The following is a 72,089-nucleotide window of genomic DNA, read 5'->3' as shown; positions in this document are numbered from 1 at the left end:
TTACTCGTTGTGAAATCAAGCATGAGTGTGGATTAATTCGTTGCCATCCAACTTAATTTCTACTTAGCAAGAATTACTTGAATTGTTTCTAGTAAAGTATTTCGAACCTAGCAAAAATGCTAAGTTACGAAAGGAGATCACCATTTTTCAACAATTGGATGAGAAGTCCTTATACGAGGCATGGGAAAGATTTAAGGAATTACTTCGTAAGTGTCCTTGTCATGGGATTCCTCATTGCATTTAGTTGGAGACGTTTTATAATGGTCTCAACATATACACAAGGTTGGTGTTAGATACTTTTGTAAATGGTGTTATTTTATCGAAATCTTATAATGAGGCTTATGAAAGAATTGAGAGAATAGCCAGTGATAATTACTAGTGGCCGACAAATCAAGCAGCTTTAGGAAGAAGAGTAGCCATAGTGCATGGAGTAGATGTCCTTACTTCACTCCCAGCTCAGGTATCGTCTATCTTTTCAAAGTTGAAACAGTTTACTACTAAAAGTTTAAATCATGTTGTAGCTCAGCCATCAATTCACTACCAAGGAGGTGGACAGAACAACACTTACATGCAACATCGATCAAATCGACCTCTTGGTTTCAATTAACAAGTTTAAAACCCATCGCAAGTTGAACCTTCAAATAATTTGGAGAATTTATTGAAGGCATGCATTGCTAAAATTAATGCCTTGATTGAAGGCAAGGCAACAACATTGGAGAATTTTGAAAATCAAGTGGGACAATTAGCTGATGAGTTTAGAAATGGACCCCAAGATGCTGTACCAAACAACATAGAAAATCATCTATCATCCGAGTCTTCTAATCTTGAGAAATTATTAAAAGCATACACAACTTTGAGAATTTTGGAGAACTAGATTGGGCAGCTAGCCAACGAACTTCGAAATAGACCATAAGGAGCTTTGCCCAGTGTCATGGAAAACCTAAGAAAATCAAGCAAGGAGAATTGAAAAGTGGTCAATTTACGAAGCAGAAAGACTTTTGAACCCAATATGGTTGAGGTTGAAGATGGACCTCCCCAAAAAGAGGAAAATAAACCAACAGTTGAAATTCTTGCACCAGAGAAGCCAAATTCTGTAAATTATAAAAGGGTAAAATCTAAACTAGTGAATTCTAATAAGCTAACCTCTTCATTAGATGCAGAAATATTACCTTGGAAGAGCTGTCCAATCCAAGCCAAAGTTCCACAACCTCTATATCCTCAAATACTCTAGCAACATAAATAGGATACTCAATTTAAGAGAATGTTGGATGTGTTGAAACAACTACATATCAACATCCCGTTGGTAGAAGCGTTGGAGCAGATGCCGAACTATGTGAAAGCTATGAAAGAATTTTTGTTTAAGAAGAGAAGGTTTGGGGAATTTGAAGCTGTAGGCCTGACTATAGAATGTAGCCTATTTTTCCAGAACAAGTTGCCTCCTAAGTTGAAGGATCCAAAAAGTTTCATCATACCTTGCAATATTGGATAATCCTATTGTGGTAAGGCTTTGTGTGATTTGGGATTGAGTATCAATTTAATGTTTACGTCTATGTTTAGACGATTAGGTATTGGTAAGGCTAGACCAACTACTATTAAACTCCAATTGGTGGATCAATCTTTGGCATACCCAGAAGGAAAAATTGAGGATGTCTTGGTATGTGTCGATAAATTCATATTTCTTGCTGACTTTATTATCTTAGATTTTGAAGCAGATAAGGAAGTACCAATCATCCTTGGAAAGCCTTTCCTAGAAATAGATAGGACGAGAATTGATGTAGAGAAAGGTGAAATCATCATGCAAGTTCAAGATGAACAAGTAACCTTTAATATACTTAAGGCCGTAAGTTCTTCTGATGAGGTTAAAGATTATTTTACCGCTTCCATAGAAGATCCATTGGAAGGTATTTCATATGACTCTTCACATCAAGATGAAATACATGCTTGGAAGCTACCTTGGAAAGATTCAGTTCAAAAGTTCAGTTTGAGTCAATAGAGCTATCATCACATAAGTACAAGCAAACCAACCCATCAAAAGAAGGGCCACCAAAGTTGGACTTGATATTTTGAAAAGGCATGAGAAAGGTATCGAGTGGACTCTTGCAAATACTGAAAAGGGATATTTCAAGGGATAGAAGAGTTCAATTCAATCTCGAGTATTTTATCTTGGGAAATTTGAGTTTCAATGGTTAAAATCAAGGATCATGGATCCCATCTATGACATTCAGTGGTTAGGACTTGTACCAAAGAAAGAAGGTATAACGAAAAATGAGATGATTTCATTAAAGATCATCATGGGAAGGCAGATTTGTACAAATGGCAGAAAGTCGAGAAGAAAAAATAGAAAGACCATTTCCTACTGCTATTTTTTCAGCAAATATTAATATAATTACTGGTCAACATTAGTTCTTCTTTCTAGATGGATATGGTTGGTATAATAAATGGCCGTTCAACATTGCCTTTGTCAATGAAAATCATTAATAACATTGAGGGAGTCCTATTCTCTCTCTCTGTCATTAATTTATTTTCAGTTTTTTCTCTCTCATTTGAATAAATGGCATGCTTAGAAATTATTTTTCTTGAATTAGTTCTTCAAATTAAATCTGTCTAAGAATATTGGAACTTAAGTGGGACCATTTGTTACCCCTCCAACCTTTCTTGGGAATTTAATTTGATGTAATGTTTTTAGAAAAAATTTTCTAAGTTGCCTAAAAGAAAATTTTCATTTCCATTTTAATTTTTATTTCCAATTTTAATTTTTTTTATGTTCAATAAGGGGGTCAATTTGGCCCAGGTACTAATCAGTTTATTTTATCTTAAGCAATCTAGATTGTAAATACAATTTGGGTCAAGGCCTGAAACAGCAAAGAGGAGAAATTCACTTACATTGTCGTCTATAAGTGTTCCCCTGTAACAGCTTATTTTTCAGTGATGTCAAAAATAGTGGTTTCGGGGCCACAAATCTGACGAGCGAGTTCAGAAATACTATTATTTAATATTCACGAGTCAAATATCGTATTAAAATAAATGTTTAATTGGTAATTTATGCTATTTGAGAGAACAATTAGGTTCAAGTAGTATGACCTTAAAGTCAAGTAGTTTAAAAAAATGAGGTATTAGGATCTCCTTTCTATAAAACGAACTGTAAGTATTTTATTAAATATTTGTGGAGTGTTATTAATGTTATATTAAAGTTTCATTAAGAAATTTTAATGTTTAGATAATTAATTAAAAAGGACTAAATTGTAAAAGGTGTAAAATTTGTTAATTAATGCATTTAATGACTAAATGGCTTAATTATTAATTGAGAAAGGAGCGATATGGTAATTAGGCCTTAATTAATGTGGTAGGACGATATTAGTAAGGAAAAAGACAAAAATATTATGCAATTAATGGCAAAATGGTAAATAACTTGAAATTAAGTGAAGCAAATTGTAAAACTAAACAATTCCTATTCATTTTTCTTCAACCTCGGTCGAATTCACCATTAGGGAGAGCTTCAAGCTTCGTTTCTTTCATTTGAGCTTAATTCTGACTTATTTCTTGTAATTTTTATGTTTTTGAGATCATTGCAACTAGGTCTAACTAGCCTGTACCTTCGTTTTTGATTTTGTTAAAACTTTTTGAAGTTTCCATTGATGAATGTTGAATGTTTATGATGAATACCATATATTTTGAACTTTTATTGTGTTGTTTGATGATTTTGTAAAGTGATTTTTGTTAGATTTTGGTTTTAAGATTAAATTGTTAAAATGTCAAATTTTAGGGTTTGATAGAAAATTTAATGTTCATTAGGGACTGTTTAAGGGCCTAGCAGATTTGGATAGAGTATTAACTTGAGAAAAATGGTTAATTTGATGGATTTGCTATACATTTGAGTATTAAATTGAATGTATGCGATATATCGATTGAGATTGTGGATGATAGGAACACATATGGTTGATTTTTATGTTTATACATTATACTATGCAAATGAAATAAGTAAGAAAAGGAATGGAATGGTAAGTGACTTAATGGAAGGTTCATAATTATAAGAAAAGATTTATGCTTATGTAATGTATTCTATGAAAGTTATTTATGTTATATTTGATTTTATATGATTGTTAATAAATCTATTAACATGTGAGTTCGATGATGCTTGAATAGACTTATATTAAACTCATGGTATTGGAAACAGTAAGTAAGCAAATGGAATGAAACAAGATCGTATGGAAACAATGATAAATTAAATGTTATGTTTATATATATATGGTTAATTTCATATGTATCTTGAACAAGTATACTAACTTGAGAGTTTGTTGATGTTATATAGGCTTTATTAATCTTGTGGAATTGGTAAAGGTTTATATAATTTTGTGAAGTTCATTATTTAAATGGTATATTATGTTAAAGTTTATACGAGCTTACTAAGCACTCATTACTTACGTAATTATTCTTCCTTTACTTTGTAGATTATCAGAAGCTCAATCGATTAGAAGTTTGTCAGAGATCTATCACACTAACCATTGGACAATTTGATAGTTGTTGAGTATTTTGGATAAGGTTAATAATGGCATGTATAGGATGATTTGTAATGGTATTATAGTGCGTGTGTTAATCATGTTTTGGTATATGTAAGCTTTGAAAAGTTATAATGGTTAGGTACACTTTGATACCTTACCAAGTCATGTGATGTTTATTACTTTAAAGTGATTGTTGATATGATTCATTTGGCATGTTGATGAGAGTTTGAAAATGGTTACTTGTGACATGTTTTAGTTCATATTTGAACTAGGCTATTAAGTTTGAAAATGGTTAGAAAGTGATTTGGTATGTATACTTTATGTAAGTTAACTATGTTGGTACTTTTGATACTTTGCTAGTTTGTGTCGTTGTGACTATATCATGTTGCATGTTTTGAATAGTTCAAATGACATATTTTGGGATAGAAGTGTTAATAGCCATAATTGTAGCATGTTTGATGATGGAAATGTGAATAAATATGTATGTGTAGGTAAGCTTTGATATTGCTTGTGAGGTGCCTTGAAATGGCATATTGGTTGGTTGTTTTGAGGCTATTGAATTGGTCATTATATGCATGTTTAGGTAAGGTTTTTATGTCTTGATTTGTGCACAAAATGCCTTTAGGTGTATGCATGGTTTGGTATTGGAAATGGCTTGAATTTGGGAAAATTCATGTCCACACGGCCTGAGACACGGGTGTGTAACTCAGCCGTATGCAACACATGGCCTGGTGACACAGCCGTGTGTTTCCTATAGGATTTATTGCATGCAAGTCAATAGTTACACGGCTAAACACACGGCCTGGAACACGGGCATGTGGGGCTATTTCGAATGTTTCACGGTCATGATGAAAAATATAAATTGGGATTTATTTAACTTACCTTCTAAGTCCATTAATGATTCATTTAACCTACTTGATGTTGAAGAAGATTAGTACTTTGCCATGATGACAAATATAAATTGGGATTTCCTTCATCAAGTGCATAATGTTGTGACAAATTCGGGATCCCAATTGTAACAGCCCTAATCCGTACCCGTCGTTGGATTAGGGTTACGGAGCATTACCGGAGTTTACAGAACAATTTATAGATAATTCATACCATTTACTATTCATATTCGAAACTAATCATATTGTCCCTTGAATGGACCCTCGAGGTCCAATTTAAGCATTAGAAACAAGTCGGGACTAAATCGAGATCTTAGAAAATTTTATGCAAAATTTCAAAATTTTTCTTATATTCAGGGGTCACACGCCCGTGTGAGTAGGCAATGTTGCTCACACAGCCAAGTGACATGTAACACCCCTTACCCGTATTCAATGCTGGAGCAGTGTACAAGGAATTACCGGGCTTATCACATGAACAAACATACAATTTCGGGTTATAAATTTGCGTCCAAATTAAAACTATCTGCATTTAACCAAAAAGTCCCTAATACGAGCCTACAAGGCTCAAAGCGTGCATTTGAAGTTGTTCGAGACTAAACAGAGAACTTTAGAGAATTTTACAAAACTTAGAAAATTTTTCACTAAATAGGAGTCACACGCCTGTGAGGATATGGGACACGCCCGTATGGGCAGGCCATGTATGTAACACCCTTTACCCGTATTCGATGCTAAAACATGGTACGAGGTATTACTGAACTTAAACTCAAACAAACATTTAAAACAGAGACATGAATTTCCACTCAAATTTAAAACTTTTCCTATACATTCATATCGTCCCTAAAACGAGCCTACGAGGCCCAAAACATGCATTAGGAGTGGTTCGAGACTAAACTGAGAACTTTAGAAAATTTTACGACACTTAGAGAAGCTTTGCTAAAACAGGGGTCACATGCCCGTGTGGCTTGGAACACGCCCATGTCGGTAGCCCGTGTGATCACACACGCCGTGCCCCTAGCCTGTGTAACTCTCTATTTATAACGTCATCAACAAATTGAAGTCACACGGCCAAGTCACACGCCCGTGTGCTTAGGCCGTGTGGGCGATTTAATTTCCATAATTTTTCATAAAATAGGTGCAGACATCACACGCCCTGGGCACACACCCATGTCCCTTGGTTGTGTCCCTCACACAGTTGAGACACACGGCCGTTTCTCTGCCCATGTGGGCAAAAATAAGACTATTTACCAAGTCATTTTGCCACCTTTACATGCACCAACCTACACAACAACAAGCAACACCAATCCAAGCATATTCATACAACCAATTTAGCCACAAACAAGATATCAATATATCATTTACATGCAACCATCTAGCACTGACAAACATCACCTACTCATCAATTCAATCCATGCAAATTCTCACATCCATGAAAACATCATCATATCTATATATACTTAACTAATATTAGCCAATTTCAATGGCCATTTACAAAATGAATTATCAACCATTATAAGCCAAAACATTTGGCCAAATCGAATGTGACACATAACAAAATGACCAAGTCCCTATACATGCCATACTCAAAATAATGAAATCATAAGTACCCAAAATGATACTGATAGTGTGGATGGATTTCCGATCATCTTCGATCACAAACTAGCTTGATGACACTATAAGACAAGGGAAAAAGAAAGGGGAGTAAGCTTTAAAGCTTAGTAAGTTCCTATGCATGTGACAACCCTAATTTGGCCCTAGTCGGAAAGTGGTTTCGGGATCACAAAACTGAGTCACAGAAATAATTAAATGTTATACTCTGTGTTTATTATATGTGAAAGTGCATGTGTGAAAATTTCATGCTTTGATTTTGTTATTTGAGAGTAAAATTATGAAATAGGACCTATGTGAAAATTTCTGAAAATGCTATAGGCCAAATTGTAGTGGGCAAATAATTTGTAGTGTAAAATGGGAGGATTTGCATGTCAAACTCCCCATTTTATGTGTAGTGGCCGTCCATGATGTTGGTGGGAAGCAACATGTGCATTAGATAATAATAATTTAAAACATGAAGTTATGGTACTAATTGATATGTGTCATTTTATGTCATAAAATAAAGACTAAAAATAACAAAATGATGGAAGGGAAAAGTTTGTCCCTCCTTGTTCATGGCAGCCGAAAATAGAAGAGAAAGGAGAGGAAAAGAGCTCTTGAATGTTCAGTCACTTGGGGAAGAAAATCCAAGGTGAGTTCATGGTGCTTTGCTTCTATTTTGATGTTCATGGGTTTTTCTTGTTTCTACCTTAACCCATGATGCATATTTTTTATTTTTGGTTGTGTTGTGAGCATTCGGTCATGAATGGAAATGAGAGAAATGGTTGTTGTTTCATGTTCATTTTATAAAAAATGGAGAATAGAAGAAGTTGAGCCAAGCAAATGAGCATGCATGTGCCTTAGATGCTAAGGGGGAAAATCGGCTAACATATTGTGTGTATTATGGCCGAATGTGAACTTGGATAATATTGAGTAATGTTGTGCTTTAAAATGATGAAAGAAAGATTATGCTTAAGTGAAGTTATAGGTATGTGAGGATTGATTTGTGATATGCATGTTTAAATAACATGCATGCAAGGTATGTGTGAAAGAGTGAATTGGTAATAAATCTGCTTGGGACAGCAGCAGTAACGTGATTTTTGAAAATCACCATAAATTATGGGAGGTGAGTTAGAAGCCGAATAAATTATGTAATTAAAGCTTAATGAGTCCAGTTTCTTATAAAAGAAACCGTGTAAGCAAAAGAATTTCCGACGATGATATATTTGAAGTGATGTGGGACAGGGTCAGAATGACTTCTAGATCCTCTGTTCTGTTTTTATAAAATCATTATAAATTGTAAAAAAATGGTTATAAGATGAATTTTATATGCTTAGATCCCTTAATGAGTCTAGTTTCAAATGAAATAAACGAGAACATATTTTGAATTCTGTACAATGAGAAATTTGATTTGTAGTGAAGAGTGGTCAGATTAGTCAAGCAGTGAAATAAGGGAAACTTTAAGAAAAATCTGGTATTGATTGGCCAAACCAAAAATCCTGAAAATTTTATGGGTAAAATATATATGGGTTTATTTTCAGATAAAATTAACAGCACTTGATTTGGAGTTTCGTAGCTCCAGTTATAAATGATTTAGTGACTATTGCTCAGGAAGACAGCTTGCAGTGAAATTATGATTATGTGGTAAACATTGACAAAAATTTGTTAATGAGTTGCTTATTGATTTCTTATAAGCTTACTATGATCACTAGGTGTGAAATTTGAATATATATTATATTTTGAAAGTGATGCTTGAATAGTCGAATAATGACTAGTTTAAAATCTTTAAATTTTAAGCTCAAGAGCATAGAGGGGCAAATTCGGATAAGAGAAAAGAGAAAGTAATCGAATAGCTGTTGTAATCGTTTGGCAACATTCGAGGTAAGTTCTTAAGTGTTTAAGCTTGATTCCTTTTTATATGCCCAAGATTTAAATTAATATGGTAAAGGGAATGTAAATTTTATTTAGTTAATGTGCCGAATATGTAATGATTTAAGGCTATAAGCCGATTATGGCTATTATGCTTAAGTTGAATTGGATTTGGAAATTTGATGCACTAAATGAGTGTTACAATGAATAAACTATGCCGTATATGTGCTGGTGGAGATATCATGATTTGTGATTATTAAATACTTAAAAGAAACCATGATGTGTATAAAATTATTATTATTAGTCCTTTGTGGTAGCCGAATATGGCTTGGCACTAAAGTGATTAAATGTGAACTTCGATGAGGTAAACCATTAAAAGTGTGGTGCTATAAGACTATGGGCTAATACGATATGTGGATTTGTTCCGTAAAGTAAATTATTCAGGTATGCGATATGTACTTAGGCATGTTAAATCGATTGGAATTGAATCATGAATGTGAATTGAGAAGCATAGGTAAAAATGCCTATGACATATATGTGAGTAAGGGTAAAACCATCGTAAATTATCGATAAGGATAGGCTATGTGCGGAACCATCTTATAATCGCTAATTTGAAAGGTTGTGTGCGAATCAGTGAGCAATATGTATATATTAGATGAATCGTGACCTTTTGGTTCTACTTGAACTAAGTTGCGCGATAAATAATTTATGCATATGACTTATAGTCGAATGGTCACTATGGGTTAAGTTTGAATGGTGAAATGGAAATGTGATATGTTGAATGAGATGTGTTAATATATGATTAAATATGCATGATATTTGATGTGTATCCGGGCTTAAAAACCCGCAGGCTTCGTGCTGGTAAAATATCCGGGTTAAATCCCGCAGGCTTCGTGCTGGTATTATATCAGGGATAAATCCTGCAGGCCTAGTGCTAGTATTATATTCGGGCCTTCGTGCCGGTGATGTGTATTCGAGCCTTCGTGCTGAGCAGGCTTCATGCCGGTGATGTATATTCGGGCCTTCGTGCCTAGCAGGCTTTGTGCCGGTGATGTATATTCGGGCCTTCGTGCCTAGCAAGATTTGTGCCGGTGATGTGTATTCGGGCCTTCGTGCCTAGCAGGCTTCGTGCCGGTGATGTGTATTCGGGCCTTCGTGCCTAGCAGGCGTAATGCCGGTGAAATGATATGTTATGTGAATTCGGTGTTCCTTGTAAGATAAGGGTTTAGCCGAATGTTAAAGATGAAATGATAGTGTATTGTATCATGCTTATATGGCCTAATGGCAAGTATAACATGTTGGTAAATATGCAATGTGCTTTTATAATCGAATGATAAGTTTGAAATGAATGTGAGTGAAATGTTATGCATAAGCTATCAAAGGTTAAGTGTGAAAATGAGATGAAAGAAAAGTGTTTGAGATGTATAATTATATACGTTCGAATGATGTTAGTACTCAATTGATATGAATATGTTATATGGAACTTGTTGATTTGATTATTCGAGCCTTTGAGCTTAGTAGACTATAATTTCGGTATGATACTATTCGGGCTTTCGAGCCTAATAGGCTATAAAGTCGGTGAAATGATATCGGGCCTCAAGCCTAGTAGGCGAAATGCCGGTGATTTGAGAAAAGCCTATGACTAAGGTACCTTGTGCTAGATTGTCAAATGAATACATTTAATACGTAAAGTGGGCCAAGTACGCAGTATGTACTCAGATGTGAGTTTGATTTGAAGTGAATCATAAGTGAGTAATGTGATACGTACGTGAATAAATGTTAAAACTATACCTATGATCATGATACACCTGGTCAGGGTGTGAAAGTATGTGAGGGTATTTGATTTAAATATGTTATATGAATTCAGATTAAGTGTGATAAGAATGCTGAATGTGCATTATGTGCTTGTGTATATTCGGCCAGATGGCAATATCCCTAGAATTTACCCTCTTAAGAAATTAAATAATCGAAGTATAATTGCGTTTATTTGTTTGCATTGCTTAAGACTTACTAAGCTTATGAAAGCTTACTCCGTTGTTACATTTCTCTATTTTATAGATTGTTGACTTCAGTTACCTGCTCGGGTTGGAGTTCAGCGGAGATATTATCACACTGTCGAGCTCACGTTATCGGTGTAAGTAAATCCTAGTATTTCGAGTCTATGGCATGTATAGGGTTATAATGTTTTGGACCTCGTAAGCTCATATATGGGATAGATTGCATGTGAAAAGAAAGTTTTAAATTGATTGAAATTTTTCAGCACAGTTTTTGTGTGATTGACTGAGTTTAAGTCGGGTAACACCTCGAACCCTGTTCCGGTGAGGGATACGGGCGAGGGGTGTTACAATGCAAATAATAGGCATCATATACACTTTAGCATAAATTTAACATGAAGTAAATTAACATAAATATCATTGTAAACTTTGATTATCAAACTTAACATAGATGTTATTAAAACCTTAACATCATAGCTTACTCAATCATACCTCACCAAGGGTCCATCACATATCGAGCTCATTAAGCATGGGTTTTATTTACATACCTGTACCAACTTGCAACTTACCACAATCTTACACAACATACCATAGTCTTTCACAACTTAAACATTGCTGTTAAGTTTCCCATTGAACCACTTGGAATACTAAAGGATACTCGGGAAATCTCACACGCATATTATCATACCAATGCCATATCCCAGATATGGTCTTACATGGAATCTCATATTGATGCCAATAGCCCAGCTATGGTCTTACACGAAGTCTCATATCAATGCCATATCCCAAATATGGTTTTACACGTAGTTTCAACTAACCTTAATGTCATAACATTTGTATCCTAACTATTCCTAAGGTTCAATCGAGTTTTTCTCGCTTGTCGAACTTTGTCGAATTCATTCAAAGAGTTCGTTGTTCTTGATTTATAATAGCAAATTTACCTTACTCATTATTAAAATAACTCAATTCAGTCCAAAAATCATACTATGGAAAATTACCTTTTTGCCCCTAAAGTTTCACATTTTTACAAATTAGTCCTTAAGCTCATGAAATGAAATGTATTCAATTTCTTTGTTACCTAATCCTAGCCGAACCATAAACACGCTCATATCAGCCCAAATTTTTCATTAAATCAGATTTTTACTACCCATTTGACAACTTTTTACAAATAGGTCATTTTTAGGTATTTTCATGAAAAATCACTTAGTAAAAGTTGTTTATTACACATCAAACTTTCCTTTTCTACCATTAAAAATCAAAACACATGCATGTCACCCATGGTTAAATTTTTAAACATGAACCCTACTTCAAAACGTAAAGAGGATTAAAAACGGGGCTAGAATGTACTTACTATCAAGCTTGAAAGATGACAAAACCCTAGCTATGAAGAGCTTGGAAATTTCAGCCAAGGTTGAAGAAGATGGACACAATTTTGGCTTTATTTTCCCTTTTTATTCTTTTCTTTACCAAATGACCAAAATGCCCTTTTTGCCAAACTTTAAAATTTTATCTCACCATGTCCATTTTTTGTCCACTAACTTAACAAATGGCCTAATTATCACATAAGGACCTCTAATTTAAAATCTCATAGCAATTGGACACTTTTAGCATGTAGAACTCGACTTTTGCACTTTTTACAATTTAGTCCTTTTTACTAAATTGAGTGCCCAAACGTCAAAATTTTTGAACAAGATTTTTACAAAATCATTCTGTGGAACTATAGACCATAAAAATCTAATAAAATAAAATTTTCCTACTTCAAATTTGTGGTTCCGAAACCACTGTTCCGACTAGCCCCAAAATCGGTCTGTTACAGTATGGACACACACGCCCATGTCCCGACCCCGTGTAACTCTCTAACTTGTAACGCATGACCAAATTGAGCTCACACGGCCAAGTCACACGCCCGTGTTCTAGGCCATGTGGAAAATTAATTTTCATAAATTAGGTACAAACTTCACACGGCCAGGGCACACGCCAGTGTTTGAGGCCGTGCGGTCCACACGGTTGAGACACACGCCCGCGTCTCTGCCCGTGTGCTCAATTTTGAGCATTATGTTTTGCATTTTTTTTATATAGGGGACACACGGCTGGACCACACGCCTATGGGACAGGCCGTGTGTCTGCCCTTGTGGAGAAAATGAGGTTATTTCCTAGCCTGATTTGTCACCCAAATTAACCATTTTTCTGCACTAAAACACACAAGCATATATCGACATATCCAACATCATATTCACAAGAAATTTGTCATCAATCATATAGTAATATCTCATGCATCAATATATATAACTTATTCATGTTATAACCTCGTATTCTAACACAACCTCATCAAACCAACACATAATAAGCACTTATATAATTATCAAAACATCACTCTAAAATGGCCAAACTTAGACCATTACTAGCCATTCCAATGGCTAGGTTATAAAACAACCATTACAAGTCATTATTGCCCAATTAAGCCTATACATGCCATTATACCAAAATGAGATTTCTAGTTATACCAAAATGAGATAGTGGATAGTGTGATGACTACTCCGACCGGCTTCCAACCTTTGCGAGTTTTGAACACTATAAAACAGGGAAAAATAAATGGAGTAAGCATTTTATGCTTAGTAAGTTCGTATAATGGAAAATAAACTTACCGGTCTTATTTATTAACACAAGCACACATACATATATAGTCCATCAATTTTGAGTAAGTTACCTAAAAACATGCACTCATTCAAACAAGTTAAGTCACATAATTTCATATGAATTTCAAATAAACATAGATGAGCTCATGACATTACAAGCTTCCATTAATTTTACCTTTCCACTTCTTCAAGAGTGTTTTCCATCAAACTATTGAAATCTCGATGGATGTTCTGATAATATGCACATGTGCAAAATTACCCATTGAGGTACATAATAAAAAGACACCCTTGAGTCATATATTTTATTGTAGGATTACCAGTCCAAGCTAAATCCTATCCGTAGCATATGCTCTAAAGAACTTAATATGGATTACCCGTCCAGACTAAATCCAATTTTTAGTCTAACTCAAAAGGTCTTACATTAGAATTACCTGTCCGAGCTAGATTCTATTTGCAACATATGTACTATTATTTTCGACCAATCAAAATTCAACATTCGACAGGGACTCGATAATTTTTCCATACTACACAACTTAAAACTATATCAATATGTATATATATCATCTCATACATAACAAAAAAATCATACAATTCAATTGAAACGTATTAATATACAATTTTAAGTTACACAAACTTACTTTGAAAATGGTTCGTTTTTGAGTTTCTACTAATCCGAAACCTTTTGCTTTCATCAATCTAATTTGGTGTTTGGTTTTTTCAGATCTATATGGATAAATTTAACTATTAATCTATCACATTGCAATCACATTTGCGTTCTATTACGTCCTAGGCAAAATTATCATTTTGCCTTTATTCATTTCAAAAATTTTGATTTTGTCCCTCGGCTCGAAAAATGAATTTCACGAAATTTAACCCTCTTTACAAGCCTAGCCAAAATTCATTTACTACATTTATAGCACATACATTTCACAAATTTCAGAATTTTCCATAGATATTACCACTTTTTCATTTTAGTCCCTAAATCAAGTTTTCATCAAAATTTTTTTTGTAAAAGTTGTTTGTCTATGAACAAACTTTCATTTTCTAATTTTAAGCATATTCATCCATGACCCAAATTTTATACCTTGATAAGTTTTCAAATTAATCCCCTAAATAGAGACATTAGGTTATCCCGATTCCAAAAATAAAAAAATTATTAAAAACGAGACTTGATTTCATACCTTATTGAGCTTGAAAAGTTTTCATCCTCTCTCTTAGGGTTTCCATAGAAATTTTGGGGGTGAAGATGAATAGAAAAGATGATGATTCTATTTAAGTATTTGTCATCTTTTTATTTTAGTGATTTCCAATTTGGTTCCTAGCTATTTTAAATTTTTCCATAGATGAGTCATTAAAATATCTACTAACTACCCTTCAATGATCTAACTACCATATAAGGACCTTAAGATTTAAATTCCATAGCTAATTGATACCTATAGCTATTAGAACCCAAATTTTTCATTTTATGCAATTTAGTCCTTTACCTAATTAACCACACAATCGATAAAATTTTCGCATCAAAATTTTTGCATCGAAATTTTTATGTGACCTTTCTATCCTGATGCCAACCATAAAATAAAATAAAATAAGATAAAATAAATTTTTAAATTTTTAGCTCGGATTTGTGGTCCTGAAACCACTGTTCTGATCTCACCGAAAATGGGCTGTTACATGACATGCCCATGTCTCAGGCCGTGTGGGCATTCGATATGAGGCACACAACTGTGTCCCAGATCGTGTCCTTACCCACGTAACTCTCTAACTTGGGTCACACTGCTAGCCACATGACCGTGTGCTAGGCTGTATGGTCAATTTAATTTTTAAAAATTAGGTGTAGGATTCACACAACCAAGACACACACCTGTGTTCTAGGCCATGTGTCACACACTACTAAGACACAGGCCCATGTCTCTACCTGTGTGCCTAATTATGAGCATTCTGTTTCTAAACTTTAAGATGGAGGGGACACACGACCAAACCACATGCCCATGTGCCAGGCCTTTTGTCACACACGATCTAGACACATGCCCGTGTGGAAAAAATAAGGTCATTTCTTAGCCTTATTTCTCACCCAAATTTAACCTTCAACCTACAACAACATTTGCATACATTTTCCAATCAATTCAAGTAATATAAATCAAGCAACCTTCAATATCATGTATAATATAACATCCTTATATAAATTCATGTGTTTAAACTTTCCTTTTTGTAAAATATTTAAGCTTACCATAATTCAATTAACCATACCAAACATATATATGTTAATTATAATGTAACCTTATAAAAATGTACCAAAACATACCATCACTAGCTATTCCAATGGCTAGATTACAAACATCCACTTGCATGCCAACATTGGTAAAATTAGCCTATACATGCCATTGTACCAAAATAAGTTTACTATTTATACCAAAGCAAGTTGTAGGATAGTGTGAAGATGCTCCGATCGATCTCTAACCTTTACGAGCTTCTAAGCATTATAAAATAGAGGAAATAAAACCTAGTAAGCATTTAATGCTTAGTAAGTTTTTATAACAGAAATTAAACTTACCAATATCATTCATTAAAATAAGCATTCAATAACATGCTTCCCAAAAATTAGCAATTTGCCTAATCACATACACTTAATTAAGTAAGTTAGTCACATACGTCATGTACATCAAATAAACATGGATGAGCTCATCATGCTACAAACTTTCAAGTATTTCTGAAGTATTCGATACACACTTATTTTAATTTCATAATTTTTCATGTCAAGAATTTATTCCCTTGAATTATTGAAATATCGATGGATACTCAGGTAGTATACACAAGGTATACAAATCAGTTGATACGAGCACGCCCTACGAACTTTATCGAGCAAGTCTGTCAAGACGAGAATTGACATGTTGGGAAGCTGATCCCAGCTCGTTTCCAGTTCCACGAGCTCCGTCCAGTTCAAATCCAGCTTATTGGAGCTCAATCCAACTTGCCTGAGTTAAACCGAGCTCACTCCTAGCTCATATTCAGCTCACGAGCTAAACCTTAGCTCAACTTCAGCTTAGGAGTTTAATCCCAGCTCAACTTTAGCTTAAGGGCTAAAGCTTAGCTCATTTTAGCTCAAACCCGGTTTTAGACTTTAATGCATTAAATAAAATCTGAACATAATTATTTAAGCATCAAATTTGATTTATATTAATATTTGTTTTAATATGTCATAGTTATTACATATTTTAATTATGTTCACATTGTAGCCGATTTAATGCATGACATTAATGTATTTACATGATGTCTCATAATTTGATTTTACTTTTTTTTTGTAGATACAATGATCAAGGACGGCATAATATATGGATGAAGAAACATCTCTTTTGGGCATTCCATACTCATGAATGAAGAAGTATTAAATGCTGGTGCATGTACAGCTAGATGCAAGGTTTCTACAAATTCATGCATGTGTCGAATGCATGTATGGACATTAAAGGCTAGTCCATGAATGGATCAAATGCATGGGATGATAAAATGCATGAATGGCTTAAGTGCATGTATGGTGGCTGTCTCCTAACTTTCCAAGGCACTTATTCGGCCAAGAAGTAACTGCTAACTAATTCTATGTTGACCATAGAGCTCCTTGAACATGTTCACGCTTTGAATTGACCTATAAGCTACTACACATGCATGGATGGGTTCAAGAACGCCCAAAGGAAGGAATTAACTCAATAATTCAACACATTGATTGAATTAAGTGCATGCACAAAGGGGAGAACGAATTTACTAGGTTCATGCTGCCATTTATGAACCTACATACCATTAAAGTGTTTAATTATGAAGATACATGTTCCATACAAGTACATGAATGTCCCAAGGAGATGAATGCAACCTTTGGTGCACATACAAGTCACTTGAAGCCTTTCTTTATGACTAAGCATTCATGCACACACTTAGAGGGAAGAAAGTTTCCATTCAACTAGTGCATGAATCTGCCGATTTTATGAACTATTTTAATACATTAGTGTGAACGTTTTTATTATTGTGTGAACACCTAGATGCGGAATTTGAATGGTCATCTATGTGCCTATAAATATTTGTTTTCTTTCATTTGTAAAGGGGTTTTTTTGAACTTTGTTTTATTGTTTCTTTGTTAATGAAACTATTTGGAGAGGATCTTTCTCCCATATTTCGTTGAAGACTTGTTGGCCTATCTAGTTCTTAGTTGGTGTCAACCTTGTTCTTCTTTTTAACTTATCGCTCAACCGAGTTTGGCGTTCACCCTTATACCGAGGTTCCTACTTTGCTAAGTAGCGGGTCGAGGTTTATCACTTTCATCCTCCACCTTGAACGCCTATAAGCATTTGGGTCGATATTTTCTAATATCGGTTCCTGCTTGCTTTTAAGAACTCTTTCTTCCATATCCATTGTCGAAACCATCCCATGATTTAAAAAATTTTAAATTTAAGAAAAGTGGGAAATCGACTTTTGAAAAACAGAAATATGGAGACGCCACCAATCTTTTGTTTTGGTGTGATCAGATCACCTAAAAATGAGGTTAGTTTAATAAAACATTTTTTGGTTTATTAAAACAGTGATTTTGGTCTACAAACTTTTGAGAAAACGGGTTCAAGAGTCGGTTACGCTTAAGGATTAACACCCTCACTATGCCCAAAATTGGTACCGAATCGATTAAGTACTGTCCTTATGTCTAAAATTAAAAAGTTTTTGAAATGTGGTTCGTTTTTTTACCGTTTGAGTAACCCGAGTTGGTTGTCAAAATCTTCTTGTTTCGATGTCCGAAAGTTTATAATTCAAGAATTACAAAAGGATGCTCAATTATTTGGTCTAACGGAAAATCGAAACCCAACGTAGTAGGATACGATTCCTCGAATTTCCAAACATCGACCATTGCCTTACCTTATAAAGTACGTGTGAAATTCCGAGGAGATATTCGATTATTTTGGACAAATGAAAAAGCGCAACCCAGCACGATAGGGCTTGATTCCCAAATCACCAAACATCGAATATCGCCTTTATTTTAAAAGATTTTAGAAAATGTGAGTGAAATTCCGAAGGGATCTTCAATTGTTTCGATCTAATGAAAAAGCACAACCCAGCACGAAAGGGCACGATTCTCAAATCACCAAACATTGAACATCATCTTCGTTTTTAAGTATTTTTTATAAACTTGAGTGAGAATATAAAGGAATGTTCGATTGTTTTGAGCAAACGAGAAATCACAATCCAGCACGATAGGGCATGATTCTCGAATTGTCAAACGCCGAATATTTCCTTTGTTTTAAATGATTTTTAGAAGGTATGCATGAAATTTTGAAGGGATATTTGATTATTTTAAGCAAACGAGAAATTGCAACCCAATACGTTAGGGCACGATTCCGCGAATTGCCAAATATCGCATATCGCCTTTGTTTTAAAGAATTTTTAATAGGCATGAGTGAAATTTCGAAGGGATATTCTATTATTTTGAGTAAACGCAAAATTGAAACCCAACACGTTAGGGCACTATTCCGCGAATTGTCAAAGATCGAATCTCGTCTTCGTTTTAAGGATTTTTATATGATTGATTATAAAACTAGCTTAAAACATATTAGTTTGACTTGAAATATGAGGGAATAATTAATTAGAATTTTTCAAAAAAGGAAGTTGAAAATTGTAATGCGACATTTGTAGGCTAAAGGGAAAATAGAACTTGGGGTAATATGCATACATAAAATGCAATACCAATTAACAAACTTATAACTAAGCATAATTGATCAAGAAAATATAATCAAACTCGTAAACGTGGTTGACAAATGATTTATATAAGAAATAAAACAATAGATAGATGATATACGCCAATAATAAACATGGCACATTATAAGTCAACCAACATATCATATACGAAAACAAAATGGAGTTTAGAGGTCGATATGGTATAAGACATTTTCAAAATAGATGGGTGAACACATGATATATGATATAAGATAATATATAAAGTAAATTTATGAAATCTTTATATATAGATAATCATTGGGTATAATTATTGATAAAAAGAATGAAATTAATATTGTATAAAAAAAAGAAGTAAACATATAAGTTATATAAATAGCAAAATATATATATAAAAAAAACATAAGGATAATATGAAATACAATAAATTATATGATTTAAAAGGGTTCTTAAAAACATTATACGCATAAATAATTTTTAAAGAGGATATATATACATAGAAAAATATTTACACAAAGATATATGAAAATAATAACATGTACCATAGTAAAAATAATTTAATATGTGCCATATAAATGTGGAAAAATGTTAAAAATAATTATATGTCAAAATATCATTTAATTAAAATATGAATTATAGAATTAACCTAGTTTTATCATAAATTATATACATAATAAATAAAAAATGCAAGTAATTACAAGTTTATTAAAATCTATATGTATAAGAATATCAAAGCTTTAATAATAGATGCAAATAAAATATAAGTACAAAACATATGTTTAATAATAATTTAAATAATATACTAAATATGAATAAATTATAATTCATGGCAAGGTATTACTTATATGATAGATTTTTTATTTAAAACTTTTGTTTAAAAATAAATATATGTGAAATTATATTATCATCATACCATTTTACTTAAAACTATTTAAAAGAGAAATTAAATAAGATACTTGGATAACATAATATGGAGACACGTGTTCAAAATAGCAATTTTATGAATACAAAGATAGATTTTCCAAAACAGTATCATACGTACATAAAGACTTGCGAATTAAACATAAATTAAGAAATATTTTAAATAATTTATGTATATAAATATATTAACAACACTTATTAATAGTGTATTAAAACAATATAATACATAAAAAAATATTACAACATGCAAAATAATAGTTATTATAAAAAACTTAAACTAATGATTAACATACAAAAACATATAAAATATTTAAAGAAATAGGATACATAATGTGAAAAAAAAACAATCTAAAAATAATTGTACAAATGTAACAACCAAAATTATTAACATGGATTAAGGCATACACATACTAAATGTATTAAAAATTAATCAATTGTACAACTGTAAGACCAAATTAATACTGCAATAAAATAGGGAGGATAATTTACAGATAAAGTAATCATAATATGGACCAATGCTCAAAGCGCATAAATGTATAAGGACTGAATTTGTAAATATCTCATGCCTACAATGCCGCAGGAACCGCGGATCAAAGTGAAATAACGCACAAATTAGCAGGCCAAATTTTAAAACACAAGGTAGGCAAATTTGACGCAAATTGAAGGCTGTGCGCAAGGGGAAGGACTTGTTGCATAAATAGACCATTTTAGGTGCAAAAGGCTCCCCCCACCCTTCTTACACGGTACCATTTCAAAACTTTTATAAAAGCAAACAATTCCTCCCAAAAAAATGAAACAATCGGTCCTTTTGAAATTGAAACCCTAGCCTCTTTTTAATCTCTCATTTGGCCGACCAAAACTCTCCCCCAATCGCCACACTATCATTGTAATAGATGACTAGCAATGAGTTGGGCTTAATTTCGAAGAGGAAGATGCAACTCTGACAACCCGATTGATTCAGGTGAGTGTTTCTTTATCCCAATACTTTTTATTCTATATTAAAATGAGAAATGAAAGAAAGAAAATCACCAAAGAACGATGCAAATCCTGCTCCAACAAAAAGAACAAAAGAAGGATAATCACCTTCTACCGAAAAACTCTTTTTTTTTTATTCCTTTCTCTTATTTTCTATACATGTATGCGTAAAAAAGGGATCCCCTCTTTTTGTGTGTGTATCTTAGTAAAAAAGGATAAAAACTAGGCGAGAAAATAAAGAGAAAAAATAAGAATCAGAACAGCGAAAAAATGAACCACCTTCAAAAATATTTTTTTATACTCGATTGATTGGTGTCCGTTCGTAGTTTTTACAAAAGGAAAGGTTCTTGGCTTTATAGCCAAACCAAATAAAACGACAAAGAAAAATACAATTCCTTTTCTTTTTTCATTGCTCTGCTTGTTTTTTTGCTATTGCTGATGTGGTCGTCCTTTCTTGTCTTTATTTGCAGGTACGGAGGCAACGTGGTGGGGGTAGCTGGCGCGTACTGAGGCTGCTGGTGGTGTCGACGTGGAGGCGCCATTCATGGTAGTGCTGGAGGCTACTGTGTTCCTTGCTGCTAGGGTTCCGGAACATTGATAATTTGGGCTTTTCGGGCCTATTCTAGTAGTTGGGCCATAATTTTTGTAATTGGACGATAAACTGGGCTACTATTGACATTTGGATTTTTATATTATTGTATTTTTCATTTTTTTTGTGGTTTTGTTTGATTTGTGTTTGCACGGGCCTGGGCCAAAATTGGGCATTACAGCTGCCCTTCTTTGCTCATTATCGTGTAACGAGAATAGAGTAAAGACTATAAAAAGGCCAATTTTTCATGGGCCAGCTGAGTTTCGACTCTTCTTGGCGCTTCTTTCCTTCAAGTATCTTCAATATGCTCCACTGCAACTATTCGTAGCTCTGACCTATTCCACTGCAACTTGAGGTTTATGGCTTTAATCTATTCTTCTGCGATTAGCTTGATCTGTTCTATTGCAGCTTCAGAGAGATAAAATCTGTAATTTTTAGCCTACTCTACTACAATATTAGGGAGCTAGGATGATGGCTTAAATCTGCTTCGCTGCAATATCAGGAAGCTTAGATTCGCCAAATTCGATCTGCTCTCTGTCAACACAAAGATGCCAAATCTGCTATCTTCGATCTGCCCTCTAACAATACAGAGATGTCAAATCTGCTCAATGTAAATACGTGAAAGCCAAATCAACTATGTCTTTGATCTGCTCCTTGCCTGATACAAAGATGCCAAATCATCATGGATCTGCTTCAACGTAAACACGTGAAAGCCAAATTAGCTATGTCTTCGATTTGCTCCCCGCCTGATACAGAGATGCAAAATCATCTTGGATCTACTTCAACATAAACACGTGAAAGCCAAATCAGCTATGTCTTCGATCTGCTCCCCGCCTGATACAGAGATGCCAAAACTGCTATCTTCGATCTGCTCTCTACCACTACAGAGATGCCAAATCTGTTATGCTCGATCTGCTCTCCGCCGCTACAGAGACGCCAAATCTGTTATATTCGATCTTCTCTCTGTCGCTACAGAGACGCCAAATCTGTTATCTTCGATCTACTTTCCGCCGCTATAGAGACGCCAAATCTGTTATCTTCGATCTGCTCTCCGCCGCTATAGAGATGCCAAATCTGTTATCTTCGATCTGCCCTCTGACAATACAGAGATGCCAAATTTGTTATCTTCGATCTGCTCTCCGCCGCTACAGATACGCCAAATCTATTATCTTCGATCTGCTCTCCGCCGCTATAGAGGCGCCAAATCTGTTATCTGCTTCAAGGAATGTCAGACTGCCATGCTTTAGCTTGTTACCCTATTGTTTAGGGGATTAAGGAACATCAATCCTCATTGTCCCTTGAAGGACTCAACCTGTATAATGCGTATGAGTTCATGCCTAATGATTAGGATGTCATGACTCGATTGAGCCAAATGCTCCTATGAATGACGTTTGTATGGATGCAAAATGTCATTTTTAATGCTTGATTTGATATTACTCGTCGTTCACTGAGGTTTTATTGTTGACGTATTATTCTGTTGTCTTGTTTAGCTGGCATTCTTAATAGAAAACTCGAAGAAACAATCTCATCTGCTTGACAATGTTGCCCCACTCAAACTTTATGGAGTTTTTGCTTATCCAACCTACTGCAACTCAGAGTATAGGATTTGTTTCATCTTTAATCAATTTGATCTATTACACCATTCCTTGGGTGTAATGACCCATTGTATATGCTCGATGAATGCAGAATATCATTTTTCTTTTCTCGAGAATGAACCCCCTTAGTTGACATTGCTCGTCATTTGTCGAGGTTGTATCACCGACGAAATATCTTGCCTTTTCATTCTACTGATATCTTTGACAGAAAATTCAAAGAGATAGTCGCAATTTAGAAACATTTTCAACCTTTAGGCTTGGTGAGTTCTAAATGATGGTCGTGTTTCAGGTTCCTATGTTGTTTAGAAGCTTCTAGAGTAATATGCAGAACCCCTTTTGCGAAGGTATTATTAGTCCATTAATCGTTATTTCAATGCAAAATGCTTGAAAAGGATCAAAACAATGGTCAAGAAGGGAATTGATTAGTAGGGTAGCTCAAAATAAATAGATTAATCAAAAATTGCAAATACAATAAAAGGCAATTAACTCAACATGAATAAGTTAATTAATGATAACGATGCAATAAGAAGGAAGTTTATTGGGACGTATTCTGAAAAGAATAAGGTAATCAAAGATAACAAATTCAAAATGAGCAAAATGGAAACTAGGTGCCCCAGATATCGCAACTTGAGCTTCTCTGTACCAACTTCTTGAGGACCTTTCTGAGCTTAATATGTGTTTAGGGGATCCGGGGTACTTTGTCGATGCCCCAAGACGTAGCATACTTCTTCATTGTTAATTCAGGCATAGCAAGACTACTGTATGCCCTACTTTGATTCAAATTTGAGCTGCCCTTTTCAGTTTTTCAACTCAAAATACCCTCGGTCTCCAGGCGCCCTTTGCGGGTTTTCACCTTGGCCTCTCCTTTTCTTTTCTTTTCTTCTTTTTCTTCTTTATTTCTTTCTTTTCTTTTCTTCTTCTTTTCTCTTCTTTTTTTTTGAAGATCTCAAAGCATCATTTGACGGTTTTTGCCGTGGCCTTTCACTTTCCTTGGAAGTCCTTTTGTGTAAAAATGAACTTTTCAGTGCCAGGTCCCCCTCATGGAATCCTCTAGGAAGAACCTTTTCGATGTAAGCTTGCATCATTCATTTCTGGTACATTGGGCCATGTCATATGGCTTTCAACCTCCTTTCTTCAAATTCAACTGATCATATCGGGGTTAGATCTATTCTGCCTAATCCAACTTCAGCTAAGACTTGACCAAAAGAAATCTTGCTTTCAAAATCGTTTCGAACAATGTGTTGCCCCGACGAAGGTTCTGGCAGACGTTCGACGAATATAGAGGGTAAATGATAACTTCTTTATGCCAGTATTTACAAGACTTAGTCATTTTTCACTATGACTTTTGCTCTATTGTTTGTTTTTCCCTTTTTTTGAACTTTTGTCTTTCTTTTTGGCTACTTTTACTGCACTGTGATATAGTGTCTGATCTTTGAGCAAACTGCAAACTTTTGAGATTGTGCAGTTGTATTTGAAAGTGATCCTTTCTGACATTACTTGTCAGCAACCCCACATTTTTTTTGAATTTTGGCGACTATTGATCTTGTAATTATTGACATATGAAGCGACCCTCACCCCCTTCGTGAAGTAATCAATGACTGCCAAGATGAATTGATGAGAATGGCCTGATAACATCCTTGCCTCATATAGAGAAAATCTGTGAGGAAATGAATGTGGCTTTAACCAATGTAATCCCCTTCCATGGTGGATCAACAATACCTAAACCTCATGATTAGCGTGGCTACCATGAAACCTTTGACACGTGTCCTTCTGGAACTGTATAGACATTTTGTATCATCCACAGATCTTAATATCAAATATATCTCGTCATGATTATGTGAAAATATCTTTTAATTTCTTGAAGTAACTTAAAGACAATTCATTTTGTCCCTGTGGTGACTCAGGTTTCAACCTTTGCCCCTTGTTCACAATGTCCATTGACCCTTCGTAAAGTAGGATCAGTTTTTTCATCTTGTTCTACCGTCCTTAACAAATCGGGAAATAAGTCACAATCTCTGTCATCTTCAAGGTCTTGAGATCCCTCTAGACACATATCTTTCTTAAAGAGAGACTCGGAATTAGTGACAGCGTCGCTCACGTCGATGTCTGGAGACCTGTTATAGGTACGAAGGCATATTCCAATAAATGATTCTAAGGATGATTATTTGTATGGTATGATCATAAATGAAATAATCTAAGAATAATCGTTTGTACAGTATAAAATGGAAAGAATAAAAGAAAATTTACTCAAACATGCATTTCATTGAAATAAAGATTTTGGATATAAGCCTATTTCACAAAAGGATTCTTGTTGCTTCTAGGCTTAAAACAACAAGTATGTTTTGAATATTACTCTAGATTAGCTCTTAAAAATACAAGGATCTCTTTCACAGTCCCATTTTTTAAAACACCCTAAGTACGTAAGGTTAGAAGCTTGAAAAAGTCTACTCCCGAGTTCCCTCTTCTGATACGTCGTTGATGTTTGGGTTCCCTAATACTAGGCCTTGCATTAGAGTTTCGAGCTCGATGCACCCTTAAATCTCATGCCCCAATCCAGCATGGAACTCATAATGTTCGCCTCTTTAACAGAAAGGTTGGATAACCGATTTCCCGCTCCAGAGGGATCATTGAATTTTACGATACCCAAATTGGTGAGCTTTTCGACAATCTTTTTAAAAGCGGTACAGTTCTCAATGGAATGCCCTGTGATTCTCGCGTGGTATTCACATTGGCTGCTTGCATAGTACCATTTAGGATATGGGGGCAATATAGGTTTCATGTAAAAAGGGGATACGACATGTGCGTCGAACAAAACGCGGTACAACTCTCCGTACGTGATTGGAATGGGCATGTATTGGGGTTTTTCTGAGCTCGATCTTCGATTGGGTTCTTGCCTTGAGGAGGCCTGATGGCTGGTAGTTACTGACCTTGTTCGGCCTACTATAATCAGCTCCGAACGACCCTTGTTATACCTACTCGTACTATTTACCTTCTGGGCCTTTAAAGTCTACTCTCCCCTTGCCTTCGTTTTTGCCAGAACAACTGGCTTGGCTTGATCATTTTTCGGGTTAAAACCTGAACCCCTCGAGAAGCTAAATAGTGCTGATGTATCCGTCTGATATTGGTGTCCGATAACAATGGGTACCCCTTGCATGTCTGGTTGGGTCGGAACGCTTATTGGGGCAAAGCCTGGGGAATAGATGATCCCTTCAACATCATCCTCATTATTGACCACTGGGCCACTCCTTTTTTCAAATTCTCTGGCCAGTAAATGGGTTAACTGGCCCATCATATTTCTTTGGAGTTCTAGCATTTCTCACATATCTTGTTGAATTTTGATCAATTGCTCTTGCATCTGTATTTTCTTTTGCTCCATTCTCTCCAATCTTTGGTCCATATCTTTTGTCGGTTCTGAAATAATTTTACCTAATTAGGGTCATTTTAGGGAAATCTAATGCAAATAATGCAATGCAATGTAAATGATGCAATGCAATGCAAATGCATGGGATGAATGCAAAGGAAAGAAAGATGTTGATTTTGAATTCAATTCCCCTAGAACAACTTTTCAATAAAACAAATTCTTTTTCATAAAACGGATTATGTATACAGCCTTGCTTTCGTTTTCCTGGCGAGGGAACTGATCCCCGTGAAAGTCAAATCTCGCAAGCTTCAAATGCATGCCTCTACTGGATCTTTTTTGCTTGATCAGGCCACGAATTACTATCCTCGCGATGTTGATTAGCTCCTTTAAGAAAGTCAGGACGCGATGGCTTTTGGATAATCTTTATCGGCTTGAATCCTTAGGTAAAGTCTTGTTTTCCTCCATGAACTGTTAGCCTTCTTCTGTCGTGTTCACTTGGACCAAATTCGGACAACCGTATTGTAACTCGCGTTATTAGGAAATTCGTTTTCTTATGACAAATTGTTCTATTTAGCAATTGAATACGATCAACACCTCCTTTTTATGATGATGTAATGCAATGTAGTCATGAACAAACAAAAACAAAACACATTAGTACAGAAATAAACAAATGACAAAGTACCTAATCGGGTGATCACTAGGGATTCGGAGTGGCTCTACCCGGGGTAAGTTCCTAGGTCTCTCTATATGTGGCTCGGTTCTAGGGATAAGGTACCCGAACCAGCAGATTTCTCAATCCTCACCCATTATAGGCATATATAGATCGAGTTCGGTTCGGGGGGATACATTTCCCTATGACCATGCGGAGATGAAAATCTCACGAAATCATAGGTACAGATGTACCCCGGAAGCAATCCACTAGCCCATGCGGAGGTGAAAACCTCACAAAAGTGTAGTTTCTTACTCCCACTTAGAAGGTGTGACCATAGTGGTCATGCAATGAAATGCAGTACTATTCTACAAGACCCGCACCAAAACAATCATACAATCGAACGCAATCGAAAGATACATGATTTTTAAAATACATTTTCAGTTTTTGACAAAAGGACAGTAAATAATAAATTTTTATGGCTCGACTCTCAAGTCCCCAGCGGAGTCGCCAAGCTATCGAAACCATCCCACGATTTAAAAAATTTTAAATTTAAGAAAAGGGGGAAATTGACTTTTGAAAAACAGAAATATGGAGTCACCACCGATCTTTTGTTTTGGTGTGATCGGATCACCTAAAAATGAGGTTAGTTTAATAAAACATTTTTTGGTTTATTAAAACAATGATTTTGGTCTACGAACTTTTGAGAAAACGGGTTCGGGAGTCAGTTACGCATGAGGAAGGATTAACACCCTCGCTACGCCCAAAATTGGTACCGAATCGATTAAGTACTGTCCTTATGTCTAAAATTAAAAAGTTTTTGAAATGTGGTTCTTTTTTATAATGTTTGAGTAACCCGAGTTGGTTGTCAAAATCTTCTTCTTTCGATGTCCGAAAGTTTATAATTCGAGAATTACAAAAGGATGCTCAACTATTTGGTCTAACGGAAAATTGAAACCCAGCGTAGTAGGATACGATTCCTCGAATTTCCAAACATCGACCATTGCCTTACCTTATAAAGTACGTGTGAAATTCCGAGGAGATATTCGATTATTTTGGACAAATGAAAAAGTGCAACCCAGCACGATAGGGCTCGATTCCCAAATCGCCAAACATTGAATATCGCCTTTATTTTAGAAGATTTTAGAAAATGTAAGTGAAATTCCGAAGGGATCTTCAATTGTTTCGATCTAATGAAAAAGTGCAACCCAGCACGACAGGGCACGATTCTCAAATCGCCAAACATTGAACATCGTCTTCATTTTTAAGTATTTTTTATAAACTTGAGTGAGAATATAAAGGAATGTTCGATTGTTTTGAGCAAACGAGAAATCAGAATCCAGCACGATAGGGCATGATTCTCGAATTGTCAAATGTCGAATATTTCCTTTGTTTTAAATCATTTTTAGAAGGTATGCATGAAATTTTGAAGGGTTATTTGATTATTTTAAGAAAACGAGAAATTGCAACCCAACACGTTAGGGCACGATTCCGCGAATTGCCAAATATCGCACATCGCATTCGTTTTAAAGAATTTTTAATAGGCATGAGTGAAATTTCGAAGGGATATTCTATTATTTTGAGCAAACGCGAAATTGCAACCCAACACGTTAGGGCACTATTCCGTGAATTGTCAAAGATCGAATCTCGTCTTCGTTTTAAAGGATTTTTAAATGATTGATTATAAAACTAGCTTAAAACATATTAGTTTGACTTGAAATATGATGGAATAATTAATTAGAATTTTTCAAAAAAGGAAGTTGAAAATTGTAATGCGACATTTGTAGGCTAAAGGGAAAATAGAACTTGGGGTAATATGCATACATAAAATGCAATACCAATTAACAAACTTATAACTAAGCATAATTGATCAAGAAAATATAATCAAACTCGTAAACGTGGTTGACAAATGATTTATATAAGAAATAAAACAATAGATGATGATATACGCCAATAATAAACATGGCACAATATAAGTCAACCAACATATCATATACGAAAATAAAATGGAGTTTAGAGGTCGATATGGTATAAGACATTTTCAAAATAGATGGGTGGACACATGATATATGATATAAGATAATATATAAAGTAAATTTATGAAATCTTTATATATAGATAAACATTGGGTATAATTATTGATAAAAAGAATGAAATTAATATTGTATAAAAAAGAAGAAGTAAACATATAAGTTATATAAATAGCAATATATATATATAAAGAACATAAGGATAATATGAAATACAATAAATTATATGATTTAAAAGGGTTCTTAAAAACATTATCCGCATAAATAATTTTTAAACAGGATATATATACATAGAAAAATATTTACATAAAGTTATATGAAAATAATAACATGTACCATAGTAAAAATAATTTAATATGTGCCATATACATGTGGAAAAATGTTAAAAATAATTATATGTCAAAATATCATTTAATTAAAATATAAATTATAGAATTAACCTAGTTTTATCATAAATTATTTACATAATTAATAAAAAAATGCAATTAATTACAAGTTTATTAAAATCTATATGTATAAGAATATCAAAGCTTTAATAATAGATGCAAATTAAATATAAGTACAAAACATATGTTTAATAATAATTTAAATAATATACTATATATGAATAAATTATAATTCATGGCAAGGTATTACTCATATGATAGATTTTTTATTTAAAACTTTTGTTTAAAAATAAATATATGTGAAATTATATTATCATACATACCATTTTACTTAAAACTATTTAAAAGAGAAATTAAATAACATACTTGGATAACATAATATGGAGACACGTTTTCAAAATAACAATTTTATGAATACAAAGATAGATTTTCCAAAACAGTCTCATATGTACATAAAGACTTGCAGATTAAACATAAATTAAGAAATATTTTAAATAATTTATGTATATAAATATATTAACAACACTTATTAATAGTGTATTAAAACAATATAATACATAAAAAAATATTACAACATGCAAAATAATAGTTATTATAAAAAACTTAAACTAATGATTAACATACAAATACATATAAAATATTTAAAGAAATAGGATACATAATGTGAAAAAAAAAACAATCTAAAAATAATTGTACAAATGTAACAACCAAAATTATTAACATGGATTAAGGCATACACATATTAAATGTATTAAAAATTAATCAATTGTACAACTGTAAGACCAAATTAATACTGCAATAAAATAGGGAGGATAATTTACAAATAAAGTAATCATAATATGGACCAATGCTCAAAGCGCATAAATGTATAAAGACTGAATTTGTCAATATCTCGTGCCTACAATGCTGCATGGAGCCGCGGATCAAAGTGAAATAATGCACAAATTAGCAGGCCAAATTTTAAAACACAAGGTAGGCAAATTGGACGCAAATTGAAGGCTATGCACAAGGGGAAGGACTTGTTGCATAAATAGACATTTTTAGGCGCAAAAGGCTCCCCCACCCTTCTTACACGGTACCGTTTCAAAACTTTTATAAAAGCAAACAATTCCTCCCAAAAAAATGAAACAATCGGTCCTTTTGAAATTGAAACCTAGCCTCTTTTTAATCCCTCATTTGGCCGACCAGAACTCACCCCCAATCGCCACACCATCATTGTAATAGATGACTAGCAATGAGTTGGGCTTGATTTCGAAGAGGAAGATGCAACTCTGACAACCCGATTGATTCAGGTGAGTGTTTCTTTATCCCAATCCTTTTTATTCTATATTAAAATGAGAAATGAAAGAAAGAAAATCACCAAAGAACGATGCAAATCCTGCTCCAACAAAAAAGAACAAAAGAACGATAATCACCTTCTGCCCAAAAACTCTTTTTTTTTATTCCTTTCTCTTAATTTCTATACATGTATGCATAAAAAAGCGATCCCCTCTTTTTGTGTGTGTATCTTAGTAAAAATGGATAAAAACTAGGCGAGAAAATAAAGAGAAAAAATAAGAATCAGAGCAGCGAAAAAATGAACCACCTTCAAAAATATTTTTTTATACTCGATTGATTGGTGTCCGTTCGTAGTTTTTACAAAAGGAAAGTTTCTTGGCTTCATAGCCGAACCAAATAAAACGACAAAGAAAAATACAATTCCTTTTCTTTTTTCATTGCTCTGCTCGTTTTTTTGCTATTGTTGTTGTAGTCGTCCTTTGCTTGTCTTTATTTGCAGGTACGGAGGCAACGTGGTGGGGGTAGCTAGCGCGTACGGAGGCTGCTGGTGGTGTCGACGTGGAGGCGCCATTCATGGTAGTGCTGGAGGCTACTGTGGTCCTTGCTGCTAGGGTTCTGGAACATTGATAATTTGGGCTTTTCGGGCCTATTCTAATAGTTGGGCCATAATTTTTGTAATTGGACTGTAAACTGGGCCGCTATTGACATTTGGATTTTTATATTATTGTATTTTTCTTTTTTTTGTGGTTTTGTTTGATTTGTGTTTGCACGGGCCCGGGCCAAAATTGGGCATTACATCCATCATTAAACCATTATACATAGCTTCTGTAATATTTTTCTATGAACTTCATTCCAAAAGCGAATTGAACGATACTTTCTCGTAGACGATCTGGCAACTCAGCATACGAATAGACTCTCCCTGAGGTGGTTCGTATCATCAGTGATCTGTCAATTCATGTTCAGGGGTACCTGTTAGGGCACATAATCAGGGAGCACATTCTCAAGCCATATATCAGGATGCTCAGATGGGCCATGTAATAGGACGCTTATCCGGGCTACATAGGAAACTCATAAGAGTTTTAATCAGGGAGCTTATAAAGATTTACAGGTAACTCCGAAGAATTATTATCAGGGAGCACCGGATAAGGTAACAGAAAGTTCAAGTGAGCTATGTGAGGAAGCTCATAAGAGCCTATCTCAGGACACTCACGAAGAGCTGCGTTTGTGTCCGCATTATATGCTGGATCACAACTGATCGAATCATGTAACAGGATGCTCACAAAGAGCTGCGGTAATGTGCAACACATGTAGAATCACTACAGATCAAAATGCTTGCAGGAACTATATAACAGGATGTTCGAGAAGGATTTTAACAGGATGCTCGTCTGAGCTATAATGTCTGCAACATATGCAGGAGTATAATCAATACAGGAAAATTTATTTATCCATCAAATTTCATTATTCAAACGGGACTTATCATTTATTGAGTAATATCAAACATGCGATTAATTTCATACATTAGTAATAACCCATTTTTCAGTGAAATTGGAACACTAGTTTCAGGGCCACAAATCTGATCCGAAAATAAAGTTTATTTTTATTTTATTATATGATCCATATTATGATAGACATGTCGTGTGAAAATTTTGATACTAAAATTTTATCGATTAAATGTTTAATACTGAGAAGGACTAAATCGCATAAAATGCGAAAGTTGAGTTCTAGTAGCTATAAGGATTAAATAGCTATGGAATTCAAAACTAGAGGTCATTATATGGTAATTAGACCATTAAATAAAAGTATGAAGATTTTTGGTGACTCATCCATGGAAATTTAGAAAAAGGGCAAGGACTAAATTGGAATTTGAAAAATATTTAATTAATTAAAAGATGAAAAGAAAATTTCATCTTATTTTCTCATCTTCTTCAACCTAAAATACATGGAAACCCTAGGAGACAGAGAAGAAACTTTCATGGCTTAGTTGGGTAAGTTTTCTTATCCCATTTTTAGTAATTTTGATATTTTTGAAACTAGGATAGCTTAATCTATCTATTTGGGGGATTAATTTGAAAAGATTTCAAGGTATGAAATTTGCATCATGGATGAATATGCTGAAAATTAGATATTTATGGTAGAAAATGAAAGGTTGTTGATAGATAAACAACTTTTACAAAGTGATTTTTGATGAAAACATGATTTAGGGATTAAAATGTAAAATTGTGAAATTGAAGAAAAATGTCGAATTTTTATGAATGCATGTGCTGTAAATTTTGTAAAGGGATTTTGGTTAGGCTTGAAATAGGGATTAAATTGCACAAGTTTCATTTTCCGAGCCTAGGGACGAAATTGGAATTTATGGAAAGTTAGGGGCAAAATGGTAATTTTTCCTAGGACGTAAATTGAGTCCAAATGAGTATGAAATATGAGAAATTGATGATTAAAGCTATTTATATAGATCCAGACAACTCACATTTGAGGTTAGATCGAGAAAAAGAAAAGGTTTTGGATTTGTAGATTACATACGTGAACAAGTGTCGAGGTAAGTTCGTGTAACTTAATCGAGCCAGTAATTATGTTAAATTAAATGTTGTGATTGTATGAAATGTGGTTATTATTTATGTGATTTAATGTTACAAGATGAAAAATTAATACATGCTTGAAAATGGTGAAAAAGGGTTATGTCTCGATTGAATATTGAATTCCGATGAACATATGTGCTTTCCCGAAATGAATGAGGTCTTGCATTTTTTACTAATCGAATTTAGCTCAGATGAGTAATCCTATTGACCTCATTATAAAAAGGATTTAGCCCGGATAGGTAATCCTGATGTAAACCCTCTAAGCATATGTTACAATTAGGGTTTAGCTGGATTGGTAATCCTAATTGACCTCTTCTGAGCATATGTTATATAAAGGATTTAGTTTGGACTGGTAATCCTATTATACGTCATGTGGCTTGAGAGTGTTCCTTGAGTGCCCTAATGGGTACTCTTGAAAACGAATTGACGAGTTATTGAATCGTACATCTCGAGTATACAACTTGAACATCCATCGGGATTTCAATGATTCAATGGACACAACTCCTGACATGGTATGAGTATTATGAGATGAAATGATAATGTCTTGAAAGAATATTGCATGATGAGCTCATCTATCCTTACTTGATGTATATGAAGATTTTGTGACTAACATGTTTGAATGAATGCATGTGTTTAGGCAATTATGCCAAATGAATGGAAAACATGATATTGTATTCTTAGATTTAATATACCCCCTTACCCGCTATAACACCCCTGTTTAGGCAAAAATTTTCTAAGTGTTGTAAAATTTTTTAAAGTTCTCGGTTTAGTCCCCAACCACTTTCAAAGCATATTTTGGGCCTTGTAGGCTCGTAATAGGAACTTTATGATTGAATGAAAAAAGTTATAAAATTGGACAAAAATTTATGGCTTCGAAATGTATGTATGCTTGTGTTTAAGTCTGGTAATGCCTCGTACCCTGTTCCAGCGTCGAACACGAGTAAGGGGTGTTACAGCGGGGCTCTCAATGTTCTAACCGAAGGTCTTCATCTTTATCTATGACCAGTGTGGGTAGTGTTGGTAATCCCAAACCAAAATGTAAACATTGTAACAAATTTCGTCATGGGGAATGTTAGTCTAGAAGTGGAGCTTGTTTTGGATGTGGTTCACTTGACCATTTTCTCAGATATTGTCCAGAAAGAGTTGAAAAAAAGATAAAACCAGCTCCAAAGCCTAGTAATCCTGTCTCGAGAGGCAGACCACCCCATCGTCCTGGCAATGTTAGTGGTAGTTGAGGTACTACCAAGGATACAACAGTTAGATCTGAGGCATGAGCACCTGCAAGGACATATTCCATTCGTGCTAGAGGAGATGCCTTTACACCAGACATCATTACTGGTACATTTTCTTTACTAGATATTGATATTATTGCTTTGATTGATCCTGGTTCCACACATTCATACATATGCACAAACTTAGTGTCTGTTAAGAATTTACCTATTGAATTCACTAAACTTGTGGTTAAAGTTTCAAACCCTCTGGGCCAGTGTGTTATAGTGGATAAAGTTTGTAAGTACTTTCCATTAATGGTAAAAGGTTATTGCTTTTCGACTGACTTGATGTTATTGCCATTTGATGAATTTGATGTGATTTTGGGAATGGATTGGTTAACCCAATATGATGCAGTGGTGAATTGTAAACAGAAATATATTGTATTGAAATGTGAGAGTGGTAAATTACTTCATGTTGAATCTAATAAACTGGATGGATTACTTAATATGATTTCAGCAATATAAGCACAGAAATATGTCAAAAAGGGTTATGATGCTTATCTTGCATATGTGTTGGATACTAAAGTATCTGAGTCAAAGATTCAATCAGTGTCAGTTGTATGCGAATTTCCTGATGTATTCCCAGAAGAATTACCTGGTTTACCACTGAATAGAAAAGTGGAATTCTCTATAGATTTTGTTCCGGGTACAACACCTATATCCATAACACCTTACAGGATGGCTCTTACTGAGTTGAAAGAGTTGAAAGCCCAGTTGCAAGAATTGATTGATAGAGGTTTTGCTCGACCTAGTTTCTCACTTTGGGGTGTGCCGGTTCTATTTGTAAAGAAGAAGGACGGATCGTTGAGACTGTGCATTGATTATAGACAACTCAACAAAGTTACAATAAAGAACAAGTCGTATTGATGACCTGTTTGACCAGTTAAAATGTACCACTATAATTTCCAAGATTGATCTCCATTCTGGCTATTATCAACAATGGGTAAAAATTCGAATGTACCAAAGAAAGCTTTTAGAACCAGGTATGGACATTGTGAATTTCTTGTGATGCCATTCAGTTTGACAAATGCACCTGCAGTGTTTATGGATTTGATTAACAGAATTTTTAGCCTATATTTAGACAAGTTTGTGGTGGTATTTATTGACAATATTTTGGTTTACTCCTGAGATGAAAATAAACATGCTGAGTATTTGAGAATAGTGTTACAAACCCTACAAGAGAAACAATTGTATGCCAAATTCAATAAATGTGAATTTTGGCTATGGGAAGTTAGTTTTCTCGGGCATATAGTATCTACTAAAAGTGTCAGAGTATATCTGAATAAAATTTTAGCCATTGTTAATTGGAAGCCACTGAAGAATGTGTCTGAAGTCCAAAGTTTTCTAGGACTAGCTGGTTATTATCGGAGGTTTGTAAAAGGTTTTTAAATGATAGCTTCTTTGATGACCCGTCTATTGCAAAAAGATGTGAAATTTGAGTGGATTGATAAATGCCAGCAAAGTTTTGATAGATTAAAAGCTCTATTGATAGATGCTCCAGTGTTAGTTCAGCCAAAACATGGTAAGGAGTTTATAGTTTATAGTGATGCGTCATTGAATGGTTTAGGCTAAGTTTTGATGCAATAAGGTAAAGTAGTATCCTATGCTTCAAGACAGCTAAAACCAAATTAAAGAAACTACTCGACACATGATATTGAATTGGCAGCCATAGTGCTTGAATTGAAAATTTGGCAGCATTACCTGTTTGGTGAAAACTGTCTCATATTCACAGATCATAAAAGTTTGAAGTACTTGATGACACAGAAAGATTTGAATTTGAGACAGCGCAGGTGGCTTAAGTTATTGAAAGATTATGATCTTGTTATTGACTACCATCCTGGAAAAGCCAATGTAGTTGCTGATGCTCTGAGTAGAAAATCCATGTTTTCCTTGTGAGCTATGAATACTCTATTGTCATTATCTAATGACGGCTCAATTATAGCTGAGTTAAAAGCTAGACCACATTTTTGCAGAAGATATTTGAAGCTCAGAAAAATGATAGTAAGTTACAAACAAAATGGTTACAAAGTGAATCGACTAATGGTTGTTTGTTATTCAGAGGCAGAGTATGTGTACTGAAAAGTTCAGAACCAGTACAGAATATTTTGAATGAAGCTCATAATGGTAACAGGTCTATACATCCTGGTAGTAATAAGATGTATAATGATCTAAAAAAGATGTATTGGTGGCCGGGAATGAAACGAGATATTTCTGAGTTTGTATCTAAATGTTTGATAAGTCAGCAAGTAAAAGGTAAACATCAGTTGCCTTTTGGACTATTACAGCCTATTACGATACTAGAATGGAAATGGGAAAGAATTACTATGGACTTTGTATCAGGGTTACTCCTGTCTCCAAAGAAGAAAGATGCCATTTGGGTAATTGTTGATCGGTTGACAAAGTCTGCACACTTTATTTCAGTACGTATGGATTTTTCCTTGGATAGATTGGTTGAATTATATGTTTCTGAGATTATCAGATTGCATGGAGTGTCTATCTCTATTATTTTAGATAGAGACCCTCGGTTTACATCTCGATTCTAGAGCCAATTGCAAGAAGCTCTGGGTACTCAATTACACTTTAGCACTGCATTTCATCCATAGACAGATGGTCAATCTGAACATGTAATACATATCTTGGAAGATATGCTTCGGTGCTTTATACTTGAGTTTGAAGGTAACTGGGAAAAGTATTTGCCTTTAGTTGAATTTGCTTACAATAACAGTTATCAGTCTAGTATCAAAATGGCACCGTATGAAGCTTTATAGTCGCAAATGTAGAACTCTGTTGTATTGGATAGAACTCAATGAGAAAAAGTTACACAGAGTTGACTTGGTCTGTGAAACAGAGGAAAAAGTGAAAGTAATTCGGGACAGCTTGAAAGCAGCCTCTGATCATTAAAAGTCTTATGCTAATCTGAAATGAAATGAAATAGAATTTCAAGTTGGTAACAAGGTATTCTTGAAAGTATCGCCTTGGAAGAAAGTTCTCCAGTTTGGTCGCAAAGGAAAACTGAGTCCACTGTCCATTGGACCATATGATATTACAGAAAGAATTGGATTGATTGCATATTGGTTAGCTTTACCACTAGGACTTGATCGGATTCATATGCTTTTCATGTGTCTATGCTACGACGGTATTGATCTGATCCTTTACATGTTATTTCTCGTACAGAGGTAGAGATTTAGCTTGATATGACATATATTGAAGAACCAATCAAAATCTTAGCCCAGGAAACAAAAGAGTTAAAAAATAAGATGGTAGCATTAGTAAAAGTTCTTCGGCAATGACATGGTATAGAGGAGGCTGCCTAGGAGTCGGAGGATACTATGAATAAGCAATACCCGAATCTTATTACTGGTAAGATTTTCGAGGACGAAAATCCTTAAAGGGGGGAGAGTTGTAACAACCCATTTTTTAGTAAAATCGAAACAGTGGTTTCAGGACCACAAATCTGATTCGAAAATAAAGTTTATTTTTATTTTATTATATAGTCCGTATTATGATGGACATGTCGTGTGAAATTTTTGATACGAAAATTTTATCGATTAAGTGTTTAATTACGAGGACTAAATCGCATAAAATGCGAAAGTTGAATTCTAGTAGCTATAAGGATTAAATAGCCATGGAATTCAAAACTAGAGGTCCTTATATGGTAATTAGACTATTAAAGAAAAGTATGTAGATTTTTAGTGACACATCCATGGAAATTTTGAAAAAGGGCAAGACTAAATTGGAATTTGAAAAATATTTAATTAATTAAAATATGAAAAGAAAATATCATCTTATTTTCTCATCTTCTTCAACCTAAAATACATGGAAACCCTAGGAGAGAGAGAAGAAACATTTATGGCTTAATTGGGTAAGTTTCTTTATCCTGTTTTTAGTAATTTTGATATTTTTGTAACCGGGATAACTTAATCTATCTATTTGGGGGATTAATTTGAAAAGTTATCAAGGTATAAAATTTGGGTCATGGATGAATATGTTGAAAATTAGAAATTTATGGTAGAAAATGAAAGGTTGTTGATAGATAAACAACTTTTACAAAGTGATTTTTGATAAAAACATGAATTAGGGATTAAAATGTAAAATTGTGAAATTGAAGAAAAATGCTAAAATTTTATGAATACATGTGCTGTAAATTTTGTAAGAGGATTTTGGTTAGGCTTGGAATAGGGAGTAAATTGCACCAGTTTCATTTTCCGATCCTAGGGACAAAATTGGAATTTATGGAAAAGTTAGGGGCAAAATGGTAATTATGAAATATGAGAAATTGATGACTAAAGCTATTTATATAGATCCGGACAACTCACAATCGAGGTTAGATAGAGGAAAAGAAAAAGTTTTGATTAGTAGATTACTTACGCGAACAAGTGTCGAGGTAAGTTCGTGTATCTTAATTGAGCCTATAATTATGTTAAATTAAATGTTGTGATTGTATGAAATGTAATTGTTATTTATGTGATTTACATGGATGTTATAATATGAGAAATTAATACATGTTTGACAATGGTCAAAAAGGGTTATGTCTCGATTGAATATTGAATTCCAATGAACATGTGTGTTTTCCCGAAATGAATGAGGTCTTGAATTTGTTACAGACGAGATTTAACTTGGTCGAGTAATCCTATTGACCTGATTATAAAAAGGGTTTAGCCCAGACGGGTAATCCTAATGTAAACCCTCTTAAGCATATGCTACAATTAAGGTTTAGCCTGGATTGGTTATCCTAATTGAGCTCTTCTAAGCATACGTTATATAAAGGATTTAGCCTGGGCTGGTAATCCTATTATACGTCGTGTGGCTCGAGAGTTCGTTCCTTCATTAAGTGCCCTAATGGGTACTCTTGAGAAAGAATTGACGGGTTATTGAATCGTACACCTCGAGTGTACCGCTTGAACATCCATTAGGATTTCAATGATCCAACGGACACAACTCCTGACATGGTATGAGTATTATGAGATGAAATGATAATGTCTTGAAAGAATATTGCATGATGAGCTCATCTATCCTTACTTGATGTATATGAAGATTTTTGACTAACATATTTGAATGAATGCATGTGTTTAGGAAATTATGCCAAATGAATGGAAAACATGATATTGTATTCTTAGATTTAATAAACGGGATTGGTAAGTTTAGTTTTCGTTATACGAACATACTAAGCATGTAATGCTTATCCCGTTTTATTTTCCCCTACTTTATAATGCTCGGAAGCTTGCGAAGGTTAGAGATCATTGGAACATCATCACACTATCTACTATCTATTTTGAGTATTTATAGTAGAATCATTTTGGTATAATGGCATGTGTAGGACAACTTGGCCAATAATGGATTGAAAATGATGTTTTGTAACCTAGCAATTGGAATGGCTAGTAATGGTTTATTTTGGTATGATTAAGTAGGTTATTATGATATATACACATGTCTTATGTTAAGTATATGTGATCAAATGATGTTAATGCCTAAGTTAAACCAACGAAAGTTTATAAACATATATGCATGTAATAATATGCCTTGTTGAATGATGGAGTTTGCTTAATTTAAATGCTCAAATGGTAGGTATAGGATGTGAGTTTTAAGCGCAGGCCTTTTGGTGTGATTTCGGATAAGAAATGAAGCCAAAAATAGCTTTATTTTGTCCACATGGCCAAGTACATCGGCATGTAGTTAGGCCGTGTGTCCCCTGCACCTTAATTTTGAGAAAAAGAATGCTCAGAATTGAGCATACGGGCGTGTGTCTCAACCGTGTGTGCTACACGACCAAGAACACGGGCGTGTGTCTTGGCCTTGTGAAACCTGCACCTAATTTCAAATTGAATTAATTAACCACACAGCCTAGCACACAGGCGTATGGCATGGCCGTGTGCACAAGTTAGAGAGTTACATGGGGTCGAACACAGCCAGTAGCACGGACGTGTCCCAGGGTCACACGGGCATGTCCCTTAGACGACATGGGCGTGTGAGCCCTGCAACATAGAAAAGTTTTGTAATTTCGTGAAAAATTCTTAGAGTTCCAGATTAGGTTCCAACTCGATTCTAATGCTCGTATTAGGCCTCGAGGGTCCAACTAAGGGATGTTTTAAATGATCTAGGTTAATGAACAGTAATTTTCATAAATTATTTGTAAAATGTTCTTAAAGTTTCGGTAATGCTCCGAAACCCTGTTACGACGACGGATACGGGTTAGAGGTGTTATTCATTAAACATTTATACAATTCAAACAAATATAACATTCAATTCAAACATACGAATGTACATAATTAAGTTACACGAACTTACCTTGATACTTGTTTATATACAAGAATCTACTAATCGACACTTCTTCTTTTCCTCGATCTAACTCCAAATTTGAGTTATCCGGATCTAATTAAGCTTGATTAGTTTCCTTTCTCTTTCCTAGGGTTTCCATGTAAAATTTTGGGAAAGAATATGATATAAATTGATATTATTTGATATTTATTTTATTTATCATATTTAATTTTTCAACTTTCCAATTTCATCCTTTTCTTTTTCTAATTTTTCATGGATGAATCACCAAAAATATCTACTAACTTTTATTTAATGGTCTAATTACCATATAAGGACCTCTCATTTTTAATTCCATAGCTATTTGATCCTTTTAGCTACTGGAACTCAACTTTTGCATTTTATGCAATTTGGTCATTTCCCTAATTAAACATATAATCAATAAAAAAAATTTATCAGAATTTTCATATAACATTCCTATCATAATACAGACCATGCAATAATATTAACATAAATTTTCTTTTTGGCTCAAATTTGTGGTCCCGAGACCACTGTTCCGATTTCACTAAAAATAGGTTGTTACACCATTAGATTATAAGGAAGTATGGTATTCATTCTTGCCGAAGGGAATATTGAAAGCTGTTGGCTAAGGTATGGTTCTACTTTGTTCGATATAGTTTCATGCCTATCTCACACAGTTTGACAATCTCGATGGAGCGAATATTGGAAGTGCTTACTTTCCATCATTGATAACTTCACTTTGCGTAAGGGCCAAAGTTAAACAAAAGCATATTTGAAGGGCCCATATGTTCAAGGTTGCATAATGGCCCATGATCTTGAAAGGCTAGTGGAGAATGTCCATGAGCTAAACCTAATTGAACCGAGTGAACCAACAGAACCAGAAACTGATGATTCATTGAACAAATCCAAAATGGAGGATAACTCAGTTACTGAGACAAAAGATGCATAATTTGAGGAAGAACTAAAAATCCAAAACCAATAAAGGAACCGAAAATTTCTAAACCAAGAGAAGAGCTGAATGTTGATGAGCCAGTTAAACCAAGTGTTGATCTTGAGTTGACTATTCATATGCCCATTTCTTTAAATACTATGAAGAAATCGGAAGTGTCAATTATGATGGATATGATGAAATTAATGCATAACCAAAAACAAGCTTATTGGAAATATTCGAAGATTAGGGATAATTATGTAAGAAATACTTTTAAAAATATCTCTAACAATTTTGTTCCTGAGTTTCTGGATTATATCTTCGAGTCATGGAAGGAAGATGACAATACAAGCTAGGATGAAACATCAAATGACGAAGATGGGGAGGATAATTCAAATAAATAAAAGGAGGAATTTCTTGTCTTTAGTTTTTATTTCTTTTTAGTTGTTTATTTTTATTTCTTAATTAAATTTTTGCTTTCGCATAATAAATAGCATGCATGAATAAATAAGGTCAATGCCGCTTCAATAGAAAAAGCAAAGTGATGTGGTAATGAGAATGAACATGTCTAGGATTGGGTTGTTGAGAAAGACTTGGTACTTAAGCGGTCTTTATGACTCACCTCTCTTTTCTTACAACTCTACATGGTGTTTAGTTTTCATTCATTACTTTGTTTTTGCAATGATGACATTGTTTCTTTTTAAAGGGGGTAAAACATTTCACATGAATTTTAAAGTATGTTTTAATATTTTTACTTAAGTATGCCAAAATAAATGAATGTTCAGAAATAATTTTTGTTCGTATGTATGTTCAAATGCAAGCATGGCTTTTGATTTTATCTAAGTTATTCGTATGTTATCTTAAGTGATGGAATGCTTGTATGATTTTTAGTCTTATGTAGTATTTGCCATGAAAATTTGATTTCTTTAGAAATAGACATGTATGAAGGTTTAAGTCTTTAGAATTGACTTAGTAACATTCTTGAGGTGAAGTCCTAGGAGGTATAAGAATCTAATATGATATAGGCTCATTTCCTTTGGGTCATTTGAGCCTTTCAAGTTGACCTTATTAATTAATTAACCCTTGAAACTTAATTTTTGAGCTTAATGCCTATTTATTGCAAAGTATCTACATTATAAGCCACATTATCATCTTTTTCATTTTATCCTATTCTTTTGCACCTATCTTAAATGAATTTATCTTGGTGATCAAAGTTTGAGGAAAGATATGAAAAGATGTACATGATTCAAAAAAAAAGAAGGAAATTTTGTTCAAAAAAGTTAAAAAAAATAAAGCGAAAAGTTTGCCCAAAGTCTAAAAGAAATAGTTGAGCATGAGTTCGAAATAAGTTCGAGGGTGTTCCAATGACCCAATTTTATGAAAGTCGTGACACAGAAAGATCCAAAACAAGTTAGGGTTAAGATGATTGAACCTAAAAATTCACTTCCCTTTATCCCTACCTGTAGCCTAGCCCCATTACAACCTAATAAAAGACCTATTGATTGGATGATTATACCAACTACATTAGTGGAGAGAAATTAATAAGCTTAACTTATGAAGACCACTAATTAAAGCTTGAGATTGCTATGTTTAGTTGATAAGGAAACCTTATTAATTTGTGAATTTTATGTATAACTATGAAAATGCATGCATACTATGATTCATGTTCACATTATGATGTATTTAGTATAAAGTTTGGAAATAATATTTGCATTCGAGCTACTTATTGATAAAAAGAATTTTTGAGCATGATTTTGTTGATGTGTGATCATTTTGCCAAATTGCCTTAGCAAAAGTTGTATTGTGTATGAACATTACTCGGGACGAGCAATGGTTTAAGTTTGGGGGGTGTGTAAACTTGAAATTATATAGGGTATTTCTATATATTTTACCATCTTTTTACTTAATAAATATGTCAATCTTGAGTAATTATTATTAAAATAAGTGAATTTTACTTAATTAGTAATATTGGGCATGAATTTATAAAGTATGTGAAATTATACTTAATTACATGATTTTTGTACATATTTTATATTATTTCATGTTAATTTATTAATATGTGATTTTTTTTACTTTGTAGGAGGACCATTTAAGATGTGATTAATGTAAATGAAACATGGACATGCACAAATTAATTTATGTGGATGGCAAGACCATGCAATTTGGGTCATGGGGTTGATAATTTGACCCATTAAAAGAGGTGCTAAAAGATAGACATGGATGTTAAATTATTGGACTGAGAAACCGCCTAATAAGGGGGAACTAAAGCCCAGTTTTGGCACAAGTAGATGGCTACCCAAAAGCAAGCTTTGGGGTATTTAATTGAAGGTCCTTATAGTTGGAAAATAATCAGAAACTAGCCCAACAACTTGCTGTTGAAATCATCCACCTTATAGCTATTAATAACCTTGGTTTGAATTCAAATTGAGGAGACTTAGTTATCCCCTTCTCCTTGAAATATGGCCGACCATGTGTGGTAGAAAATGAAGGAATTTTGAATATATTTTTAGCTAACTCTACCCCTTACCTTCACCTATAAATACCATGCACCAATCCCTTAATCCTTCATCCCTCACAACTCATTTCTCTTCTCATATTAGCAATTTCTCCTTATTTTATTTCCCTTTTCCTTCTTTTGCATAGCTGTAATAGTCAATTTTTAGTCAAATCAGAACAATGGTTTTGAAACCACAAATTTGAGGTCAAAATAATTATTTTATTATTATTTTAATGTTTATAGCATGATAGTATAATTGTGTGAAAGTTTTGTTCAAAAATTTTAATGTTTGAATGTTTAATTTGATAAAAAGGACTAAATCGCATAAAGTTTAAAACTTGTGTGCTATTAGTTATATGTGTCTAATAGCTATAGAATATTAAAGTAAAGGTTCTTATGTGGTTATTAACCTATTTGTGAGGTAGTGGATGTAAGTGGAGAGGTATTTGGTGTAGTTCTTAAATGTTTTTAAGGTTAAAATTTGTATTTAGTAATTAATGTATAATTAAATAAAAAATGAAATTATTCTTTCATTCATCTTCCTGAAACTGAAAACTAGGGCTAAGGGAAGCCATTTTTGGTGTTCAAGCATTTGGCCATTTCATTGTTTAATTGTAAGTCTGTTTTTGTCCCATTTTTAATGATTTCTACGTTTTTGAGATTGTTGCAACTAGGTCCAGCTAGCCCAGGGACTATTTTTCAAAAAATATTAAAGGTTTAGGATTTTTTCATTAATGAATATGTATGATTTTTGTTGATTGATGATAGATTTTGAATGTTCGTTGATAGTTAAACAAGTTTTGTTTAGTGATTTTTAGTAATAATGCAAATTAGGGATTAATTTGTGAAATGTGGAAACTTTGTGGTTAAAATGTGAAATAGATGAAAAATATGGGCTGCTAGCAATATAATAGTAATTCGGCTAGGCTTGGGTTGTGATGAAATTGAATAATTTTTTTTACGAGCCTAGGGACTAAATTGTAAAAGTTGTGAAATTCTAGGGGTAAAAGTGTAAATTTACTTAAATATGAATTTTGGATTAAATTGAATTGAAAGATGATTAAATAAGTTAATTTTGATTATATTTAGTCAATAAAAATGAAGTTTGGATCTAGATCGAGGGAAAAATAAAGTTTCAGATTAATCGGTCTATTTCATCATTTTTACGTCCAAGGTAAGTTCGTATATTATAAGCTTTGATAGAAATGTATTTATATGCTTTGATATTGCATAAATTGTGAATATGAGACTATGAATATGATCGATAGTGATTTGACGATGATTCGACATTCGAAATCCCGGTTGAACCTTAGGAATAGTTTAGGATACTAGTGACATGCCATTAGAGGATACATCGAGTTGGCTTCGGGCCATGATACTAGCACTTCGGGTGCGAGTTATACTAATTTGCCTTCGGGCCATGATACCTGTATATTGAATATAAGCTACATTAATTTGGCTTCGTGCCATGATATAGTTACCTAGTGTGCGAGACTATTGAGTATCCAACTTCTATTCCGAATGGTTCATCGGGTAAACGGAAGACGTGATTGAGTATGATAATGATATGAGATGGTACAGGTACGTACGTTACATATATAAGCTTTGGTGTGAAGAAACTTGTAAAGAATATGATTAATATCATAATTGTGTATATGAAAGGTTTGTTAGCTAATATATGCTAAATGTTACTATATTCAAATTTTTTATTTATAATCTTGAGATTGAATTAAGTTTATGGTATACGAGCTTACTAAGCTTTATAGCTTACTTTGTTTATTTTCCCGTGTTTTATAGTGTTATCAAGATAGCTCAGATTTGGGGATCATCGGAGATCGCTTAACACTATCCACCTATCACTTCGTACCTATGAACTTTGGTGTTTTAAGTATATGGCATGTATAGAGACTTGGTCTTTTTGGTATATGTATTTTGACCATTTGTGTTGGCTTGTAGATATTAAGTTTGGTTTTGTGTTTAGCCATGAGAGTTGGCTTATTTTGTCTAAGATGGTGATGTATATATATACATGTGTTAATACTCTTTATTGATGAGTTCATAATTGCTTGTGATAGGTAATATGGTTGTTAAATGGTTAATATTAGATATGAATTGTGCTTGTGAATTGGTGCAAAATGATGTATGTTTGGGAAAGGTTAGTTAGTTGATTTGTATATGGGTTTTTGGTATGTGTTGAATGAGTAAAACATATGTTTATAAGCATGTTGATTGCTAGTTTGGAAATGGTATGATTTAGCCTTAATTTTGGTTAAGTTAGATGTTCATTTATGCTATGAATTTGTACCCTTTGGGTTGTGTAGGTACATGTAAATTTGGGTGGCAAATTGGCTTGGTAAATAGCCTATTTTTATCCACACGAACAGAGACACGGGCGTGTGTCTCAACTGTGTGTGACACACGATTATGTGGCACGGCCATGTGTCCCCTGGTGTGGATTTAGAAACCAAGTTAGTATGCTCCACATGGCCTAACACACGGGCGTATGAATGGCCGTGTGGCACAAGTCAGTATACCTTCCAGTTTTTGCATGGCCTAGCACACAGCCTGGCACACGGGCATGTGTGGCCATTTCGAGTAGTACACGGACTAGACATATAGGCATGTGGTCTGGCCGTGTAAACTAGAGAGTTACACAGGGTCGGACACGGGCTGGGACATGGCCATGTGATCCCATTTCGAATGTCCACACGGATTGAGACACAGGTGTGTCTCTTGGCCATATGAGAAACACGGCCGGGGCACACGGGCATGTGACCCCTACAGTTTGGAAAATTTTCTAAGTTTAGTAAAAATTTCTTAAGCTATTGGTTTAGTCCCGAACCACACCTCAAAGTATGTTTAGGGCCTCGTAGGCTCGTAATATAGACAATGTGATTGTATTTGATTGGAATTAAATTTGGTTGATGATTTTCGATTCAAATTGGATGGTTGTTTAAGTTGTAAGTCTGATAATACTCTATAACCCTATTCCGGCGTTGAATACGGGTAAGAGGTGTTACAATAGTAGCTTATCTTCTTTCCATCCTTTAGCCACAAAAGCTTTGTCAAAAGCATTCTTTGGTCGGCCACCTTAGGAACTCCTTAGCAAAAGAAACATCAGGCAAAATGGAGGAGCGCATTAGTCAGAATAGATCTGAAAGGCTGCTAAATTGAATAGAGTTTACTCTTTCCTCTTGTTATTTATTTTAATCATATTTGACTTGAGTTTATTGTTTTTGACATCAACAATGATATTTTAAATCTTATTTGCTAGGATGGTTATGTTAATTCAATAAGATCTATTTTATTCATGTTGAACATGTTTAGGCCTCAATCAATCATGTTTTCAATTAATATGATGATGCATTTCATTCATATGTGATTGGGTGCACTCAGATTATCTGACAACCCAAATTAGGGCCTAATCGGAATAGTAGTTTCGTGACCACAAATTCGAGATAGAAATAATTGTTTTATAATTATTTTGGGGTTTATGATATGATTTCATGATTTCGTGAAAATTTCATGATGAAATTCTTTGCATTTCGCGCTTAAGTTGAGATTAGGGACTAAATCGAATAAATTGTAAAACTCGTGTTTTAGAAGTTTTTAGTATGAAATTGCTTTGGGATATTAACTAGGAGGTATTAAATAGCAATTTGACACATTCTTAAGTTATGGACAAAAGTTGGACATGGAGGGAATTTTTTTGAAAGTTTAGTAGTAAGGGCATTTTGGTCATTTGTATATTAAATGAAATAAAATGGGAAAAATAACACAAAATTGGTTATCATCTTCATTAGTTGCTGTCGAAAATTGTTCTCCTCCATAGCTAGGGTTTCTTCAACTTTCAAGCTTCATAGTAAGTGATTTCAAGCCCCGTTTTTAATGTTCTTCACATTTTTGAAATCCTCGTAGCTCGGTTTACTTATTTCTACCATTAGTTTGAGTTAGGGTTTATCTTTAAAAATTTACCCATGAATGATAGGCATGTATTTTGTTGTTTGATGGTAGAATATGAATGTTTGAAGTTAGGAGAACGATCTTTTCTAAGCGATTTTTAACGAAAACGAGCAAAACGGCATAATCGATAAAAATACTTATTGTTCATAACTATGTGTTAGAGTGAGAATTTGATGTTGCCATAGAAGAGAAAAATGATCATTAGGTCATTAAACATAAGAATAAGGGCTAAAATTAAATTTTCGAGCATTGGGGAAAAATTGTAAATTTGTAAAAGTTAGGGGGCAAAAATGTAATTTTTGTATAATGTGATTTTTGGATTAAAATAAATAGTTTGAGTGTTAAATGAGCTAAATATGTTGTTATAGATCAAGAAAGGCGTGGAATCGACCTCGAATGGGGGAAGGAGAAAGTTTTGGACTAAATTGCAAAATTCCCATATTTTGCACCGAGGTAAGTTTGTATGTAAATAATACATTAATTTCATTTACATTTTTATATTTCAGCCTATTATATATATATTAGCTGATGTTGAAGTATAAATCGACTATTGGAAGAATGGAAATAAATAATAGAGAGAGAGATCTCGGTTGAACATTCGGAAAAATCGAATAAAATAGGGGGAGCGTAGCTAGGTCACATGTATGGTGCCGAGTGCACATCATGTGTACAAGAAGGCTACGAGATACTATATAGTAGCTAGGTCACATGTGTGATACGGGATGTATCCCATGTAGACAAGAGAGCTACGTGAGAGATAAATGTAGCTAGGTCGCATGCGTGATTCCAAGTGAAGGACACCATGTAGACAAGAGAGCTACGAGACAAATCGGCTAGGTCGCATGAGTGGTACTAAGTGTTCACCATGTGTACAAGAGAGCCGAATTAAATGAAATATGATGGTGGGGTTGTGTGCTGAAACCATCAAGTATCGAGGATTAATCCGAATTGTTCAACGGGATGGTTTTGTGGTGACATTGTAGTCATGGACCTACACTTGTGATGTATGAAATGTGGTGAAAATGATTTGTGGTATATATATATGTAAGTTAAAATGAGGTTAGTATAAAGAATGTGTGAAAGAGTGAAATTAGCATTAAAACTGTTTTGGACAGTAGCAGTGACGTGATTTTGAAAATTCACCAAAAATAGAAGGAATTTAATTAGAGGTTAAATGAGATTTTAAATTAAAGCTTAATGAGTCTATTTTCATATAAAAGAAACAGAGAAAGCAAAGGAATTCTATATTTTGAGATATTTACAATTGTGTGAGACTTGCTCAGGATGACTATGTGATCCCCTGTTTCAACTTTGAAAAATCATTAAAAATTGTACAAAACAAATTAAGAAATATAGTTTATATACATAAATTCCTTATTGAGTCTAGTTTTAGGTTTCATGGTTGTTTGAATTGTTTACTGAGAGAAATTCAATTCGTAATGAACAGAGGTCAGATCAGTTGAGCTGTGTAACATGGGAAACTTTAACTAATAAACTGTACTAATTGGATGAACCAAAAATTCTAGAAAAAAATTAGTAAGAATTTTTATGAGTCTAGATTCAGGGAAATTTTACAGATTTGAATTTTGAGTTTCGTAACTCGATTTATGATTTATTTAGTGATCATGACACAGGCGAGACAGCTTGATCAAATTGGAGTAAACAGTAAAATTAAAAATATGATATAATTGAGTTATGTTGTAAACATATTAGATTCCTTATTTGTTATTTATATACTTACTTACTAAGCTATAAGCTTACTTTCTTTTCTCTCCTTTGTCTTATAGTGTCATCCAGCTAGCACAGGAGTCAGAGATCGTAGAAGATCCGCCCGCACTATCAATACTCTTGGTATCTGAACTCAACATTTTGAAATATGGCATGTATAGTAGACTTAGTTATTTTGTTACGTGTCATAATTTTCTAGGTTCAAATTACTACTTATAGTATCAAACTAATCATTTTGTACGAAGCCTTTGAAGTTGGTTTGTATTGTTAATGGCATATGTTATAATGATCCACGATCAAATTGCACGCCATATTTTTGTTGGGTTTTATTTAATAGTATATACTATAATTTGTTAATACCTCATGCCCTGTTCCGGCGACGGATACGGGTAAGGGGTGTTACATTTAGTGGTATCAGAGCTATGGTTTAGTCGGTTCTCGGACTAATAAAGTGTGTGTAAAAGTCTAGTTATACATGCCATAAAAATATTGTGATAGTGTGGTGACTCCTGATTATTCTAAACTGTGTTTTGTTTTAATATAGTAATGGATCCTGAAGGAACTGCGACTGATGATGATGCTAGTAATGCGCCGGCTCCCGCACAAGGGACCGCACCTGTGGAAAGTAGACCTGAGACATTTAGACAGGGAGATGAGGCTCGGGATGCCTTTCTCCAAATGATGAACAATTGGTATACTGAATTTATTCGAGCAAATCCAAATGCTCAACCTCCTCCACCCCCTCCTATACCTCAGACGATTCCTGTAGCTGCTCAAGGCATAGATTTGGTAAGGATGAACAAGCCTCCAGTTGACAAGATTCGAAAACAAGGGGCCGAAGAGTTTAGAGCAAAGATCGATGATGATCCTGAGAAAGCGGAATTCTGGCTTGAAAATTCTACCCGTGTATTTGATGAGCTCTCATGTACACCCGAGGAGTGCTTAAAGTGTGCTGTATCACTTTTGAGAGATTCGGCCTACCACTGGTGGAAGACTTTGGTAGCAGTGGTGCCAAAAGAAAGAGTTACTTGGGATTTCTTCCAGGAAGAATTTAGAAAGAAATACATAAGTCTGCGATTTATTGATAAAAAACGGAAGGAGTTCCTTGAATTGAAGTAAGGCAAGATGTCTGTGGCAGAGTATGAACTCGAATTTGTGAGACTCAGTAAGTATGCCCAGGAATGTGTGTCCACTGAGGCCATTATGTGCAGAAGGTTTGAAGATGGGCTAAATGAGGACATTAAATTGCTTGTAGGAATTTTGGAGTTGAAAGAATTTGTAGTATTGGTTGATCGAGCTCTTAAAGCCGAAGAATTGAACAAAGAAAGAAGAAAAGCTGCTATTGAGGCTCGAGATGCCAGAAAAAGGCCGATAAGCAAGCCATTTCAATCTCAATCAAAGAGGTCCAAAGAGACAAACCCTCGAATGACGGTTTCAACTGGGGATTCACACAGAGATCGTGGTAGAGCATATTCGGGGTCTAAAGCTCAAGCTACTTTGGTGGCAAGTGTGGGTAATGTGCGACCTAGAAAGCCCGAGTGTCAGCAATGTGGAAGGCAACATTATGGTGAGTGTTGGGGAACCGAGCGAGCTTGTTTAAGGTGCGGATCTCGCGACCATTTTATTAGAGACTGTCCGGAGAAAGTTAAAGAAGAAAGATTTCAAAGTGCTAGAAAGAATACCACCGCTAGTAGAGGTAGGCCACCGGGAAATACTGGAGGTGGGACTAGCAGTAAAACTGCGATGAAAGATTCAACGGCAAGATCAGAAGCTAGAGCACCTGCTAGAGCTTATGCTATACGTGCCCGAGAAGATGCATCATCTCCCGATGTCATTACTGGTACAATTTCTCTTTATGATACTATTGTTATTGCATTGATTGATCCCGGGTCCACTCATTCCTATATTTGCATGAATTTAGTATCTAATAAAAAGTTGCCTGTTGAGTTTACTGAGTTTATGATTAAAGTGTCGAACCCCTTAGGCCAATATGTGCTAGTTGACAAGGTTTGCAAGAATTGCCCATTAATGATTCAAGGTCACTGTTTTCCGGCTAATTTGATGCTGTTACCATTTGATGAGTTTGACGTTATCTTGGGAATGGACTGGTTGACATTGTATGATGCCAAGGTAGATTGTAAACAAAAAAACAGTAGAGTTGAAATGTGAAAATGGAGAAATTCTGTGGGTTGAAACAGATGAATCAAATAAATTGCCTATGGTGATTTCACACATGTCTGCACAGAAATACATGAGGAAAGGGTGTGAAGCTTATCTGGCTTATGTAATGAATACTGAGTTGCCTCAACTAAAGTTTGAATCAGTACCGATAGCCCGGATATAACACCAGCTCGAATGCTCTTCGGGACCTAGCCCGGATATAACACCAGCTCGAATGCTCTTCGGGACCTAGCCCGGATATAACACCAGCACGAATGCTCTTCGGGACCTAGCCTGGATATAACACCAGCACGAATGCTCTTCGGGACTTAGCCCGGATATATCACTAGCACGAATGCTCTTCGAGACTTAGCCCGGATATAACACCAGCTCGAATGCTCTTCGGGACCTAGCCCGGATATAACACCAGCTCGAATGCTCTTCGGGACTTAGCCCGGGCATCTAACTCTCAATTCTCATGTACTTATATATAATAATAATACACATTAGTATATCCTTTACATTACTTGAATACAAACACAACATGCTTATCGACCATTCAACTTTCAGTTCCATAGCCACATACACAGATCACATTTATAGTCATAACACTCTTTCAAAATTGCATCACTTATACCCTTATAATTCAATCCAAATCAAAATTCAAATACGAGTACATGACGCGTACCTGATCAACTTAATAATTTAAGCGTATCCAAGTGAAGTTATATCGCAAATTCTCATAGTCAGAAGCTTGCTACAGCTCGATCGGGATCAAGATTCATTACAATACAACAAACACATTTTAATAGTCAAAAATCATCACACTATCACTTTATCACTTTATGGCATGTATAAATAGACTCACGCGTGCTACGTTAGTCCTAGAATCGACTAAACCATAGCTCTGATACCAATAAAATGTAACACCCCAATCCCGTATCCGTCGCCGGAATAGGTAAAGGGGCATTACCGGACTTGAAACTCATATCAGAACAATAAATTTTTTTTTTGAACATTCCTTTAGATAAGTACTAAAGACAGTCAGGGATACAATTTAAACTTCTATAAGTACACATTCAAAAGATGCCATTTTCGCATGACTTATATACATTAACCAAAATATTCTTCGGCCACTGGTCTATTCTATACATGCCATAAAATAATTCAAAACATAATAGTAACAAGCAGTGGATAGTGATAGTGTGACTAGTTGCTAACGATCCCCGAGCCTGTAGCTTCGAAATGAGATCTATAAAACAGAAAAAAAACAAAGTAAACGGAGTAAGCATTACAATGCTTAGTAAGTTTTAAGCAGTGTCAACAGATAACAATCAAATTATAACATAGTTGTTCGTATTTTTATTTCACTCTTCCTTCGGGCATACCATCCCTTTACCGAATATGCACATCTCAGCATATACAATAGGTAGATAAATTTTCACATAAAAGTGAGCTCATGTGACATAGATATATTGCATAATTTCACATAACCTCTCACACTGATCCGATGTCACATAATCATAGGAATAGTTTCATAGATTGCTCACGTATGCATCACATAACTACCTTATGATTTAGTTCAAATCAAGCTCACATATAAACTTGGAGTACATACCTGTTTAACCTTTCGCATTGAATATATTTATAAGCAATTCTTATTACGAAGTCTTATAGCTTTAACCTCTACTCGGATTATCGGCGAGACCTTTAGCTCAGATGAAATCTCCACAAGAAGTTATCGGGTCTTACCCGGACAAAATCTCCACACGTAGTCATCGGGTCTTACCCGGAATATATTTCCACATGTAGTCATCGGGTCTTACCCGGACATAATCTCCATACGTAGTCATCGGGTCTTACCCGGAATATATTTCCAAGTTTCATGTACATTTAATCACATGTTACAACATTCACATCAACTGTCATATTTTTAATTCATTTGCCTCATCAAATATCTAATAATACACACCTTTCACATTTGGTCATTCGGCCACAATATACACACATCTCCTACATATTTCACACTAGCCCTTCGGCTTTACCACATATACGTATCTCATACATATTTCACACTAGCCATGCGGCTTTACCACATATACATATCTCATATATATATTTCACATTAGCCATTCGGCTTTACCACATATACATATCTCATACATATTTCACATTAGCCATTCGGCTTTACCACATATACATATCCCATACATATTTCACATTAGCCATTCGGCTTTACCACATATACATATCCCATACATATTTCACATTAGCCATTCGGCTTTACCACATATACATATCCCATACATATTTCACATTAGCCATTCGGCTTTACCACATATACATATCTCATACATATTTCACATTAGCCATTAGGCTTTACCACATATACATATATTTATCTTGTGCATCAATTTCAGCAATAGCTTATAAGCAACTCAAATAGTTTCATCAATGTTTTCAACAAATTCACATATTCACTACAAGCTGTTTTCCTGAGCAATAGTCACAAAATCATTTATAACTGGAGCTACAAAAATCAAAATCAATTGCCGTCAATTTTCCTTGAATGTAGACTCATATATCTTCCATACATAAAAGTTTCAGAATTTTAGGTTTGGCCAATCAATACCAGATTTTTCTTAAAGTTTCCCCTGTTTCACTGTTTGACTAATCTGACCACTCTTCACTACGAATCAAATTTATCATTGTACAGAATTCAAAATATGTTATATTTGTTTTAATTTGAAACTAGACTCATTAAGGAGTCTAAGCATATAAATTTTATCTTATAACCATTTTTGTACAAATTATAATGATTTTCTAAAAACAGAACAGGGGATTTCGGAGTCATTCTGACACTGTCTCACACAACTTTAAATATCTCTTTATAGGAAATTTCTTTGCTTACACGGTCTCTTTTATAAGAAACTAGACTAATTAAGCTTTGATTACATATTTTATTCAGCCTATAATTCCACACCAACAATTTATAGTGATTTTCTAAAATCACGTTACTGCTGCTGTCCTAAGCAAATTATTACAATTTGCTCTTAAATTTCCAAGTCCAAACACTTATGAACTTACCATTTGAGTTTAAGACATATCATGGCCACATCATACCTTATTAAATCAACTCATTATGTCCTATTATGATTGAATTTACTCAACGTTTAATCACTTAAAACTTGCCTCGGAAGTTGCCGAACGATTACGACGGCTCTTCGATCACTTTTTCCTTTCCCTTATCCAACTTTGATCCTCTAGGCTCTTGAGCTTAATATTAACCTAAGATGACCGAATGCTTTCCTCCCTTCTTCCTCTTTTCATTTCGGCCAAGAAGAGCCAAAGAATACAACTTCTTTTTTTTTTCATCTAGTTACGGCAAAATGGGGGAGCAAGGATGAAACAACTTTGGTTTCTCCTCCCACTCCCCTCATATTTTATTATTCTTAACATAACATGTTATCACAAAATGCTTATAATATGTTTTACCCATCACATTTTGTCTATCCTCATTGTCATGGCCGGCCACTACTATCAAAGTGGAGAAATTGACATGCAAGTCCACCCTTTTGAATGCATGTACTAATAGACCATTGTAAGATTAACCTAACACTTTCCAACAATGTTTCATATAAGTCCATTTTAATAAATTCACATAAAAATGATCAAATTAATGCATGAAACTTTCACACATGCATTTACTCACATTATAAACACGGAATATAACTTTTAATTTCTTATAGGACTCGGTTTCGTGGTCCCGAAACCACTTTTCGACTAGGGTCAATTTAGGGCTGTCACATATAGTCTCAGGTGATGGTATTTGGGTGGATCCAAGCAAGATTTCTACGATCGTTGATTGGAAACCGCCAAAGAATGTATCCGAGGTTAGAAGCTTTTTAGGCTTAGCCGGGTATTATAGACGTTTTGTTGAGGGATTTTCGATGATTGCCTCTCCTATGACTAAGTTGTTGCAAAAGAATGTTAAGTTTGAATGGACTGATAAATGTCAGCAGAGTTTTGAAAAGTTGAAAGCACGATTGACTGAAGCACCAATTTTGGTACAGCCCGAGCCAGGAAAGGAGTTCGTAATTTATAGTGATGCATCATTGACAGCCCTTGGATATGTGTTGATGCAAGAGGGTAAAGTGGTAGCTTATGCTTTGAGACAGTTAAAACCGCATGAGAAGAACTATCCTACACATGATTTGGAATTGGCCACTATTGTCTTTGCCTTGAAGATTTGGCGACATTATTTGTATGGTGAAAAATGCCGAATTTTTACTGATCACAAAAGTTTGAAGTATTTGATGAATCAAAAGGATTTGAATCTGTGACAGAGGAGATGGCTTGAATTATTAAAGGATTATGATCTAGTGATTGATTATCATCCGAGAAAAGCAAATGTAGTTGCTGACGCCTTGAGCAGGAAATTTCTTTTTACTTTGAGAGCCATGAATACGGGGTTAGCATTGTCTGATGATGGGTCAATCTTAGCAGAGATGAGGGCTAAACCGTTATTTCTCCAGTTGATTTGTGATGCTTAAAAGAACGATAGTGAGTTGCGAACCAAGAGAACTCAATGCGAATTATGTTACGACTCAGATTTTCGAGTTGGACCAGATGGCTGTTTGATGTTTCGAGACAGGATATGTGTACCGAAAAACGATGAATTGATTCAGAAAATATTACAAGAGGCGCATAATGGCTGTTTATCAGTTCACCCTGGTAGCACAAAAATGTATAATGATTTAAAGAAGTTGTATTGGTGGCCAGGTATGAAAAGGGACATTTCTGAATTTGTAACCAATTGTTTGATCTGTCAACAAGTAAAAGCTGAACATCAAGTGCCTTCAGGATTACTTCAACCGGTAATGGTGCCTGAGTGGAAATGGGACAAGATTACCATGGATTTTGTAACCGGTTTGCCTTTAACTCCTAAAAAGAAGGATACTGTCTGGGTAGTGGCTGATAGATTAACAAAGTCAGCCCACTTTATACCAGTACGTACCGATTACTCACTTGATAAATTAGCCGAATTATATATTGCTGAAATTGTGAGGTTGCATGGAGTACCTATGTCTATAATATCAGATAGAGATCCGAGATTTACCTCGAGATTTTGGAAAAAGTTACAAGAAGCTTTGGGTACAAAATTGAACTTTAGTACCGCGTTTCATCCACAAATAGATGGTCAGTCGGAAAGAGTAATCCAGGTACTCGAGGATATGCTTAGATGCTGTGTCTTAGAATTTGGAGGTAGTTGGGAGAAATATCTATCTTTGATTGAATTTGCCTACAATAACAGTTATCAGTCAAGTATACAAATGGCACCGTACGAAGCCTTGTATGGTCGTAAGTGTCGAACTCCTTTATATTAGACCGAACTTAGTGAGAAACAGATTCATGGAGTTGATCTAGTTAAAGAAACCGAAGAGAAAATAAAAGTAATTCGGGATTGCTTGAAAGCTGCTTCAGATCGACAAAAGTCATATGCAGATTTAAAAAGAAAAGAGATTGAATTTCAGGTGGGTGATAAAGTGTTCTTGAAGGTGTCACCATGGAAAAAGATTCTGAGATTTAGCCAAAAAGGCAAGTTGAGTCCGCGTTTTATTGGGCCGTACGAGATTACTGAGAGGATTGGACCAGTGGCATATCGGTTGGCCTTACCGGTAGAGTTAGAAAGAATTCATAACGTGTTTCATGTATCAATGTTGCGACGTTATCGTTCTGATCCTTCACATGTGATTTCTCCAACAGAAATTAAGATTCGACCGGATATGACCTATGAGGAGGAACCAATAAAGATTTTGGCTCAAGAAATTAAACAGTTAAGAAATAAAAGTATAGCCTTAGTGAAAGTATTGTGGCACATACATGGGATAGAAGAGGCTATGTGGGAACTCGAGGAAGCTATGAGGAAACAGTACCCGAACCTCTAAATGACCTACTGATCATTTTTCTCTTCTATGGCAACATCAAATTCTCACTCTAACACATAGTTATGAACAATAGGTATTTTTATCGATTATGCCGTTTTGCTCGTTTTCGTTAAAAATCGCTTAGAAAAGATCGTTCTCCTAACTTCAAACATTCATATTCTACCATCAAACAACAAAATACATGCCTATCATTCATGGGTAAATTTTTAAACATAAACCCTAGCTCGAACTAATGGTAGAAATAAGTAAACCGAGCTACAAGGATTTCAAAAATGTGAATAACATTAAAAACGGGGCTTGAAATCACTTACTATGAAGCTTGAAAGTTAAAGAAACCCTAGCTATGGAGGAGAGCAATTTTCGGCAGCAACTAATGAAGATGATAACCAATTTTGTGTTATTTTTCCCATTTTATTTCATTTAATATACAAATGACCAAAATGCCCTTACTACTAAACTTTCAAAAAAATTCCCTCCATGTCCAACTTTTGTCCATAACTTAAGAATGGGTCAAATTGCTATTTAAGACCTCCTAGTTAATATCTCAAAGCAATTTCATACTAAAAACTTCTAAAACACGAGTTTTACAATTTATTCGATTTAGTCCCTAATCTCAACTTAAGCGCGAAATGCACAGAATTTCATCACGAAATTTTCACGAAATCATGAAATCATATCATAAACCCCAAAATAATTATAAAATTTCTATCTCGGATTTGTGGTCACAAAACCACTATTCCAATTAGGCCCTAATTCGGGTTGTTACAGATTAGCTGAGCGATCCTAACTAGACGACGACTAGTAGACACATAATTGAAAAGTGCAACGCAATTTAGATCCTTAAACTCGACTAAGTTGAGGTTTGTAATATCTTTAGTTAGCTCTATTGCCTTGCATAGATTTTATGTTTATGTAATTAAACTATTCCAAACATAAATTTCCTTGTGACCTTACATAAATTCTATGAAACCCTTAGTTAATATGATTAGTAAAATGCATAGTTAACTAAGTAAATGACTCCAAAATGACTTAATTTTGTTTCCAAACTCATGAAAGATCGAGTTGTCGTGGAAGTATTTTCGGACATTGTTAAGCATGATAAAGTAAATTGAGTTGATTAATATAATTATCCTAGCCCATTTAATGTTGACTGTTTTTGTTGCTAAAGCCATTCATTCATTCATTTAGGTAAATTGCATCTAGATTAGAATTGCATAGGGATCAATCTTTGCATCTAATTAATTTACTTAGTTTAATCATCACCATTCAAATTATTGAATTTTTACATCAAATTGTGAAGTTATAATTTTAAAAATATTTGGTTAAGCTTATACAGTCTTTGTGGAGACGATAACTCATTTTACTTACTTATTACTTGAATGATTATGTACACTTGCATAAACCCCATTACAATGTTGAAGGTGAATAAATGCACAAAATTCAATCAAGAATCAGCTTTCAATGTGATGTATTGTGACTGATCGAATGGACCAAGAGTGACTCTTCAAATTTTATCAGTTTCAAACACTTAAAGTTCATTATGGTGCCATTACAAGAAAAGAATGCCAAAAAACATAACTTTCAACCATAAGGAAAGTGACTGGACACCAAACAGCTCATTAACAGAACATTAAGTCATCAACAAAGTGAAGAGACATGCCTTTTCAACTATACAAAAATCAAGTGAAAAGACATGACTTTTTGGATACCCAACATGATTTAAAACGAATTTAAATGTTTGTATTAACACTAGTTAAATGCCGAAGTTGAAAGGTCTTTTAGAGGTATTTGAATAATTGTATTAGGGCCTATAAATAACTTGTAAGAGGACATTGTTTTAGTTACATACACAATAATCTTGAATACAATTTTATTTGTGAGAATATTTTCTCTCCTAGTTGTTAATTGAACTAAATCAAACTTATTAAACTTTTACGAGTTTGTGGCATTCACCCAATTATCTTATCACACTGTTCACCATCTCGGGGTGTGATGACTTTGCATACCACTATTTGAGTATTTAGTCAAGTTTAAGTGGGTCGTAGTTTTAACATATCTACGGTTCCTTAAAGCATTCAAGTGCTACGAGTTGAGGTTTCCACCAATTGAACCCTTTTAAGATGGTCCATCCCATTCAAGCTATTTTCTGAACCCTCCAAGCTCGGGAAATCGCATCATCAAACCTTCAAACCTTCAATGCCTTTTTCTTCAGTTAAATTTCAATCAAAACCATTTTGGGATGATGATACATTATTTTTGTTTTATTTTACTTAAGTTTGCCCTTCAATTAAACACACATTTTTAGCATAATTCAAGCCTTATCTATGCATGCTAATTAGAAATAGTATATTTGCCCTTTAAACCATTCCACTTATGTGATTTACACCATCTAATCAATATAATTCAATTATAGCTAGATTTTACAACTTTCACAGTTTAGTTCTTTTTGTTTAATTAACTATCTAAATGTTAAAATTTCCTAACCAAAATTTAAGTTGACCCTAAAGACCTCGTAAATATTAAATAATTAATATTTACGGACACACACATTAAAATTGTGGTTCCAAAACCACTGTTTCTGACACTACTGAAAATGGGCTGTTATAACTTGTCTGCTCATCTTCAATGAGATAGCCTATTCCATATGTTTAAAACTGATAAAATAGGAAAAACTATAGTACTCATCACCACAAACCCTAAACCTACACATAAATTAATGAATTACCTTTGCTTCGACAACAGTGTAATGACGAAATTCAAGTTTTCACGACAACTCCGATTAGTCCTAGTGCCAAGTATCCTTTAGATCAACAATTTGCTTCGAATGTCAGTATGGAAAATCAAAGGCATGTATTGAGTTCTCTTTATAGAGCTCTTTTGTAAGGGAAAAAACGCTCATTCGCAGAGGCATGGGGTGAGTAAAAAAGGTACTTTTTTTCGAGAATCCTGGGATAAAAAAATCCCTTTTTACCCCACCACATCCTCTATATAAATGCACGTTCCTATCCCCTAATTCATTATCCTAAATTATTTTTTATTTTTCTTGTGTGTACGAAATTTCGGGTTTGAAGATTTATTTCTCTCTTGTTTTGAGGGAGACATAGTCATAGTTTTAAGTTGTATTTGGGTTTATGGTGATGTCATGGAGCTTGGTAACTTACAAATTTCACTTGTAGTGTGAGTATGGTGCCATCGGCCAAGAAACCAGGATCACTTTGCAACTTGAGGTCCAAGTTGGCGGCGAATATACTATCTCAGGTTGAAGTGTAACTAGGGCTTCAAGGGTGAAGCAGAAATGGAACCCTAGTTGATAGTGGTTGTGTGGGCACAACAACTAGCTTCTCCTCATCAGAGGATCATTTTTTGTAAAACCCAAACAGAAGTACGAGGAAGGAAAACGCAATGGGTCTCCCAGTATAATCAAGTAATTTGTGTTCTCCATCTCTAGCAAATGTAGTAACCCTGCTAGTAAAACCTATTACATCCCAATTATGTTATAGGTTATAATAACAGGGTCACTGCATTTGGAGGACATGGATAAAATAAAATACTTGATTATACTAAAATGCCACTATGTTTTTCTTACTCGTACTTCTGTTTAGGTTTTATAAAGCATCCTCCTCTGACGAGGAAAAACTAGTTGTCATGCCCGCATGACCACCGTCAACTAGGGCTCTATTTATACTCCATCCTTTGACAGTGTAACCTTTGTAAACTTGAAGCCCTAGTTACACTTCAACCCCAGACTGTACAATCACGTCCACTTGGACCTTGAGTTGCAACGTGATCTGACTGTAAATTCAAATATTCCTTAAAACTGTAACCATGTCTATCTCAAACACAGATAAAAATAAATATACAAACTTCTAATTTCTAATCGCAAGAAAAAAGAAAGAAAAAAACAATTTTTACCTAAGTGAAAACGCGTCACCGCCACATTACAGTGAAAACGCGCCCTGTAGGATGCGTGTAGGATGTATTTTCCTTTCTCTCTTCAAAAATAGTGTAGATCAATAAATTTTTAGAATTTCATCCTAGTTTCTCAAATAATTTTTTTTTCAGCATAGTCTTATAAATTGACTTATTAATATAGTTATTGTTTTATTTAGTTATTAATATTTAAAAATCACATTAAAAATGTAATAATCTTATTTAAAAATATTTTATTGGTATAAGATTGTTGTGGTAATATTAAAAAATAATAATATTAACTGATCCTTGCCTACATTTAACAATTTTTTGTCTTTACATTTAACTTAATACATCAATTTTCTCTTATTTATTAAAAATGGAGGGTCTTTTTATAACATAGGAAAATTAAGCAAACACAACTTATTTTAAAAGATGTCGACTCTATCTACGTTGTTTACTGGCCCTCGTGGATGCACAACTTCTGAAATTGTATGACAATACTCTGCATTAGCTCAAAGATATCCAACATGATTGGTTGGAATTGAAAAGACTTCTGCAGAGGCTACTTATCCATTTGTTGGTGCTATCCCTACAAAGACGTGAGAACAATGAAGTGTCGGAGATTGAGTATAACTAACACTACATTTGGTTGGAATAAAGATGTAATTTGTAATTTATTTGTTTAATTGAATGGAATAAAATAAAATTATAATAGTATTTTGGTATTTGGTTGGATGGAATAATGTTGTAATAACATAAAAAAAAATTGAAATGACTAAAATACCTTTAATAGAATTGTTTTAGCTAGATGATTATTATTGTTATTAAATTTTAATAAGATTATTATTAAATGTAATATAATAAAAATAATAAATATTTTAATTATATTTTAATATAATTATTGTTAAATATAATTTAATAAAATAAAAATATATAATTTAATAATATTCTTAATATAATTATTATTAAAATATGAATTAATAAAAATAAAAATATATAATATTAGAAAAATAATATATAGCTTACTTTATTATTTTTAAACTGCAATGCATATTTAATGTGCTAGAATATCATCAGCAAAATAAATAATTTAATTATCCTCTAAACTAAAAAGTAAAAAATTAGAACTAATAAATAGCTTGAGAATTATATTTTACATTCAAAGATAATTTTCATACATTAATAAAAAGTTACATAATATTATTAGTTTATATGTCATAATCCATATGTTAAATTTTACAGCATAAAAAAGTTACAACAATATTACATATACAAAAAGTTACCAAAACATCACCAACACGACCATGAAATTAAGTCACCAAATTTTACATATACAAACAACAAAATGCAATTAAGTCACCAAATTGAAATGGATAACTCAGCTCCAACTAAAGCAACTTTGCTATGCTTGAAAAGCAAAAAAGGCTCTATGTGCTTGTTTGTGCCTATTTTAGGAGGAACGAACTATATTACAACATTAGACTATAGACGAAAACCAACACGCCAAACATTCTGCATGTACTGAGCCTCAAGCAGTACAACACATAATTGAAATGAGTCGAAAAATGTCACATTATCAAAGCAACAACAACAACAGCTCTCCAAGGTATCATTTCTTTGAACTTTCAATAGAACTATAGGGTTATTGAATCTGAAATCAATATTTCTCTTCTATAGAAGAATAAACAAATAGATACAAGAGGTTATTTCTTTAATTATACCTTAACCAGGAAATACGAAAATAAACATAAACCTGTAAGAGATGGTTCAACAACATAGGCTCCGCAAACTGACAAAGGTCATATCCAATCTACGATGTTCAAATAGGAATTCATAAGCCAGCATCCAAATTTTGTCAATTTAGTCATATTTATTATGAAATGCTAAGTCTCTAATATGACTTTCTAGTAGAATAACTCTACATTTTATTTATAGAAAATATGCACGGCCAAAATGACTAAGACTTATTACAGGTCGAGATTAGCATAGGCAAGACTCATGCTCATGAACAGGATGAGGATTGCAAAACTTAATTTATTACCATTTCAAGTAGTAGCAACTGAAGAAGCATCAATACTACAACACATATGGTAAAAGATGTAAAATTATTTTACGAAGATTCAATTATTTTACGAAGATTCAACTGAAGGAGCATCTAAACTACAAACGCACCTAGACTAACCATATGATATGAATTAAGCAATATGCAATCCCACAAGATTCAATTATTTTACGAAGAACTTAAACTGATCATAAGTACCCTAATTATAACATAATACTAACCGGTTGGGCCTTGATTTCTTCCTGCAACTTCTTCATATCAGATTTTAGGTGGTTGACAACACTTCTCTGGGAGAAAAAATGTGTCAACAGATAGCAAAGGTTTCTTAAAAAGGTTCAGAATAGTGAATGGGACAATGAAAATAGATCGAGTACCTTTCGGAATTTCATAATATAAGCTCCAATAAATAAACAACGTACATAGAAACAGAAGAAGGTTTCTAGAGAATTGGAGTCATTGTCTTTATTGTTTCAAGATATTTGATCCCATTCATGAACACAGAAATATTTTGAAATTTACCATCTATTTTCTCGACCCCAATAATGCTGGTTGCTAAGAAGCCTTCATGCATAAAAAATTCAAAGATTAAAAGAATAAGCATAGAAAATAATATTTAAGTTATTCAAGGATAGCCCAACACATGATAACATCGAAAATATATTATATGTTAATAATTATGTAACACCCTAAGCCCAACCTAAACGTTACGGTCAGATTGTAGAGGTCACACTATTAGGAGTGAGTAAAATCCGATTCGATTCGAAAAACTCGATAAAATTTTCAAATTTTGAATTAAATAGTTCAAGTTATTTGAATTAATCAAGTTATTTGGGTCAACTCGAATAAAAAAATAAGTTTTTCGGTTTAACTCGAATATAAATTACACAATTCGAGTTATCCGAAAATCCGAATAAGAAAAGGCAAAACTACGTCATTTTGATGAATGTTTACCTTTTCTAAAGGTAAAAGTCAAAACCATTAAGTTAAAATGTAAAACTATGTTGTTTTGATAAATGTTTACTAATTAAGTTAAAAGGCAAAACCATTATATTGTTTATATTGTTAAATAATTTTATACTTCGTTTCCTAGTTAAATAATCGGTTCATGTAAGCGCAACATTGAGTACAAATAATAGGATTCGTTAACTCGACTCGAAATTTTTTGACTCGATTTGATCCGATTCGAAAAAAATTCAAATTGAGTTCGGTTGCTAAAATAGGATTCGTCAACTCAACTAACTCGAAATTTTTTGACTCAATCCGACTCGACTCGATCGAATGCTTACCCCACACACTATTGGTGAAAATGTTAAAGCTTAAATTTTAATGAAAACCCACTTCTAACCTTAATAAAATCCAATTTTATGCAACTATTTAAAAACAGGCTAATTTATCAAAAACTCGTGAATAGTTTGAGGTAAAAACATGCTTAATAGCTTCTACTAAAAAAAATCCAAATTTACTTAAATAATTTTACGAGGCAAAAAACATTCTAGCAAATTTCGATAAAAATTTAGCAACATAACCTTTTTAGGAACTTAATCTTATCTATCTCTGATTTACTATTTATTGCCTTGATTTAATCTTCAGTTTAAAATTAGAAATTTTTCATAACCAAAATCGAAAATAAATTTTAAAGTCCCAAACAATTTAAAATGTCCCAAAAGTCCGTAAGAGTCCATAAAAATATAAACCAGAACATACTACATCAAAAACGTGAAAATCGGGCTGTAGTGTCGCCGTCCAATCATAAGTCTGAGGATCACCTGAAACGAATCAAACAAATGCATGAGCTTTATGCCTAGTGTGTGATAAGGCTTAGATATAACAGCTCAAATCAGACTTCATAACAACATATTTTATAACATATCATATCAAATCGGATCTCATGTCATATCGTATCGCATCTTATAACATATCATATCATATCATATCCTACCCCTATATGTTACACACTAACTCCGTCCAACAAATCACACCAAATAGGACTACATGAACACTTCCATCCAACCATTCCAATATGTGCTGATGTGCCACTTATAAATATGCAGTTGAACTGCTAGACAGAAATGTGTGATCAAGTCGCCAAAATTGTAGTAAAGACTACCTTATAGCACTTCCTCCATCATATCATAACCCACCCCACAAACAAAAGTATAATCATAATCATATTATCATACATATTTATATCATATATCGTATGACATGTATATACACATATTTCATACGGAATATAGCATACCATATGGTTTAAAAACAATGTAACCTATTTAACATATCACCTAAGCTTACCCATATGTATTTACATACTAAAAGTGACGCTTTTCTCGGCATATATGAAGCCCACGGATCTTATTTTTGAGCCTCTTATTTGACTCCAAAATGGGCTTTAAAATTGGCCTAAAAAGCCCACACAGCCCAAAAAACTAGCCTTGTAGTCCACACGGCCTGTAAAAACACACGGTTAGTCACTGTGCAGGTTATGTGATGTTGGACAGTTTCAGAAAATAGCCCTGTTTTGCAATTTTTCCAACTAGTTTTTCTGGTAAGATCACACACCTAAAGACGTAATTAATTAACCACACTATCGGGAACTCATGGATTCTACAATTGATCAATAAATCATATGAATGAACCATCAAATGATCCTTCCAAAATAGCATCTAATTAACAAAATTTCAGTCCCCAAAACCAAAATCGAACCCTTACCACTCAAAGAATAGCGTCTGAAACGAAGCTTATTCCGCTGGAAGGTCTTGACTCGCACCACCTTCGCCTAACAAGAAAATCAATATGCATTCATCAAAACATCTTACAAGAACAACGCCTATAAATTCACCTTTACACAGCTAACGAAATAAAACCTAAATCACCACAAAATAATTTAACAACTTACACTATCCTTGGATATAATTAAAATTGGAACGTCAATTGAAGTCCCACAAAAGCAATAATAGCAACAATGAAATACTTAGCGAAAAGGAGAAAGATGACTCAAAAGGAAAGAGAAAGAAACAAAAACAATTTCAACAGTAAAAGAAAGAAAAAAAAAGTGCAGCAAAAAGGAGGGGTGAGGTTAGATGGTTGCAAAAGAGAGAAAATAGGGATTTGCTCAACAAAATAAATTAAAATAAAACAAATAAGAGATTTAATAAATGCAAAGAACAAAAATGTTACACTCATGTGCACCACAAAATTTGAACACAAGATTTAAACGAAACTTCTAAAGCACTTAATCAACACACCATAACAAATTATTTACTACACATAAACAACAAAAATTTAATAAATTCAGGGTGTTACAAATTATGTCCACAAGACCATGACATTACAGTGATGCCAGAAAAATATTAGATTTGGAAGCTCTTAAAATTTAAGGTAAACCTCTAATGAAATAATACTTGAAGAGAAATATTTAATTCTGTATTTTATTCACACCTTGTTTGTGTACAATGACCTCATATTTAAAGAGAAAGTCTAATAGTATTTTGGCTAACCACACTGCTCACCAGCTCATAACAAACCATAACTATTCTATTAATACTCTAACATTCATCCATCTTCCCAACGGGTAAAACCCAAAGAGAATTCCGAAAACGATTAAAAAATGTTACGGAGAGTGGCTTAGTAAGAATGTCAGCTACCTGGTCACACGCAAGGACCTCCCCAACAATCATGGAGCCATTAGCAACCTTCTCGAGAACAAAAAATAAGTCAAGCTCAACATGTTTGAATTTTGAATGAAGAACAGGATTAGCTGCAACCGCAACGGCAGTAGAATTATCACACCAGACAATAAGTTTATCATCGAACGACACCCGCAACTCTTGAAGTAGTGACATTAACCAAATAATATCACTAGTAGCAGTTGCAGGACTCCTATACTCTGCTTCAGCTATAGACCGAGAAACAACTTGTTGTTTCTTGGAAAATCACGAGATAGGCGTATGACCAAAATACACGCAGTAACCAGATGTAAAGCAGCGGTCATCAAAATCCAGACCCCAGTTAGCATCGGCGTACCCTACAAGAGACAAACGGCTAGATGGCTGAAAAACAATACCATAGTCAAGTGTACCACACAAATAGCGCAAAATTATTTTTAAGGCAACCATATGCGTAGTGGTAGGACTATGCATGAACTGGAAAATACGGTTAACGGCATAAGCAATATCGGGACGAGTCAGAACTGCATACTATAAGGCACCGGCTAGACTACGATACTCAGAAGGATCACTCAATCTATCTCCAACATCTTTAGACAAATGCGCTGAACTTACCATAGGAGTATGTGTAACAGCCCAAAATTGACCCTAGTCGGGAAGTGGTTTCGGGATCGCTAAACCGAGTCACCGAAATGTTTGAATGTGATAATTATTGTCTAGAATATGTAATTATGAATGTGTGAAAATTTCAAGCTTCGATTTAGTCGATTGCATGTGAATTTAGTCAATAGGACTTATGCGAGAAAATTTTAAAATGTGATAGGTCAATGCGTAAGGACCTATTAGTGCATGTGGAAAAAGGGGAGGACTTGCATGTCAAATTTCCCCCCCTTTTTATAGTGGCCGGCCATGACAAATAAGGTGGACAAGGTGTGATGGGCAAAACATGTCATAGACATGTTTTGTTGGTACATCATGGGATGAATAACAAAATAAAAAGTTAGTAATAAAGAAATGGAAAAAAAAGAATGATGAAAGGAAAAAAAAAGGGGATCATCATTCATGTTCTTGCTAGCCGAATCTAAAGAAGAAAGAAAAAAATTGTTCATCTTTTATCATCCTTGGCCGAAAATGCTAAGAAGAAGGGGGAAGGGGAAGTAAAACATTCGGCCACTCCTTCTAGTCTTGAATAAGGTATGTAATGCATGGTAGCTTTTGGAAATTGTTGAATGTATTAAGCTAGTTACTAAGTCCCTTAGTTAGCCCATGTTCAAATCTTGAATCTTGTTGGTAACATGAGCAATCGGTCATCTTAAGTCCTATTAAGGTAAGGAAGTTTGTACTAGCTTTTGAAATTTTAGTTAATATTGAGTGAGTTATCAAGTGATTTTTGTAAACCATGTTGAAATTTTGATTTTGGGGGTAAGTATGGTTTTCGGCTATAAAAGATTAATAAGGGTGATGATTGTGTTTCATGCTAAACTTAGATGAAATTGTGTGATTAGGTAAATTAAAGGTAATAGTATAGTTGATGAATATATATAGATATACATATTCGGCCATCAGTTAGGAGCTTATGTGATGTTGGGTTTAAGCTTTGCATATTCGGCTATATGTATATATACATATATATGTAAGCCCATTCGTGATATTACCTTAGGACTATGTATATATAACCGACAAAAAAATGGGGAAAACTAGCAAAGGTGAAGGCCGAATGAACTATAGGAGGTGTGGATGACTTTTATGCATGTGGGTGTGTGTGTATGCCATTTAGTTGGTGACATTCGGCATTTCTTAATTAACATTAGAGATGAGTGAATGAAATCGGCATGTGTGTTTGTGAAAATGCCAAATGTGAATTTGGATAATATTGAGTAATGTATGTGCTTTAAAATGATGGAATGGAGTGGATGCTTTAAATGTGTTATGAACAATTATAAGTTAAATTAAGGTTTGCTAAAGTACCATTGTCATTGCCGAATATACAAACATACACATGCATGTGTAATTGAAGTATGAATGTTTAGCAAGATGGTTAAACTAGTTAATTTATCGATTTAGCTCGAGAAGCTAAAGGTGGAGAGGCAAGCAAGGGCAAAGAAAAGATCATCGAGTAACCGAGTTGGAACCGTCTTACCCAACACAAAGTAAGTCATCAAGCATATATTTTGTATTGATCTAAATAGACATAATGTCTATGTAATCATGCTGAATGGAATGATAAATTTATATACATGTATGTATGTGGTGATGAAAGTGTTGAATGAAGAGAAAAGAGGTGAGATGTATTGAGTTGTTGACCTCGGCACTAAGAGTGCGGGTATAAACATTTATGATCATGAGATTGGCGCTAAGTGTGCGGGTTTAAATTGTACAGCACTAAGTGTGCGAGCTTGATTATGTAGCACTAAGTGTGCGAGCTTGATTATGTAGCACTAAGTGTGTGAATTTGATTATGTAGCACTAAGTGTGCGAGTTTGATTATGTAGCACTAAGTGTGCGAGTTTGATTATATAGCACTAAGTGTGCGAGTTGATTATATAGCACTGAGTGTGCGGACTTAATATATACGTTTGAATCATTATGGACACTAAGTGTGCGACATTATTAAGTCGATCACGGACAGTGGAAAAGGTAAGTACCTTGAGTTCATGGCTAATAGGCGCTATGTTTATATTTGGAGTTGAGCTTGGTAAGTTTTGAACCTATGTGACGATTATAGTTGAAGTCACGTACATAAGGTTCATTGTGGAATAGGTGAAGGTTCGTTTAATTGTATGATTATAACGAAAATAAAATGATGTATGAAAATGCCTCAAATATCCTATTGATGAGTATATGGAATGTGAATGCATGATTTGGTATGAGATTGAACCGATGGGTCTGAGGAACTATGGCATGGTTCGGTATGGATGGAGTAACTAGCCTCGTTCCATCTTATTTCCTATTGTGATAATGTTATTAAAGGATGGTAGTGCATTGCTTATGACTTACTGAGTTATATACTCACTCGGCGCTTCCTTGTCACCTATTTTAGGTTTCTTGGACTCGTCTCTTCTTGCGTGATCGGGCCGTCATTGGAGTCATCACACCGGCTAGCAAGTTTTGGTACTTTCTTCTTAGTCGGCTTAGGAGAACATTTCGGCATGTATAGGCTATCATGTTGTGTTTGAACTTTGGTATGTAAACTTTTAGCTATGCGAAAATGGCATGAATGTTCGGTTGGGTTTGGTTTCATAACGTTAGGTCGTAAATCTTGATAATTCGACCTTTTTATGCCATATGTCATGGTTGATTATTTTGGTGTTAAAATTCATGATATGGCAATAGTGTAGTAGGGGGATGTTTGACAATGATTAGCCTTTGGCATGGCTAGTCATGATCATAATTTGTGATATGTATGAAGAATTACTAGTTAGATTAAGGAGAAATCACGAAATGGGCATAGTTGCTTTCATAACAGATGCTGGCAGCAGCAGTGACGTGAGATTGAAAAATCACTAAAAATAGTAGGAGTGGAATTAATTGATGAATAAATTATGTATTCGAAGCTCGATGAGTCTATTTTCATATAGAAGCAACGAAAAGATCATATGAACAGTATGTTAAGAGATATTCAGGTTCTCGTGAGACAGGGCCAGAACGGTTTCTGGATTCCCTGTTCCGACTTTGGAAATTCATTATAAATTAACCAGAGACAATTAGAAGTCATACCATATATGGATAGATTCCTCTCTGAGTCTAGTTTCTATAGAAACAAACGGCATCAGTATTGAAGCTCTGTGCAGGGAGATATCCAGGTTGTAATGCGCAAAGGTCACTGTAGTTGATCCCTGTAACATGGGAGACTTTGACTAATAAACTGTACTAATTGGCCCGACCAAAAATTCTAGAAAAAAATATGTAGATGGGCATATGAGTCTAGTTTCAGGTAAAAATCACGAAACTGATTTTTGAGCTGTGAAACTCAAGATATGATTTTTAAAGTGACTAGTACGCAGATTGGCAGTGTCTGGGAAAATTTTTTTTATAAGGGGTTTAAAGTCTGTTAACACCTCGTGTTCGACTCCGGTGTCGGTCTCGGGTTCGGGGTGTTACATTTGATTGGTATCAGAGCAATGGTTTAGTCGGTTCTAGGACTACC

The 72,089-nt window shown here is 34.2% G+C and overlaps 2 long non-coding RNA genes and 1 other non-coding gene across 3 annotated transcripts; 2 read left to right on the top strand and 1 right to left on the bottom strand.

Moving 5' to 3' along the window:
* Positions 1 to 122: 122 nt before the first annotated feature.
* LOC121213395 (small nucleolar RNA R71) lies at positions 123 to 229 on the bottom strand. The gene has a single exon (XR_005908777.1). It is a non-coding gene; the product is annotated as a small nucleolar RNA R71 (small nucleolar RNA).
* Positions 230 to 20,516: 20,287 nt separating this feature from the next.
* On the top strand, positions 20,517 to 21,775 carry LOC121212378 (uncharacterized). The gene is made up of 2 exons (XR_005907441.1): positions 20,517 to 21,054; positions 21,539 to 21,775. It is a non-coding gene; the product is annotated as an uncharacterized lncRNA (long non-coding RNA).
* An 8,660-nt stretch (positions 21,776 to 30,435) lies between these two features.
* LOC121212377 (uncharacterized) lies at positions 30,436 to 31,695 on the top strand. Its single transcript, XR_005907440.1, has 2 exons — positions 30,436 to 30,970; positions 31,456 to 31,695. It is a non-coding gene; the product is annotated as an uncharacterized lncRNA (long non-coding RNA).
* Positions 31,696 to 72,089: the final 40,394 nt, after the last annotated feature.

This window comes from Gossypium hirsutum, chromosome A13 (assembly GCF_007990345.1).
Source record: "Gossypium hirsutum isolate 1008001.06 chromosome A13, Gossypium_hirsutum_v2.1, whole genome shotgun sequence".
NCBI classification, from domain to species: Eukaryota; Viridiplantae; Streptophyta; class Magnoliopsida; order Malvales; family Malvaceae; genus Gossypium; species Gossypium hirsutum.
Note: the sequence above shows the minus strand (reverse complement) of the source record. Positions and strands in the feature narration are given on the sequence as shown.